At 41.6% G+C, this 66,406-nt stretch overlaps 3 protein-coding genes across 5 annotated transcripts in view; all 3 read left to right on the plus strand.

The window, feature by feature from the left end:
- Positions 1 to 5,406, plus strand: part of LOC309540307 (palmitoyltransferase ZDHHC12-like) — a 20,869-nt gene extending 15,463 nt beyond the window's left edge. Inside the window, exons 5-6 of the mRNA XM_082237089.1 lie at positions 550 to 715; positions 4,286 to 5,406. Of these exons, the coding sequence (XP_082093215.1) occupies positions 550 to 715; positions 4,286 to 4,480 (361 nt within the window). The 3' untranslated portion in view covers positions 4,481 to 5,406. The remainder of the gene's footprint in view (positions 1 to 549; positions 716 to 4,285) is intronic.
- Positions 5,407 to 11,629: 6,223 nt separating this feature from the next.
- INTU (inturned planar cell polarity protein) lies at positions 11,630 to 46,777 on the plus strand. Of its 3 annotated transcripts, none has more exons than XM_082236916.1 (16): positions 11,630 to 12,048; positions 20,198 to 20,784; positions 25,834 to 25,919; positions 26,860 to 27,063; positions 28,814 to 28,932; positions 29,359 to 29,448; positions 29,743 to 29,820; positions 31,169 to 31,358; positions 33,331 to 33,384; positions 38,350 to 38,412; positions 38,841 to 39,059; positions 39,513 to 39,968; positions 40,960 to 41,057; positions 42,293 to 42,482; positions 45,313 to 45,467; positions 45,825 to 46,777. In XM_082236916.1, exons 1-16 carry the CDS (start codon positions 11,960 to 11,962, stop codon positions 45,934 to 45,936), a joined length of 2,790 nt encoding a protein of 929 aa, XP_082093042.1. In that variant the 5' UTR covers positions 11,630 to 11,959; the 3' UTR covers positions 45,937 to 46,777. The 3 variants fall into 3 exon arrangements, 2 of the variants coding, with proteins under 2 accessions (XP_082093042.1, XP_082093041.1); XM_082236915.1 differs by lacking the exon at positions 11,630 to 12,048 and adding an exon at positions 15,266 to 15,471; XR_014223146.1 differs by lacking the exons at positions 11,630 to 12,048; positions 45,825 to 46,777 and adding an exon at positions 15,265 to 15,471 and having other exon boundaries at positions 42,340 to 42,482; positions 45,313 to 45,451.
- Positions 46,778 to 48,098: 1,321 nt separating this feature from the next.
- SLC25A31 (solute carrier family 25 member 31) lies at positions 48,099 to 59,439 on the plus strand. Its single transcript, XM_082237800.1, has 6 exons — positions 48,099 to 48,440; positions 52,126 to 52,253; positions 55,910 to 56,027; positions 56,432 to 56,586; positions 57,623 to 57,748; positions 59,069 to 59,439. Exons 1-6 carry the CDS (start codon positions 48,224 to 48,226, stop codon positions 59,267 to 59,269), a joined length of 945 nt encoding a protein of 314 aa, XP_082093926.1. The 5' UTR covers positions 48,099 to 48,223; the 3' UTR covers positions 59,270 to 59,439.
- Positions 59,440 to 66,406: the final 6,967 nt, after the last annotated feature.

Genomic DNA, 66,406 nt, shown 5'->3' on the forward strand with positions numbered 1-66,406 from the left:
CAGAAGCGGCTTAGTCATGCTGGCCACATGACCCAGAAGCTGTACGCCAGCTCCCTCGGCCAGAAAAGCGAGATGAGCGCCGCAACCCCAGAGTCGGTCACGACTGGACCTAATGGTTAGAGGTCCCTTTCCCTTTACCTTTTTATGAAAGGTGACCTTGAGCACACTCTGCTACCATTTGAGGTTCTTTTCTGACAGATTTTGTTTTTAATGTGATCCGACTTCATTTAAAAAAAGTGGTGACACAGCAGGAGCCAAGGACTAAATTCACAGAGTAATCAGTACCTCCAGTAAAGAGTACTATAAAGAGAGTGCAGTTTTGGTTAGCTTCTGCTTCCAGGCTGCCCACAGACATCTGGTTGGCTTCTGTGAGAATAGGATGCTGGTTTAGATGGGTCATTGGCTTCATCCTATGGTCTTATGAATTAAATCACCACATCAGCTGCATATGAGAGAGGTTGTTCTAGATACTGACTGAACTTTGCAAAGGCTTTGTTAGCTTTTTACATAGTAGAAGCATTGCTTTGTTTCTGTTTTGCTTCATTCTAGGCCCTATTTTGTAGGATTCCTCACTACTATGTGTCTGAACTCTGTGGTTGGAATATATCTATGCTGGAATTGGTTTAATGTAATGGGACGTAGTATTTTCATCGGGATCGGATTTCTCTTTCTTTCCGTCATTGCCACAACATCAGCAATGATGACTTCACTGTGTGTATGTATTGTCTTGAATGCATATTTTTTTTATTAGCAGGCTTTGGGGAGATGACAAAAATGCTTTTGGCATTATAGCTAGCTATAGGATCAGTCGATAGTTTTTATTAAAAGGATTTTAAAAAATAAAGTAAAAAACGGCAACATTTTAAGGGGTCACCTTTTGTCATCACGGCATCGAAGTAGAGGACTCATAGGAGCATAAATGTTTGCTTTTTAATGACAAATTGGGGGGAGGGGTCTTCGGGGGCCAGCTATGAGCCGCTGGGTAGCCACTGCTGCCCTCAGAGATGGCAGGGGTAGGATTTTCCCACATAGTAAAAAATGAAGCAAAGGCACTGACTCTCTGAGTGGTAAGACAGCACTCATTCTTATCCCAGACCGCATATTGACAAGTCAAAGGGAAAAGACTGTGTGAACCTGAAACATGTCACAGACAGCATGGTCAGTAGTCAGGAATGATGAGAGTTGTAGCCCAAGGACATCTGGAGGCCGAAGTGGTCCCAATCTCCTGCTTTCGGATTTCTGCATTCTGCCTGAGGCAATCATTTTAGTATTTCATAGTATTTAAATGCTGGAGTTGCATATTAAAGCTCACCAGCTTTGTCACATAAAGGGCAGTCTTCTCTCCCTCAGCCATTCACACAGGATGCTGATGTTAGAAAGATTGTTGCCTAAAAGAGGGAGAGCAATAAGTTACAAAAAACCAGATGAGGTTAATGTGTGTTATATATAGTACTGTAGAGTGGGAACAGCAGCTCACTTTAGATAGAACTGTTAATGCCCTCTAGTGTCTCTTTATTGAAAGCCAGAGAGAAAGAGAAGGTTTACACAAATAGGATGCTAAGTAACTGCACTATTTTCGACTGGCTGATTTCAAGTGGGATCATACTGAAAATAAAACAATAGCATGCTTGGTGGGAAATAGATTTAATTTGCAAGGGAGTAAGTTTTATCCAATCCCTTTGGATATACGGTCTTTTACTGTTCTGGTATCTGCATATAAGCATATATTAACTTTGTAACATGTACTGAAGAATAATTTATGTTTTGATATACCACCTGCATAAATAATACAGCTGGCAACAGAAATGATTAAATTGTATGCTTGTATTATTTCTGTTTGGGAGTTTCTACTACCCAATGACAGGATAGTCTGATATCATGGGATGAACTCTCATAAGAAGAATCATTAACTAAGATTACGGGCAGCAGAATATTTGGTAGTTCACTTACGCTACTATTTGTTCCTTATGGTCCTTGCTTCCAGTGTGGTGTAGTGGTTAAGCCAGTGTGGTGTAGTGGTTAAGAGCGGTAGTCTCATAATCTGGGGAACCGGGTTCGCGTCTCCGCTCCTCCACATGCAACTGCTGGGTGACCTTGGGCCAGTCACACTTCTTTGAAATCTCTCAGTCCCACTCACCTCACAGAGTGTTTGTTGTGGGGGAGGAAGGGAAAGGAGATTGTTAGCCGCTTTGAGACTCCTGAAGGGGAGTGAAAGGCGGGATATCAAATCCAAACTCTTCTTCTTCTTCTTCTTCTTCTTCTTCTTCTTCTTCTTCTTCCTTGAACATGGAAAGTTGCCATATACGAGTCAGACCAGTGACTCTCAGCCTCTCCACTAGTTGTGATCCACTTGGCTGGATCTTGAATTTTGGACTTCCACATGCAAAGGACTTATTCTGCCACTGAGCTAGGGCCTTTCCCAGTGGTCCATTAGGGTGAATGGGGCACTGCCCTACCAAGCTCAGTCTGCCCTTGACCAGCCTGCTTTTCTTACTTCCACCCAGCCCACGTTTGTGGCACTGCCTGACAGTGGCCTCCTCCTTAGTTTCAGTGCTGCTCTTGTATACCCTCCAACATTTCTCTGATGAAAATAGGGGTGTCCTATTTCATCACCATAACAACAATAATTTTTATTTATACCCTGTCCATCTGACTGGGCTTCCCCAGACATTCTGGGCATCTTCCAACATTCCCTACACAGGGTTGCCTTGAGATGTATTCTAAAGATTGTATAGTTACTTATCTCCTTGGCTCAGGGGGTCACATAACTCCATCCCCTCCCACATTTTTCCGATAAAAATGGGGACATCCTACCATACCCTCCAACATTTCTCTGATGAAAATAGGGACATCCTAAGGAAAAGCGGGACATTCTGAGATCAAGTCAGAAACCAGGATGCCTTCTTTAAACCTGGAACTGTCCCTGGAAAAGAGTCTGCTCTTGTAGAACTGCGGAGGGAGGAGGATGGGGACAAAACTAGAATTAGATGGTTCTGGCTGTCATTGGCTCTGGCACCACCTGCTGCTGGTCTTCCTACCAGTCCAAATAGTCACTAACCACTGCTGGCCTTTCTCCAAACAGCCGGTCACAAAACTGATGGTAGAGTTAGCAGAGATAAAACCAAGACCTTCTAGATTTGTATCCTGCTGCCCAGTGTGATAAGCAACTTGGTCTTGGGCTGCTACTATACCAACAGGAAAAGGACAAATACATTTTGTTTATGTTTGAATACATCACCCACAGTCATAAGCACTGGAATGTAGAGATGATTCCAACAGACTAGACTAGGAATGGGGATTCTGTGGCCCTCCAGCTACTGCTGAAATACAACTCCCACTATTCCTGACCATTAACCATGCTGGCTGGAGCTGATGGGAGTTGGGAGTCCAACAGCATCTGGAGGGCCACAAGTAGTAGTAGACTACATAGAGGGGGAGCAGCACTTCTTATGTGACCTCCCTCTGCCCAAGTTGCTGCTGTATACCAGGGTGGAGAGGCAACAGAGTGGTGAGGTTGACCAGGTGCAAGCACACCAGTAGTCAATCTGGTGATCCTACCACCATGTTTGCACTGTGTTGGCCTCGCCTTCCCCACCCCCTTCCCTCTTCCCCCTTCTCTGTTCTAGTCTGCAGCCGTGACTCAGCTGGAGGAAAGTCAGGTAAGTGCCATCCACTACCAGCCACAGGTTTCCCACTGCTGGGTTAGACCATAGTTTCCTGTGAACTGAATTTAGAGCTTTGGCTGCTATTGTGATCCTGCCTGACACTCTCACTTGTCTACTTTTGATAGATGATTTACTGTTTTTCTAGTGTCCCAAACTGGCTTCTGCAGAACTTGTCAGACTGTCCCTGTATCTATTGCTGGAACATTTAGCCTAGTCCATATTTAAGTATAGCTTTGCTCTGCTTTCTCAGTTCAGTGACCATTGAAATAATCTATATTGTTTCTTGGTGTATACACATCCTTTCTGTCAAGGACTCTTCTTGGCAGTAAACTAACAACTGTTATATGTGTTGGTAAACTCAAATTATTCAGCTGCTATCCTTTCCCCATTACACCAAAACACCCAAGAGTCTATTGTCTCTGGTCTCCACAGTTTAATTGCAGGTGTTACATACAAGTCAGACATTTATTATAATGATGAATTATTTCACAAAGTTCAGCTGGTCAGCTTGTAGTGTAATGAATCTTAGTTGCAGTACGGTGTCCTCTGCTGCAACAGCAGCAGTGCAAACAGTTTATATGTAAAGCTGAAAGTCAACTCTATGTGTTTCACTTCTAAAGGTTTATATGGCGGCAGTCAACTTAACTACTACAGAATGTCTCAAAACAACGAAGTATGCATATCTCCTGGACCATCAAGGGAAGTTCTTCAATCCATTTGATAGAGGAATTATACTAAACTTTATGGAATTCCTTCACATCATCAAGCCTCTAACAGAGGAGGAACTGAAAAAAGCAGATCTGACTTTGGTATAAAGACTATAGAAGAGTCATGTACTCTATAATATACATCACTTTATCAGTAAAACTGGCGGCATGTAGTGCATGGTTTTGAGCATGGCCTCTCCCTAGGGAAAAGAAATGTCTTGACAGAAACCTTTGCACGTGCATGGAATGTGACAGACCTTTGAACATGTACAGATTGTGAGTATATGTATGGAGTAAATGGACCTTTCTCCTTAAATGCAGGATATGACCTTAAGCACAGCACAGCAACACATTTATTGGTTCATTTTAAAAATTGCATATTTCAGTCATTGTTCCCACCCACCCACAATTCAAGAGAAAGGGCAATAAATTATCGTTGTACAATACACATTTCATTTTCAAACACTATTAATCACTGTGCACATTTCATTCTGCCTTATTCAGTATTAAATATATGCATAGCCTATTATCCATTCTAAGATGCTGATGGAGTTACAACAAAGCTAACATAGAATATAAAATTTCCCCAGCAGTTCTTAACTCAAAATCTAAATACTGTATTACACTGCAGTTTAGTATTTCTATTCAACACTAGATGGTGCTGGCTTACTTTTTTTTACTATGAAGCTGACTTAGAATGTCTTAATAGAGTAAATGTTCAAATACAACAGAACTGGGTGAATTTCAAGTTCAGATTTTGCACTTTTGCACCCTTCCCCCTTATGCTGGCAGGCATGCTGTTATATCCTGCAGAAATGTAATAAAATAGCACCCCGTTGCGGACTCTGTGACTTAGTGACCCTAAGCCTGCATGTTCAAGACTCAACAAATATAATTCTTCTTGGTGTCAAAGGTTAAAAGATTTGCAAGAAATATTTGTGAGGGTTCGTTTTCACTTGTTTGAAGCTTTCTTCTCTTTCATTCCAATGAACTTTTCTGTAGCTGGGGGATATATAAACATATGCATAAAAAAAAACAAAAAGCACTTTTCCTCCTTCAGTCTGTTCACCATGTTATTTTAGATTGGTCTTTTTTGTTCTGGATTTTATATTCTGTACATATTTCTCAGACATTTCAGCGATTTCCACCTGGGCACTGCTTCTGACAACCGAATCCCAGCTATGTCCAGGAAATTCCAGACCTATGGCAACCCTATTTTAACATGGTATCTTGCGTACAAACATTTCAAATCATATTCAGTTAACATGCTGGATGTGGGCAGAGGCTTTGCCCTTGGCCTACAAACACATAAAGGTAAAGGTAAAGGTTCCCCTGACCATTAGGTCTAGTTGCAGACAACTCTGGAGTTGCGCGCTCATCTCACTCTATAGGTCGAGGGAGCCGGCGTTTGTCTGCGGACAGCTTCCGGGTCATGTGGCCAGCATGACTAAGCCACTTCTGGCAAAACCAGAGCAGCACACAGAAACACTGTTTACCTTCCCGCCAGAGTGGTACCTATTTATCTGCTTGCACTTTGACATGCTTTTGAACTGCTAGGTGGGCAGGAGCCGGGACCAAACCATGGGAGCTCACCCCGTCACGGGGATTCAAACTGCCGACCTTCCAATCAGCAAGCCCTAGGCTCTGTGGTTTAGACCACAGCACCACCCGCATATACATATATGCCTGTAAAAAGCTATAAACAAAAGAGACAGCTCCCTGCCCCATAGAGCTGACAACCTGGACAGTGGGAGAAGATGAGAGAGAAGGGAAGGAGACACAGGAGCAACAAATAATACAGAGAAGAAGTCAGAAAATCACAGGCCATGAGGGAAGAATGCTTAGCTCCAAGTTTACATGCCTTGGCCACTGTAAAAATAGGGTTTCGCTGAAAAGATACAGTGTGAGGAGGGATTTAAAGGAAGACAGATACATACCATCATATTTGCTCTTGGGCAGTGTCCCAGGCCCACTGAGCAACAAAAGAGATTGGACTCATATAACTCTGGGGAAATTGTACAGGCACAGACCCATTTATTTATTTATTTACTTATTTATTTATTTATTTATTTCACTTTTTAAACCACCATTTCTCCAAGCTGGATCACAGGCTAGTTAACAAAATGCTGTTTAAAACATGACAATTGCAAGCTGCCACCAATAAAACATGATTTAAATAAAACCTCCATCAAAATTTGAGGTAAACATTATTGCATACTATGAAATCAGCAGCATTCAGTAATTGTGCTAGGACCCCGAGCAGTCAATTTCCTCCTTTCTTTTATGCTGTCTCCATTATTTTAACATAAACAGCTTTTGGTGAAGCTATTTCTGGTTTTTAATGAAACTGCTCTTGAGCAATATTTAAGTTTGGTCTTTTGTAAGAGAGTACTCAATTTTGGTGTCTACAGGAAACATCTGTGATACAGATCTGTGGGAAAAGGTACTGGCAAACTTCTTCTAATCCTTCTCAACCATAGCAAATCCCTTAAGTTTGTTTTTTATTGTGAGCCCTGAGACGTTGCCAAGTGGAGTGGCAGGCTGAGACACATGAGGTGGGGGAACAAGGGGATGACATGGTGGTGATCAGAGACAGGGAAATAAAGGCTGGAGGAGGCAGGTACGCCCTTCTCCCAGGATACGGCTGCTCTGGATGGGAAAGCAGGTCTCCCATTTCCCCTCTTCCCTCCCAGAGAGGGAAGCAATAGAATCCAGGATAGGGAATCATTCAACCGCTAGGGGTGGAGGAAGCAGAATCAGGACAGGAGACACAGCCTGGTCACCCAGGACCCAGCAACACTCCCATTGCTGGGGACAGATTCATCCTCCCTGATGTAGTGAGCATCTACATGCTCAGCAATCTTGCAAGGCACAAGAGTCTTGCAAGTAAGCTTGCCTTGCCTTTCTTTAAAAGCTTGGTGGACAGGTGGGCAAACCCGTTAGGACAACTCTGTTGCTTCAGCACAGTTCTGAACTCCATCCCCAAGTCTCCATAAACTTGAACTGCTTGTTCTAGCCCAGATAGTCTTGACTTTCCTGTCATCTAGCCTGAGCCTAAAGGCTGCTGTGACCCACTACCTGTTGCTGAGCTACACTGCCTCAGTAAAAATCTCATGTTGCTCTCAATTAAGAGCCTATTTGGTAATGACTGGAGTCAGATGAGTTTTAGCAGTTGAGAGTTGGTATATGTGGCTCTGCCATTAGGCACAGGGAGGTCGCTGCCCCAAACAGCTGGTTTTGGGTTTCATGGAAGGGCAGCAAATTGTTAGATATTTAATTATGTTGTATTTTTACTGTCAGGGAGGGCAAGAGGTGCTTGTGGGATTTTCTGCCTTAGGTGGCAAAATAATTTGATCAATCTTGGGTCCTATGCACCCAAATTTGTTTTGTTTTGCCATGTTTTGTTTTGTTTTGTTTTGTTGTTTTGTTTTGGAGGGGAAGTACCATTTGCTATTCAAACTCAGGTAGTAAACTATCTTGAGCCAGCCTTGAATATATTTGGGTACCTTCACTTGACCCTGAAAGTATCTTCAAACCTTTCTCATATCACACATCTGCATCTGCAAATAAAAGTCAGCTTCGGATAGAAAACAGACATGACCCTTTTGCAGTGAAATTTACCAGAACAGAATTCACATTCACATTACAGAGACAACAAAGGTTTTAAATGTCATGTGTGAAAACCTCTTAGCAGCAAATGTGATGACCATCAGCCATTCTGGTGGTGGCTGGTGGGAAATGTTGTCCCACAACATCTGGAGGACAGCACACTGACTACTCCTGTCTTAGACCTTATATCATTATAGACGTTCTGGAGAAGATGATGAGGCCATGGCAAAGAAAATGTTATGAGCCATTTCTTCTCAAATATGCATTGGTGTATTGATAGCAAAATGGTGGCCTGCTGCAAGGTAAATCTACAAAGCAAGAATCTACAAAATTATTCCATTTTCAAGTGGTTGATTGGGGTTTTAAAGCATTTGTAAATGGAATATATTTATGGCTTGCTTTTTAACCAATAATAATAGAGATACAAAGTTAGCATGATCAGATGTGTTGGCTGAATTCTAGCCACGTCTATTCCAAAGTAAGTCTTACTGAGTTAAAAGTATTTCACCTGCTTAAACAGCCAATATTGTGTGACTGTTTTATAAGTGATTCTCTAAATAAAAATGTTTCAGGTTGTAGACTCTCTGGGAGAAATTAAGCAGAGGTCCTGCTGTTTCTTACCGGCTGAGTGCTCTAATTGCAACTTGAGCCAATTTCACATGTTTGAGTATTGCAGTTGCAAGCATTGTAAAGTCAATACTCTTTTCTAAGAAATATGTGTTGAGGGGTTAAATTAATTTTATTTCTGTAACTAAAACATAAAAAGAAACATTGTCAGTTAACGTTAACAATAAAAACGCTCATATGATATTGACTTAAGCATGTAAATTAATATAGGAAATCCATATGTAATAATCAGTATTCAAACTAGACTGATGATTGTAAGCTATACGTTCAAACATAGAACATATCTTTGTGGGGTTTGTCTAATACATTTATTAAGGGATTTATTAAGGTTAACAGAGCAACTTTACACACACACACACGCACACAAGCAAATTACATTCAATAGAAAGGATGGGCTGTAATTTTACAAAAGAACAGCAACAGTCAAAACAGCAGATGTTGTTATTGTTTAGTCGTTCAGTCGTGTCCGACTCTTCGTGACCCCATGGACCAGAGAACGCCAGGCACTTCTGTCCTCCACTGCCTCCCGCAGCCTAGTCAAACCCATGCCGGTAGCCTCGAGAACACTATCCAACCATCTCATCCTCTGTCGTCCCATATTAAAAACAGCAGATAAAGCTGCATAAATCTAATTCTATCCAAATTAAGAAGTTATTAAAAGGCCTTGGACATTAAAAAGGTTTATTATGACACTGAAAACTAAGTAGGTACTAGGTGATATTTTCTGGAAAGAGTAGTCTACTGCTAAGAAGGCCCTGGCTGTTATTCCTACCTGCCTCTCCTCAAATGGTGGGGTCACCTAGAGGAGACAGTCTGAATATACAGGTATGTTGATGTGGAGGCAAGACATTATCTAGTGAGTTTATTCCAACCCATTCAAGACTTTTAAAGTGAGCATCAGAACCTTCTGAACAAGAGATAGTCCACTGCTCAGGGAAGATTGAATCACACAGACATGCAAATGGTGGGACAAATTTCAGTGCCCACTGCTGTTGCCATTGGGCTGTCAGTGGCATTACTACAGCTGATGAGGCTTTCTTGGGTAGTGCTGGTGCTGATGGGCGCTTTAGGTCCACATGGTGCGCAAGTCCTGCCTGGTATCATTAACATGAGTGCCAGCCAGCTGATATGCTTGGTTCATGGGCTCTGCTTGGCTGCACTACCACCTGTCTGTCCTTTACTGATCTGATCACAAATATGCTCCACTCTTTCTGTTGTAAAAGTATGCAATAATGAAATATTTGCAACGCAAATGTAATGATGAAATATTTGCAGAAGGAATGCCTACCAGATGGGCGGGGTAGAAATAAATTTATTATTATTATTAATTACCTCAGTTGGTCAGAGTGAACGGATGGGGACAGGGTAAGGGGCAGATACACAGCATGGAGAAAAAGGGAATTAGATAAGGTCAACCTAGAATACACTGTCATTGTATGCAAGTACTTTACCCCTTGAGTTAATTCATACTACACCATACCCTCAAAAAGAAATACCCTAGCTTGTGGAAACTTTCTACTAATCTCATTATCTCTGGTATGTAAAAACACACCCTCTTACACTTAAGCAAACTCCTCTTATTTCACCTATATGAGGTGAAGTACTGGACGCGAGTGGCGCTGTGGTCTAAACTACTGAGCCTAGGGCTTGCCGATCGGAAGGTTGGCGGTTTGAATCCCCACAGCGGGGTGAGCTCCCGTTGCTCGGTCCCAGCTCCTGCCAACCTAGCAGTTCGAAAGCATGTCAAAGTGCAAGTATATAAATAGGTACCACTCCAGCGGGAAGGTAAACAGCGTTTCCGTGCGCTGCTCTGCTTTCGCCAGAAGTGGCTTAGTCATGCTGGCCACATGACCCGGAAAAACTGTCTGCGGACAAACATCAGCTCCCTTGGCCAGTAAAGCAAGATGAGCACCACAACCCCAGTCTCGTTCATGACTGGACTTAACTGCCAGGGGTCCTTTACCTTTACCTTTTTACTAGCTGTACAAAATTTTATGGTGTATTTCCATGTTGCTTCCTGAAATGACCTGCAGTCATTTTTCTCCAGTGGCATTTGCAGCTGTTTCCTGAATCTGAGGTTAACTGGAGTGTGTTTAATAATTGTTGATTTATTATTATTATTTTATTTTGGTGCCTACAAAAACACCTAAGGCTGTGTGCCGGGGGTTTTAATGTGAACAAATTCTCAACAGTCGTATTCCCCCAACCCTGTGTGTATCAAGAGAAGTCCAGTTGTCAGCTGTTTCACAATCAGGCGCAAAGGACGGGGTAATGTTAATTTTAGATGATATTTCTTACCCTTTTCCTCTCAGGAATCAGATACCCATCTCAGCAAATGTACATTTGGTACTGAATAAAAATACAGTAAAGAGTGAAGGCTCCCCCCCCAAAAAAAAAAAAAATATCCTGGGAAATATAGTTTGCTAAGCTATTGTTTGTATCATTTCCCAGGGTGGTTAATCATTCCCTCTTCCCAGGAAACTCTGGGAATTTTAGCTCCGGAAGAGGAATAGGGATTCTCTTCCTAACAACTCTGAGCACCTTTAACAAACTACAGTTTCCAGGATTCTTTGGAGGAAGTAATGTCTGTTTAAAGTAGTACGATGCTGCTTCAAGTGTATAGCACAGATGGCAGCTATATTTTCACTATGAAGTAAATCAATTTTGCTTAAACCACTTGTAATGCTGTTTTCTGTGTTGCATGAACACCCTTCAGAAACAAAGCACACAAATATCACAAGAGAGCTCATATTTTTGGCATCCTGAGATTAAGCACGTTTATTCAGAACCAAGTGTGTGTCACTGAGCTCTATGGGACTGACGCCCGGCTAAGTTCACATAAAATTGCAGCTTTTTCGTGTCTCGATTTTAAAATGGCACGAGCCCTGCCTAATTTTCAGAGTTTGAGGGGACTCTAAGACCCAGGAGAATAAGAGAGGAGGAGGAGGGAGGGCGGACAGGCGTCCCACCTGCTCTGCTAAACTAGAGCAGCAAACCGCGAAGTTTCATCTGCAGAAGTAGTTTGCTGTTGCAACGGCAGGTTAGGGCTCTCTCCCGCTTGCAGCTGGCCGTGGGAAGAAGGTGGGGAAGTGAGATCTTCGAAGGAGGTGGAGATCGCCGGGTGCTACAGACGCCAGAGATTGGGAAGTAAGTTGCTTCCAACTCCCGGACGCAAAGGGCTGCTAGCAGCTTGGTAGGTTTCGACGACCCATCTCTCCTTCTCTGCGCTGTTTACCTTGTCTGGAGTCGAGGAGCGGTTTTGCAAGATTGTGCATGAATCCCGATGGACTCTGCAAACGAGGCTTTGCACCCCGGCAATGAGGAGGAAAAGGCGCCGTCTCTTTCCGCAGCATGTTCCGCGTTAGCAAGCGCAGAATCCCCAGACCTGTCACCAGGAACCTGGAGGATCTGGATTCCGTTCAGAGCATCCTGCTGCACAGGTGAGTGCGAACCATTGTGGACTAAGGGAAAGTGCCGGTATGGGGAGCCAGGAGCCCTCCAGATGTTGCTGAACTCAAGCTCCCATCTGCCCAAGCCAGCATGGCCAATGGTCGCAGGCATGGCCAAACTTGGCCCTCCAGATGTTTTGGGACTACCATCCCTATATCCCTGACCACCGGTCCTGTTAGCTAGGGATGATGGGGGTTGTAGTCCCAAAACAGCTGGAGGGTCAAGTTTGGCCATGCCTGCCTCAAGGGTGAGGAGAGCTTGGAGTTCAACAACATCTGGAGTGCACACTGATTCCCCATCCTTAGTTAATGCTTCCCCTTGGAATGTGATATGTGTTACAATTTTTTCTCTCCCCTCTGATGATGATAATAATAATAATTTATACCCTGCCCATCTGGCTGGGTTTCCCTAGCCACTCTGAGTGGCTTCCAACAAAACATTAAAAACACGATCAAACATTACAAACTTCCCTAAATAGGGTTGCCTTCACTTTCTTTCCTACACACAGCTGGGGTTACATGCATCACACACACCCTCATAGCCCCCTTTCTAATTATTTTATTTTCTCCCATCGTTTCCATGTGGAAAATGGTCAGTGTCATGATTCTGCATATAGCAGAGGAGTCTGTGATATATTATAAGGTGCATCCTCAGTTCTCATAGGGCACTGGCCAGGTCTGATAGGCCTTAACGTTGCCCTTATGCCTGCCAACACATTGCACATTATAATGTGAGACACACAAATACTTGTGACTATGGTAATGATCTTTATTAAGATACATATAGTACTTAAAATTGCTGCCTTAGATGAAGTCCCCCCCCCCATACACACCCTTTCTGAGAAAGTTGGGGAAAGTGTGGTGATTACTGTAAATCAAAATTATGGGGTGCTTAATTGCAAGTGAATGGTGTAACTATTTTAATGCATGGATTTAGTTTTTATATCCTTTGAGTTTAAATGTTTTGTGTCTATATCAACCTATTTTTCAGCAGCTAGACATCTGTAAGACTGAATGATCATATATATCTTTATTTTACTTACTGAGAAAGCATCATTTAACAGACTATTAATTCTTCTGAAGGTAAACATAGTTGACTCTTTTTGGAGAGAGAGGAACTGATTTCTTTTCCTCCATCTACTTCATACACAAAATTAAACATTGTAAAAATAGTTATCTATCCTTCACACTTTATTGGTGTAATGTTGCTGTAGGTCATAGGTAGTCAACATGGTCCCATGTTACTAGACTGCATCTCCCATCAGCTTTGGCCAGTCTGTTTAATGGTCAAGAGTGATTGTAACATCTGGAGGGCACCATATTGTCTACCTCTTCTGTAGCCTCAGTAAATAAAATTTCTGTGACAAGGATAATTGCTTCTTTCCCACAGTTTAGTTTTTCTGAAGTATAGTACACTATATCAAATGCAGAAACAAAAGATAAGTGGGAGTAGTATTCAATCTGTTGATTAAGGTATGCACATCACTTTGTCTCCCTGACTGAGATGGCAAATGGTAGTGTTGTAATAACCTGCCTTTAATTCCTAGCCTAGACGGAACAGAAAATAACAACAAAAAAGACTTTAAAATACTGCAGGACATCTCCAGTGAGCTTTACTTACAGACTGTGCAATAAAGAAATCATCCCTTGCTGTTTTCATATAACTTAATTTATAGACCCTGGTGCTGGACATACTGCTGAGGAGCAGACGGTAGCCTCTGTGTAACAGGAGACTTAATGTTGCTTCTACAAGTAGCAGTTCAGCATGGCTACTGCTATTGCTTAACATAACCACAAGAAATTAAAGCCAAGAATGGCAGTTGTTAAAATTACACGTTGTTTCTCCATTTCTTCACTGATGAGTCACAATCTACATTTACTCCTTTTGAGATTTATCCAAGAAACTGACGATTGGAACACTCTTTTTAATGTTTAGAAAATAAAGTGTGCTTTCTTCTTAGAAATGTGCTTAGTTCAAAAGAGGGACTTATTTCTAAGTAAGTAAGTAGAGGTGTAGGCTGTAAGCCCCAACTATAGCATACAGGAGAGGAACGGGATAAATATTTACTAGTCAAAACATTGGCTGTGCATCTCTAGTACAAAAAAAATGAGAATGGCACCTAAAATGAAAAACTGAAATGGCACTCAGTGACTGCTATGTGCTAGCAGTTTTTGGAAGAACTACCTGCATGACAGGCGATTCCTCTATAAATTGCTGACAAATAACATCTGACTGCATATCATATACATCTCTCCTCATTGAAGTTATGCTTGGCTCTTCCTCTGCTTTCAAGCTGGAGAAGAAACGTTTTCTACTCCTCATCCAGACCTATGAAGTGCCTCAGATAAGAATGCAACTGAAAGGTTTCCAAGACTTGCAGCCTTAAGAGTTCAGTACAGTACTAGGCATGTTTGACCAGAGAGTTAAATGGCACTTACGTTCTAGTGAACACAACCGTGAACTCACTTACTAGAGAGTAACAGTGGCGTAGCGTGGGTTGTCAGCACCTGGGGCAAGGCAAGTAATTTGCGCCCCCTAACCCGTGGATTTGCGCCCCCTAACCCATGGATTTGTGCCCCCTAACCCTAACCCCCAGATGTTGCGCTCGGTGCGGCCGGGCCCCCCTGCACCCCCCACGCTACGCCACTGGGGAGTAAGCCCACTGAACGCATTGGAATTGGCACTTGAATAAACGTGCGTAGGATTGAGCTGTAAGGCAATGATCCATAGCACCTTCTACCTAGGAATAAGTCCCACTGAATTTACACGTGAGCAAGGATTTGCACGTGCGCAGGATTGCGCTGCAAGGCGCCCGAACCCACTTTATCTAAGAGGGGGGAAACCCTCTTAGGGTTGAACCCAGTTGAATTCATTTGTCAGTAGATTGCGTCGCAAGGCTACAGTCCTCGCACCTTACCTGGGAGCAGGTAAAGTGCGAGGGCTGTTGCGTTGCCTTGCGACGCAATCTACCGACAAATGACCTGGGAGCAGGTACAGTGGGCTGTACCTGGCCCACTGAACCGAGTGGGCCTTAGATCATTAGGCAGGGCGACGAATGAAAAGGGTATATAAAAGAGAACGTTTCCTGTTAACATCCAGAGCGGAGCAGCTCTTTGCAACGAGGAGAGTTTGGGCTGAGGGAGCTTCCTAGGTTGCCATGGTTTCCGCAGCCTGCGCCAATCGGCGAGCCGCTTGTGGGTCACGTGCTGTGCCACGGGCTTCCGGAGTTCGGTGTCATGGCGGCGGGCTGCTGCAGATCTTCCTGAGGGGAAGCTTCCTCCGGACGCCATGGACAAAGCGTCGCCGTTGCCCTTTGAGGTTCCTCGAGAACCGCAGCAGCCTGAGGAATGCGAAGGCCGACTCTCGCCTGGCAGCGGAAGCTCCTGCTCTGCGTCTCTGTCCAGCGGCTCCGAGTAAGGAAAAGAAGGGGGTGGACGCAGCCTTTCTCAACCTGTGGGTCCCCAGATGTTGAACTACAACTCCCATCACCCCTAGCTAGCAAGGCCAGAGCTCAGGGATGATGGGAGTTGTAGTCCAACAACATCTGGGGGCCCACTAGTTGAGAACCGCTGGAGGGGGCGCTGTGTAACTGGGGCCTCCTGCTGCTGCTATTCCAGCGTTTTCTGTTTCTTACTTCCAAATGTTGGGATTTAGGCGGTTTTTTTATTTTAAAAAATCTGTCCATATGTTATTCTTTTCTACTCCGAAAATATCGAGATTTCTTCCACCCCAACCTCAATCATCGCATCAGATAATAGAGTTGGAAGGACTCACCAGGGTCTTCTAGTCCAACCCCATGCAATGCAGGAATCTTTGGCCCAGCTTGGGACTTGAACCCACAACCCTAAGATTAAGATCCTCATGCTCTGCTGACTGAGCTTTTCCAAACTGTAGAACTAGGATCTTTGATGATGGATGGATATACCATTTGGACACTCTTCATCCCTCCTAGTGCTATGTACACACTGTACATTTAAAGCATTTTACTTCCCCCAGAGAATCCTGGGAACTGTCTCTATTTCAGTCTATATATCAAACTTTATTTTGGCCAGCGTAAGATAAAACATACAGATAAACTGAACACATAAGACTTAAAACAGATAAGGGATAAAAACGAAAAACGAATAATTAAAATGTGATTATACCATACATAACTTAAAAAGAAAAAAACAAGGACAAACGGTTAAAAGCGACCATAAGGGAAGGAATGTAAAGGAGCAACTGGGAACTGTAGTTTACCTACCACAAAGCCACAATTCCCAGCACCCTTAACAAACTGCAGTTCCCACAAATTGATTTTTGGAAAAAATAAAAATATGGTGTAATATGAACTATATTGGAATGGGAAAGATGGGAATTCCTCACCTTTGTTTATTCTTGGCTAGGCTTACTGAAAAGAGGGCTGCTGATTGTTCAGTTGCCCTGGGCAAGAAATTCAGATATTCCTCCCTTTGGGGTGTAAGAATAAAATGTAAGTCTTCACGCACTAGCCCTGTTTTTGCTTTTGTTCTACCCAGTTGTAGCATCTGTGGTTTACATGCCCTCTCTCTGTTCGTCTTCAGCCTCAAGCCCTTCAGCAGCTAGGTAATCGGGGTGCTGTTATTTCATAGAAGTATAGATATTTGTGACTCTTTAAATTTTATATTTCAGAATCTACGGAACTCCTTGCCACTTTAGAATTCTTCAGTATATCCCTTTTTTGCTGCCACCAATTACTTCAGCTTGCTTTTAAATCCATCTAATAGCTTGGTATCATAGGCTTAAGCGTGAGATTGATACTGACACTGGAAATAGGATGAACTATTAACTAAGATAATTTATCAAATGAATATTTTGTATGTAAGGGAATACTGATATTTACATTGGGGTCATTCTTGTATTGGACAATTTCTAAGGACTCAAAAGAGCCACTATTGCTGACACCAGCTTCTAAGTGGTTTTACCACAAGCTAAATTCCCTCAACCTTCACCTCAGCCAAATTTACTCAGTTGGGTCTCGATACTAGGTACAATCTGCTTCTTACTCCAAAGCTTCTCCAGTTGTACTTCTAATTGCTTGGACCGTTTAGCTGGTTTTAAAAACCGACTTGTGCAACCTTATTTTGGTAAAAATATTTGGATAGAACTTCTGATCGAAACCAGAGATGAATAGTGTTAATATACAGCTCTCTGCTGTCCCCTTTAACATTCTCTGTTTTTTACCTAAACCTCTCTCCTCATCTGACTCCCATCACAGACAGTTTCACTGTCAAGAACCTCTAGCCTACTGGAGTCTATTTTTCCAAGACCAATCACAATGAATTTACCTGATCCAGACCCTGTCTATAAATACCTTCTCTCCACTTTCAGAACCTGTTACTAAGCAGCTACCACTGAACAGGTTTGCCAACACAGCAGCACAAGGCCTTGAACTCTGGCATCAACAGAGGTCAAAGAAATATTAAAGCACAAAACACAGACTACCAGACATACACACAGTATTTCTATACACACATCTACCCTGATGCTCCAAAGCAGTTTTTGCACCTCATCCAGACAAGTACTAGTAATGCTTGCAATGTTAGCAGCCTCTCCTGGGTTAAAGCATGGTGATTTATTTGTATTCAACCTGTAAAGTGTCTGAGACAGGAAGAGTAGGAAAGTGCAACAGGAAACTTTTTTAGCCATTGTGGTCTTCTTTCTTTCTGCACCTTTGGCCCACAAACCATTTTTCCCATCACAATTCATATAAATTCAGTCTCCCTTTATTTGCCTTCCCATGTCAAGTCTTAATGCATACAGCTCTTCCAGCAGCAGTGCTAGACCCCAGGGTTTTTAGCATGTAGAGTGTATAACAGAAGTCTGGCTTTCTCAGAAGCAATGTGCACATTTAAATAGTGCTATTACCTTCCAACCTGTTCCTTCTCTCAGTCACGTAGAAAAATCCTTTCTTTGTCTTGTGATTTTTTCCATTCAGAGTAGGATTTTAATTGCTGTCAGGTCCCTCTCATCCTTTCCTGGTAATCTGACATGCTCTTGCTCTTAAAAATAGAAAAGCATCCTAATGCATCTGAAGTTTTCTATCTGGTTTTAGTGACAGAACACAGATTATAAGCTCTTAAATTCCAGTACCTCTTTATTGGTAACATTTTAAACCACATAATTTGTACAGATGTTTTATTTGCTGACTCTTAATAAAATCAAACGAGTCGTAGGATAATGCAATAAGTTGTAGGTTGCAAGGAAATATGAAACTTGATTTTGTGCTCAGATCAGTACCATATACCACTAACTACGTCAAAATCAGAAATGTAAGACTTGGAAGGGAGCTAGTAGAATAGGCCTTGGTTTACAGTACGGTCCTAACCATGTCTGCTGAAAATTGGCTTATTGAATTTCCTGGGATTTACTCCCAGTTAAGTGGGGTTGGGATTGCAGCCTTAATTTCCTAATTATGTACAAATCATAGAGTTGTATTCAACTAACCCATACTCAGTCATGATTTCAATGGATCTGTGCTGCGTATGAGTTATTTGGATATAACCCTTAATTTGCAAGTCTGCACACACACACAAAAATGCAGGACCTAATATGAACTAGAAACTCTTTTGAGAAGTTAATTCAAATTTGACCATAAAGGCTGCCTCCACCATTTTCTTGAAATTATAGTATAAATCTGTTGGGATCAAACAGACCCCCTGGTCATAGTATGCTATTGTTAGACCTGTCTGAGTAGTGTCTGTCTGACAACAAAATGTTCTTGCCAGATGGCTATATTGTACCCACCAACCTACCCCTTCTCCATCTTGATCACTTTCCATGTTGACAAGTGATCAGTTTCGGTACTTTAGATAGGCACCCATTCAACTTAATTGGGTAAGCCATGAGTAGCAACATTTTAAGAACGGTCTGGTAACCCTGCTGTGTCCCATGAAGCAAGCACATAGTAAGAGAGACAGTTCTGTAGTACTGATTGAATAAAGTGGGAATGGTGTCCAATCATTAGGGAGAAAAAGATCAGTCCATGAAGGAGCACAAGCAGAAAGATCCTGTGTTGTTGTGATGCAGTGTTAGCAAATAGCTGGGCAGGTTAGTGTTTTGCTTCATAGCTATTTTATAGTGGACTGTAGACATAGGGAGACAACTGAAGGTCAGAGTGTCAGTAACATCCTTTCTGAAATAATGGGGTTAAGAGTGATGGAGTTGTATACTCCATCTCACACTCACATATCTGGCCACATCCTGCTAAACCATGGGCTCGTCCACTCCCTTCTCTATTTGCTGGGGAAATGACTTTTGGTTTCCTTTAAACATGGCTGCTTGTTGAGTCTGAACTGAGGGTGATAATTTTAACACTAACATAGTCAGTTTTAAAACAAGTCAATGTCAAACCATCGTTTCTGAAGCTGGCTTGTTGAAAATAAGCATTGGATAAACCATGATCACCAGTTGTATGTATTTAAAGGAAGTCAAAAGTAAAAATTTCCAAGTCTTTGTTCTAGCCACACAGGATATAAGAGGGGGCAATGAACAAGCCCAAGGCTTCCTGCAGTTCATAAATACTGTACTAATCCATTATTTAGCATTACATGCAAACTGTGCCACTGTAATTCAATTGCAGGGAATCTGCATTAGTATTTCTAAATTGCTTAACTAATAAAAAACATGTTTAAAAACGCAAAAGTAGCTTTCTTGGTTTGCTTTTATCAGTCTGAAATGTCAAATGAGGAACATTTTTAGATGTAACAACAAAAAATTCTCTAATGTGGGCCAGCAATATAGTTTTAATTTGCATGCTGCTCATAATGCCCAGCAAATACTTTTCTTTCCATGTGCTTAGACTGAACTGGAGATGGGGCAGGTTGCCTTGTCCTTTTAATCAAAATGAGACCTCTCACTTGTAAATGTATGGTTGCTTATTGAGGCATGGGTGTGAAAAGAATGCTTCAGTAATGTTGGTTTCTATGATAGATGCTTTCACCGCATCTGAATAGTAGGTCTCTGTTGAATGCAGCTGCTTTAGACTGAGGTCTGTGGTTCATCCCATCCCCCTCCTTGTAAGCACTTTTATGTTACTAGCTCCAGAGGGCTGCAAAATTAAGCACATTGTAAGTCATTCTGTCTTCACTGTCATTCTAATACTGCCCTTGTCTTTCACAGTGACCTTGAACCTGAATGGTTAGATAGCGTACAGAAAAATGGAGAATTATTCTATCTAGAGCTGAGTGAAGATGAGGAAGAAACTCTCCTTCCGGACACCTCTCTGGATATGCCTGTGGTGAACCGTGTCAGGTTTTGTGAAAATGAAGCTGAGGTTATTCGTGAGCGATCTCAAAAAGATAGAAATAGTGAACACAGACTGGAAAAGTTCACTAAAATATTGAAATATAAAAGGTTTTTATCAAAACATTCTAGTAAGAAGGTGTCAAGTGACAAGTGCGATGTTCGTGCCTCTGGCCCAGCATCCATACTGAAACACCATTCTGGTCAGAGGGTGGAGGATGTCGCCCAGCAATGGTACAAAGATGTCTGCCTTTATGTAAATCCGAAGAGGCTATCAAATGCGGAGACAGGAGAGCAGTTCAAGCTTCTGGAATCATTAATAGGGATTATCCATCAATCTCCATGGAGAAAAACTGAAAAACATAATCACAGTATTGAATCTAGAAGTGCCAATGAAGAGAAACTCGTAGTACACGGTTTGATACCAGGAAGCTCAGCAATAAAGTCTGGTCACATCTTGATTGGTAAGTGTCACAATTTATGCATTTCTGGCCATGCAACCCAGTATTGTGGGAGGTGAAAGGGTTACTTATCTCAGTCCAAGTGACAACTTTTTCATTGGTTGGCATGGTCGTAGTCTTGCCATGGATTGAGGAATCTCTGCTCTCTTTTGACAATAGACTTGTCCCTGCGGCATGTGCAGGCAGCAACCATATTGTGCAAGAGTTCCGTTACTGGCCCCCATGTGCATTGGCAGAGCAGGCATAAGCGCACTCTGAACTGCCCTCTTCCAGGTCTAAAAGGACCTGCATGTCGGCAATCACGTGTCAACTGGGCACACCTAAAATGGTTGTTGCCTGTATAGTAATACAGTGAGTATGGGGGGCGGGAGCGGTCACAGTTTGAATATTTTTCCTAATTTCAATGTAAAAAAACTCCAATAGAATACCTTTCTGGGTTCCAATATTATTTTTCTTCCCTGAGCAAGCATGTTGTGGTAGCTTTAAAGCACACATACTCATCCAGTAAACACTGTTCCTTTAAAAAGAATTACATGCAAACACGCACAATGTTAAGATTTCCTTTTGTGTACGTATCCTTTTAATTCCTTGAATGGCACTTCTGCTTTTGGTTATACTGGCATTATGTAATACCTAATCTCATTAATGTTAGCAGAAATTAAATCCATTATGAATGCTACTGAGTGATTATGAACTTTACATTTATGGAAGGTTCATTTAGGCATATGGCAACTTGGGAAAATGGCAATGAAGAATTAAAACTTTTTTTCCCCCAAAAGCATATTAGTATTGAACAAAAGCATATTTGCAGTATCCCAAGCTATCAACTGCCATTTTATATTATGTTCTGTTTTTCTTTCTATCATACTTCAGTCCTTTGGCTTTGAACTGGTAAGTGTGCTGCATCTTCTGCCAACTCATATCCAGATATATAATTTCCTTATAAAGTACTTTAAAATTATAGATGTGCAGTGAACACTGGGTACTTTTAGATCTAAATGTGGTGTACAGCAAAATGTGTATGTTACAAATTTTGTTATAGTTGGCTGAAATAACTTGTAATTAAGCACAAATACATTTCTTTTCAGTCAAATATCTTGATCAAATTTTGCTTTTTTGGCAAAAAAAATATGTTAGTGTAGTGTATTTAGAACTAGAAAAGTTTTTAACGAACTGTACATCTTGCTTTTAAAATGAACACTTAGCTTTAATTTTAAGACACTGATGTGATCACAAAGTTTTATAAAAACAAGCAAACATACAAAACCCCCACTTACTTTGAAACTTTAAATTCTCTACCATGTTGTTTCAGGAATAAGTCGGAATAGGACCTGAGTGGAATCCAAAAATGGAAGTAGGCATGGATACGTAGGAGAAACCAGATGGTGTTTTGTTTTATGTGTTTCCACAGCAGTTTTCACTGCCAAAGAAACAAGCTGTTTGTTAAACTGGACAGCAGAGGCTATATTGGAAATACATGTACATCTTAAAATAAAGGTGATATGATGCTGTATGCCCAGGCTTCCTCAACCTCGGTCCTCCAGGTGTTTTGAGACTACAATTCCCATCATCCCTAACCACTGGTACTGCTAGCTAGGGATCATGGGAGTTGTAGGCCAAAAACATCTGGAGGCTGAGGTTGAGGAAGCCTGCTGTATGCCTCTGTGCTAAAACTCTTAAAAGAACACCAATCCTGCCTGGTCAGCAGCAGGACAGATACCCTTGTACAGAGTCCATAATAAAATAGTTATGAACATAATGAAACTTGGTCTGCTATGGGTAAAGAGTTAGCCTGGAGCAGTAATCTAGCATAGTGTTTGTTGGGAAATGGCAACACTTCATTACATTTGCCATCTCGCTAGCTGGGGTTCTGCCAATAAATCCTTTCGTGTATTTGTAACCTGAATTATTCCTTTTCTTTATTCTTTATTCTTTCCTCCCTTATCTGAATGGTAGGTTAAACTATATTTCCTGGCCTTAATGCAGCTAACGTTAGTTGTGGTTGTGTTCCGCTGAAAGCAACGGGACTTACTCAGAACTAACCTTAGCTGGATCAGGGCCTACATCATCCTCATTTATTGCCTCCGTACAGCTTTCTAAGATGGGCTAGGCAAGGCTTTCTCAAGACTATCCAGTGAACCTCGTGGAAGTCATTCCCTAACCACAATGTGACATTGACTAATTACAACATTGATACATGGAAATCCGTGTATTTGTTTAGCCATCTTTAGTAAGAATATTTGGTAGCTATCATCATAACTGGTAAGATTTGTTAGCATATAAAGTAGCACTGTAGAATTCATGTCAACCAACATCTAAACGGTTTTTTATTACAGAATCGCTTTACCTCAAATGTGCCCACTTGGCTGCTTCAGTCTGTGGGTTGCCACACAGTAGTTCCACACTTACAAGAAATCATTCTTTTAGTGTAGCAGCACCTACACTTAAGAACCCTCTGTCTGCTGACAACAGATAGGCACTTTGGTGTATTCTTTTTGGTGCTGGTTTAAAACATTTTTGTTTAGGCATATCCAAACACATTGATGTTGAAATGTCAGTTTCTTTACTGTTGATTTTAATTGTTTTTAAATGTTTCCAATTACTTGTTTTTATTTATAATTTTAATATTTATCATTAAGCACTTATGATACTATCAAGCAGTGTATTCGTTTTGTTAAATAAATACAAATAAATAAATTTTGAGAAGACCGCTATTTAAGACAGCTGTCTGAAATTTGCATGGCATATTTCTGTTGTGCACCTTATATATGAATCTATTTCTGTACCTTATTAAGGTGCCCTTTTACTTAAGTAAGAAAAACAATGGCCTGCAATTATAAGCCTTAAAATTCTTGAGCTTGGCATATATGGGCTACCTGATGAGGTCCATGAAAGTGCCAATTTTCAAACTTATCTGATTTTTTAAAAATGCCACAGGTGCAGCTGATTTTAAAGTACTGAAAATTGATATTTTGTTCTCCCTTTCTCTGATTTTTGAACATGTGTGTCACCCCACCCCCCTGTTTTTAAGAAAACTATTGAGGTTCTTTTTCAGGCTTTATTTGTGATCTAAAAACAGCAGTTTTAAATCATTGCCGATACAGTGTGAAGTGGATAAATATTCTTGCTTGCCCATCTTCCTTTAAATGAGCTTATGCTAGTACAGGCATATACTTTGGCTAACTTCTAAAGCATACCAAGGAATTCTAAACTCATTTTTTCACTTTTTGTTTATTGCCTGCCATCCAACATTTTCCCCCCATTAATTTTTCTGTATTCCAAGTAAGACACCTGGCATATTAACCAGGTGGGTAAGGAGGCTTGGAGCTACAAGAGCCTTAACAAGAGGTGAGATTGTGAGTTTTCAGTGAAAATTGGCATCCCTTACAACTTCTGTCATCATGACATTTTTGAGCAGCTTACTCCTGTAATGCATTATTATGAAGGAATTGCCTAAAGAAAAGGTAATAACGGTGATACTCTGGTGGCTAGATTTTAGGTATTCAGTTTCTATCCAGCCACAATGGAAAATTTTAATGTTACAGCTGCAGGAACAAAATAAATAAAAATGGAATCCCACAGCTGAGTACAGGAAACTTTATTTCCGTATTTTTTCCTCTCTAGTTTTTGAGATATTAGTTTGATTGATTAGTGGTAATTTCTCTTCAGGGAATCTTTTTTGGGTGGGGAGGTGCTGTGGGCAGGGATAACAATTTAGGTTAGTGGTAACAAAATTGACATGGTTCACGCTGATGAACCATGGTTTGTCTGGCATAGAAGCCAACCAGAGATTTAAGAGAGGAGATCCCACACAGTCAGAAGGCTTTTTCCAAAAGAAAGTTTAGAAAAGCAAGATGATGTCATATTGGCCACTTGGCACTGATACTCACTATTGATTTATATAAAGCATTTTTATCCTGCTCATCAGCCAAAAATGATTCCTAGAGCAGGTTACAAATTTCATTAATAATAATAATTTATTATTTATACCCTGCCATTCTGGCTGGATTTCCCCAGCCACTCTGGGCGGCTCCCAACAGAATTAACGATAATAATAATTTAAAAAATGATAAAACATCAGACATTTAAAAACTTCCCTAAACAGGGCTGATTAGACTCAGATTTATAGTCTAAAAAGACATGGCAGTAAAGGGAAACGGTTTGGAGGAGATGAGTGGGGAAAACAAACTCAAACTTAAAAGTTTTTTTCAGTTGTAATGGCTGACTAAAATGGAAAATTTTCAAGGAAAGAAGGCTCAAGAAGTTGCTGGTCTTTCTACAGATCAGGTGAAGAGATTCTGCAGTCCCAACCCTCTTTCCCTCCTATATTAGCCTTTGGCTAATGAAATAATCTATTGCCTTTTAAACTGTGGGGTGGTGTTCTGTTTATGGTGGTGTAGAAATTTTATCATCATCATCGTCTAATGGAATGGCTGCTGATGAGGGAGAAGCCTGACAGAGCTAATCTTCCGGCAAACCCAGGGAGACACTCTACAATCCCATCTCTCTCCCTTCCAGCGTGCTTTTTTGGGAGGGCCAGGCTGTCTGATTTGAATTTAGTAGAAATAGATGTGTGCCGGCTGGGCAAATAGAGAAATGCAAAACTTGCTTGATGCTGAGAAACCTAGAATTGGTACGTTCAAACATGGCAGTGCTCTTCCTTCTCAGTTGTGTTAGCACACATACTATTCTGAAGAATTCCTCTGTTGCTTCCAGTGATGACTGTGTAATTAGATTAGGAATGTGATTGACAGATGAATTCAAGAGTCAGACTTCTATATAAACTTCTGCTAAGCAGGCAGAATAAGAAAATGTTATTTGAGGGGAACCGGAAGTAGTTGTTTTTTACACTGGGCCTTCCAAGAATTACTTTACATTGGGGTGGGAAACCTTCGGCCTGTGGACCAAATTAACCCTCAGTGTTCAGTAGTAGCTTAATCAATTTTTAACAGAAAAACTTCTGTGCCACACTTTCTTATCAAAAAATATGTTCTTTTCTTGTTCTGCTTGCCTGCTGCTATTTTAATCTTATTTTTTTGTTTCAACTTTCAGGAGATGTTCTTGTCGCAGTAAATGATGTTGATGTAAACTCTGAAAATATAGAAAGGGTTTTGTCTTGCATTCCTGGTCCTATGCAGGTATACCATTCTCAGTTTTTTAATTTAAAAAAATTAATGTTTTAAGAAAAACATACAAACTTGAAGTCTGCGTTTTTACATGTAATTTATACAAGTACGTTTCTCTATAAAATGCAGCCTCCCCTCAAATTATATCCCTTTGTTTCGGAGTGTGGGGGAGGGAGAAGCATGTAATTCCACCCCAAGGGCAAAGTCATACTTGGAATAGACCATTGAAATCAATAGACATAAATCCATTGATTTCAATCTGTCTAACTAACATTGAATATCACCCCTTGTCTTTTGACCTTGAATAAGAGATGGTATTGTGCCTGAACTTGTTAGTTAAAACTAATGTTAAACATTGGATGGTATCCAATGAGAATCTAGTTCACTGGCTGCTTTTAGCTAGACTTAGAGTTGCTGTAGTTACTGCAGTATGCTGGCATTTGAACAGGAATAGGCAATTTTGTTTAGTGAATTCCCTGTCCATTTATTAGTAGAGCATTGATTTGCATGTTACTCAAACATTCCAGATAAAACCTTTCATAGCAGATGGCTGCAATGAATTAAATGCTTCCTGCATTTCTAAAGCTTTTGGATAGTATTCAATAGAAAGATTTTATTGCTTCTCACATAGGTTTCCCAAAATGCTGTATTATATTTCACTTGTTCCTCATGTACTGAACAAGCTGAGCCAAAAGAGAAGCCGGATCACTGAAAGCAAACCTATGGAGAACTTTAACTTGGATGCTTTGCAATTGAAATTAATTCTTATACTGTAGCAGAAATTGACTATTTTTCAGGCTAATGCTAAAAACTTCTGAATAAGCCAAACACTTGTACTGTATTGTGAAACCTGCTCACTGTCACACTTTGGGATTAAGTTCAAAAGCAGTTTAAAGAACTAGTCTTCACCTAGCAGGTACAAGCTGTTAAAATATTTTAACTCTTACAATAGGTGAAGCTTACATTTGAAACAACATTCTTTGAGTCAAAAGATGCATCCCAACAAAGATGTAAGCAGACACAATCCTCCATGAATAACCTGCTCAAAGTGTTGTGGAGAGACCATTACAATGACCCACAGTTTTCTATCCAAAGTATACCACATATTATTATGTACCTCTCACTCAAACTGGATTCTGATACATCTAAGGATGAGGTATGTATTCTTAACATAAAGAATTTTGAAACCCATTACTAATTCTGAACTACAGTAGTAGCAATAATGAAATATACTCAGAACCATGTGTGAATTTCTGCTGCGGTTTTTTTTTTAATAGCAACTTTCTAGTCTTTAGCGCTTTGGAAAAAAATGTTTTAAAATGTTTTAGCAGGGGCAACTGATACCTTGTACCCAGAAAAACTGCTGAAGGAAATTAATCTGCAAGGAAATCACTGTTGCAGCTAGTTTTAATCTTGTCTTGCACTATTAATATGAATATTACATGCCATTGTTTCAGCTTGGGGTACCTGAGCTTGCTTCATCTTTATATGATGTGTGTGCCTTAACAGAGCAAGTGCTGCCCACACCATTAGAATTTTAGTGCTCATCTAAACCAAGGACTCGGGCTTCATAAGCTCTTTCTGGTATGCAAATTCTGAAGTTTTCATACGATAGCTCCCGATTTAATACCATGAATTTGAATGAGTTTCATAGAGCCTACGGTTTTTTGTTTACCACAGAGCGGCAGACTATTATCTCCTTTCCCTGAGAAAAGACACTCTTCAACAAAGGGTGCTTTTTTAGAGTCCAGTTCTTGGAGGCTCTTTCAGCTGCACAGTTCTATGTCAAGAATTCCATTCAATGCTCTCATAATGTCCAAGCTCTGTTGATTGGAGGAAAAGTACATTACATTAGAAACAACCAAAATTAAAATGTAATTTATTTACTGTCAAACTAGTTAATAGAATGCTGCTCTGTTTAGAAAAAAAACCACTGCGTTTACAACTACAATTTCTTTTCTTTTATTAAGTCCATTATCTCTGGCTTTTGTACCCATTAAACCCCCAAGACTCCTTTCAGTTTGTTTTGAAGATGCCTAATTTGGTGCAGCAATACGTGTTAGACCTTACCAACACTTAATATTTAGAAGCGAAGCTGCTGCTAAGTTCTTTGTTTTGCATTTTCTTTTCTTTCCCTGGGAAAGAGTATAGATATTTCATAGATGAACCTTGTAAAAGTATTTTTGTTCATTAAAAGGGAATAAGGTTTTTTTTCTCTGTTTTGTGCATTGCGATAAAAAAAGCCCATTCCCCCCCCCTTGTTGAGACAGATTGATGCATAATAATATCCTTGTTAGTTGGGCATTTTAAAGACAGATAATTAAACTCAATGAAAGTGGCACAGACTTGCCAGTTCTCTCAGTTGTGAGATTGAAGGTCCTTTTTAATAGTTTGAAAAGAAAAATTTCCCAACAGGGGTTTTGGTACTGCCTAGAAAGAAAAAGGGAAAGAGCCTCCAGGACACAGTTAAATTAGTTAAGAATAATAATTAAGGTTGCGATTCTAAATGAGCTTACTGGGACACAGTGGGACTAACTTCCAAATAAATATGCCTAAGATTGACTTTTAAATCTGAAATCTGAATCTTGAGTCTTGTTTTAAAAGGTTTTGATAATTATGCAATGGTATCCTGAAACAGGTGACATCATATTTCAGTTTATTTCAGACTAGCGTTGAATATCACCCACAAAATTAAGCATTACAACTCATAGATACAGTAATTGTAATTGTAACAAAATAGAACTATCTATTGATAGTATATGCTTTCCACGAAGATATTTTAAAAGCAACATTACCTGCAGCTTTTCATGTAGGGATTTGGGGGGGGGGGGACTGCTAAAACCTGCTAAAATTAATTCATCAATAATCCTTTCTTAACTGATACACAAACTGGCATTTTTTGGCAGCAAGAAATTCTTTACCAATATCCCATATCAGAAGCTTCCCAAAAAATGAAAAGTGTAAGAGGAATATTTCTTACGCTGTGTGACATACTGGAAAACATGACAGGAACACATATAATCAGGTCAGAGTCCTTTATTTCCTTCCTTTTTCTCTCCTTTGCCTGGTGGGCACAAATTTTATAGCTATACTAGTTTTACATCAGTAATGTTTAACTGTCTCATGTAAATTATGCTGCTTGTGGAATTTGCAAATAAAAAAATAATAAAACATTGACTGAAAAAATAAATCATATAACTTTGTAGCCAAAAACATCCACATTACCAATCAGGAAAAAGAAATTTGAATTGTTATTGGTGATGATAGAGTTCACCCCCCTCTATTCAACCTTCCCCCTAATTATAAGCTCAAAATCACAGAATTAACCATTTTACTATGTAGCCACTATGGTCAGCTAATCAGAGTTATGGGGCAAGGTATTCTAGCCTATATATTTCTGTATAAGCTGCTTTTATGATAAATTGTTCCCTTGTGTGCTGATGTTTTGTAGTTCATCAATGTTTTTATGTGGAAAACTGATCCATGTCGCTTACTGGAAGGAATCGGATAATCTCCTTGTAATTGGCCTTCCAGCTGAAAGGTAAATTTGTGAGATATTTTTTCTAAGTGACATTTTTAAACGGTGGTGGTGGTGGTAATGTCTAAAATAAGCTACTAGCTCCTCTTATATTGTTGCTGGATAATGTAGATAGTTTCTGACATTATGTAACAGCTGGTAATCCTAAATTCAGAACTAGCATTCAATTACTTTCAGTGACACTTAGTTTCAACTGATTAACTTTTCCTGGATTGTGCTCATTTTGTCATTCAGCTGTATCTGTATTCATTGTATTATGTTAGCACAATTCTTAGAGGAGTTGTTTTGGTTTTACAGTGTCCCTCTCTCTCAGCTAAGGAACATGATTGCAGATGTTGTCCGGACTTTGAAATTTATGTATGGCTCTCTGGACAGGTAAAATACTCCTAAGTATACTCTGTTTTGTAATTACTAATCCTTTTGCAAATTTGGGATTTGGATATGATGTTGTGTTGCTTGAAACTTGATTTCAGGAGAATTTTCATTTGGATCACAAATCCCTGTCCCTTTATTTGCAAACTTGCAGTTCCAAATTGATTTGCCTTGAAGCAGCATAGTGAGAAACTCAATTTCAAAGCTTTATTGTGTACAGAACTAGCTGGGTAGTTTCAGGCTATGTGTAATTTATGTGTTTCTTTGACATAATTTGCTAAAGGTTATCCTACTTAATTTCTCAGTGACAGAATGAATTTTGTGTTCTGAGCATCATAACTTACTCATATTTCACATTACTTTCCAGATGCCACTTAATAATAATAATCATAATCATAAACTGGAATAAAAGACATTCCATGCTTGTTTAAATTCTTGCATATGCCCTGTGACATTGTTTGTACTTTCTTTGAACAGTACGTCCCCATTCCATAGCTCAAACTTCATTTGAATGTTTCACTATGTGGCCTAGGGAGATCCTCTTAGAGAAACACAAGCCCCAAAGTTCTTTGGGTACTGTAACCATAGAAAAGGTGCTGCAGGGGGTGAGGCCAAAGGGATGTACATTTTTCATATTTTGGCTAGTAAAAATCACCTGCTTCTGGGCTTGAGGATTATATTTTCAACCAGGAGCTCTTCCAAGCCTAACTCCCTCCTACCCTAGGCAGGTATCATAGTTGCGCCAAACTTGTATGGTTCTTTGGATCACAGTCAATGTCTAAAACATTGTAAAGTATGTTCCCCAGTAAAATTTTAGAAAACATTTTATTCATTTCTTATATTTGAACTATTAATATACTTCTTAATTGTCAAACTTCCTTAAGGGGTATTTTTTCCTATTAAACATTATGTGTCATTGTCTTCAAAGATTTAATTTTAGTTGTAATTAAAGTGTTTTACATGAAGGCTAAAATAATGTGTGTGAAATGCTGAAATGTGCATAACTGAAATTTCCTCCAGTTCCTTTCTTTTTTATACTATTTGAATCTCATGCTCTAAACAGCATAGTTAATGGTTTGCCATGAATGCCCCAATCCCATCCACTTTTCTCCTTGCTGTATATTATATATCTAAGTTAGAGTTTTAACTGTGAATTATCATGAAATGCAAACAACGCTATTGAAGTTCAAATATCATGAAAGGGGAAATTATGGTTTGCTGTCTTGTGCTTCCTTCTGCCTTCCAGAAAGTTAAGTCAAATTGTGGTATCCTGCCATAAAACAATTTCTGCTGTGCACACAGGTTATGGAAGGACATTTCTTGTTCTAAATTTTGCTTTATGTTTGTTCAGTGCTTTTTGTCACGTAGGAAATGTTTCTCGGTTGGATCACTTTTTCAACCTGTTCTTCCAGCAAGCCCTTCACCCTGCCAGACACAGCTCATGTACCAGTCCTAGTTCTCAACACTATGATAACTGCAGTGCATTGCTTTTGTACAACTTTCCAGGAGTGCGGTGGTTGTGCCTTCCACAAGAAATTAAGGTAACCCTGACCACAGGTTTTAGAGAATTATTAATAGTTGAGAACCCAGGGTTGAAGAACCCAAGGTGCATAGAGAAATCTTCATATATTACACATATTATAAGGCACAACTCTTGCCTAAAACGGTGTGTTCTCACTCTCAGGCTCAAATTGAGTGGGGTGTAAGAGGGGGCATGTGCCTTCGACAGATGATTAGGGGAGTGGCAGAACAGCAAACCCACAACATGGAAGATAAGAGGAGAGAGGCGCAACAGCTGAAGCACAAGCTCATTCATTCCTTATGGTCCAGCCAGGTTCTGCTTATTATAAGATATGGGTCATTGTCCACCCACCTTCTCTAATAAGCACAACCCAGCCAGAATGTAAGGGATCACTCACTGAGCATGTACACATTTCTCTTGCACAACTCATCAGCTTAAGTCCTCCTCTTTTACATTCCTGCTGCACCAGCAGGAACGTAAAGGAAAAGTCAGGCCCTGATGTCGTGTGCCTGACAGTTTTGCTTATTAGAAGAGGTAGGTGGCCATAGACAGGCCTGCCCCCTCACCCACCCCAGGAAGAGGAAGGTAAGAATCCGGAACATGAACGTAAGGCTTCCTTTTTGCAGCATCAGGGGAGGGACAAAGGCTCCTGCTGCTGCTGCCACTGAGAGAAGGAACCCTGCATAGGACACAAAGGGGAGAAATACTTTGTCCCTCTCATGGTGTGCCCCACCCCCAGCAACCAAGAGAAGGAAGTTCATGAAGCCTTGCTTCTCTCAATGCCAAGCAGGGGGGCACAAACCTGCATAAGAGGGAATGGCAGGGCAGACTTTTGCCCACTTCAGCAAAACTTTTACATCAGGCACACTTCATTCTCACAACCTAGCGTAGTGTATGTATGAATTTCAGTAGTAAATCCGAGATTTAAAGGGCAGCTCTAAAGAAATGTGTAGCTCAAAAGATATTTGGGCTTGTATTTCTGAATACTTAGCCCTGTGAAGTGAATGCACTAATAATTATTTAAAAGGTCACTATGCGCAACTCAGTTTCCATAATATTGTCTGTTAAAAGCATACCCCTTCTCTAGTTTTTGGAGTGATAAAATTGTAGTGCGAAGTTTTATATTTTTGATAGATTCAATTAAAAGAGTAATTTTGCCATAAAAGTTACTTATGGAAGGCTAACAGCAGTTTCAAAACGGGGGGAAAAAACCCACAGAGAAAAATTGATTGCTCTCATGGGATAGGAAGTGTTTTCAGTTGGAGATTAGGAAGAACAGAGAAACTAACTATTTGAACACCAACTGTGTAGCTGGCAATTCTGGCAGCACTGGTTTAAACCTAATTTTTCTCTCTAAGATATCTTGTTCGCATACTCTGCAGGAAGTGCTTTCTTACAAATTACGCTTTTTTCACTGTGGAACATATTTTTGGCTGGTACCTTATGGAATGATTATGAAGATCTATAAATAAAAGGTTTTCTTAATGAAACTTACTGTAACGCACTAGATCCTGAAGTGTGCAAGTTTAACACTTCTTGGGTGAAACAATGGTAATGTGTGAGAATGTTTTGGAAAATTTCCATAGAGACAAAAACTAAATCCTGAGTGAAAAACATTTTTTCTAATAACTCAGCTGGATACTAAAGCTTTGCCAGATTTCAAGGGAACTTCATGCCTTGTTTTAATCCATGAAAATAGTGAGATTGGCATGTCTATTATATTAAACAGTGGGTTTAGGAGACTGAGAGAGAATATTTTTCTTTCATTTCTGAAGGGGGAAGTATGCAACCACTGGGTGCTTTTCTTTTGACCCTGATTATAGCAATTTACAAGAGTTTGGAACCTGATTTTGCTCTGGTTCTGAAATGCCATATGCATCTGTTGGTGACTCTGTGTACTGTGTACTATTGTCTCAGTACTGAGAGATGCCAAGGAGGCTTCGTCATTATTTGGAATAAATTTAATATTTTCATTTGCTAATGTTTTTCAGGTAGAAATTGATACAGCTCTGAGTGAGTTGGAGGCGGCAGACTTTGCAGAACTAGTAAGGAACCTTTTTTTTTTTACACACACACTCATTAGCTCTTTCAGGGCCACAGTCGGGGGCACTGCTGGAAGCCCACTGAAACCCCTGTCACAGCAGGAAGACACTGCCTAAGATCTGCAGCCCCATGGCCTAGCTAATGGGTAGGCAAACTAAGGCTCAGGGGCCGGATCCAGCCCAGTTGCCTTCTCAATCCAGCCCGCGGACAGTCCAGGAATCAGCTTGTTTTTACATGTGTAGAATGTGTCCTTTTATTTAAAATGCATCTCTGGGTTATTTGTGGGGCATAGGTATTCGTTCATTCCCCCCCACACAATATAGTCCGATCCCCCACAAGGTCTGAGGGACGGTGGACTGGACCCCTGCTGAAAACGTTTGCTGACCCCTGGCCTAGCTGTTCCTTCTTGCGGCTTTCTTCTTCTGACTCAGAAGGGGAGGATCAGCCACCTCCCATTTGTTCCCTTTCCTCTGGGCCCCAACCTGACTTCAAGGTAGAGAGAAAAGCAGGGAAGCAATGGCTTCTGCTTTTCCTTACTGTCATTGCCTTTGAGAGAGCGTGAAATGCAAGGGCAGCCAGAGCCAGTGCTTGCTTGTCTCTCCCTTTGGACACCAAGGTGATTTGGTGACAACTAGCCAATATTGGATCCACTGAGGGAAGGTGGGGCAAGGCTCTGTAGTAGGATGCAGTGAAATATAACTATCTATGTTTACTTATCTGTAAGCCATTATAAACAGGAAAAAAAGAAAATATAATTTTAAAAACTGAGGATTATTACAACTACAGTGGTGCCTCGCAAGACAAAATTAATTCGTTCCGCAATTCTCTTCGTCTTGCGGTTTTTTCGTCTTGCGATGCACGGTTTCCCATAGGAATGCATTGAAAATCAATTAATGCGTTCCTAGGGAAACCACCTTCAGACCAGGTCCGGGGACAGTCTGTCCCCGGACCTCTTCTGAAGGCTGGGGGGGGGGACAAGGGCTTTTCTTCCCACCCCCAGCATTTTAAAAAACCCTGGGACAGCGGAGGACTTCTCCGCTGTGCGGGGCGATCTTAAAATGCTGGCGGGCGGCATTTTAAAATCGCTCCGGACAGCGGAGGACTTCTCCGCTGTCCGGGGCGATTTAAAAGCCCCTGGGAAGGCAGGCGGAGGGGACAAAGACTTTCGCCCCCTGCCCGCCTTCAGAAGGTGTTCCCGCCCCCCGCCCCACTTCGGAACAGCTTTCCGAAGTGGGGCGGCGGGGCCAGGTGTTCCCGACCCCCCTCCCCACTTCGGAAGAGCTTTCCGAAGTGGGGCGGTGGGGCCAGGTGTTCCCGACCCCCCTCCCCACTTCGGAAGAGCTTTCCGAAGTGGGGCGGTGGGGCCAGGTGTTCCCGACCCCCCTCCCCACTTCGGAAGAGCTTTCCGAAGTGGGGCGGCGGGGCCAGGTGTCCCCGCCCCCCCGCCCCACTTCGGAAGAGCTTTCCGAAGTGGGGCGGCGGGGCCAGGTGTCCCCGACCCCCCTCCCCACTTCGGAAGAGCTTTCCGAAGTGGGGCGGCGGGGCCAGGTGTCCCCGACCCCCCTCCCCACTTCGGAAGAGCTTTCCGTAGTGGGGCGGCGGGGCCAGGTGTCCCCGACCCCCCTCCCCACTTCGGAAGAGCTTTCCGAAGTGGGGCGGCGGGGCCAGGTGTCCCCGACCCCCCTCCCCACTTCGGAAGAGCTTTCCGAAGTGGGGCGGCGGGGCCAGGTGTCCCCGACCCCCCTCCCCACTTCGGAAGAGCTTTCCGAAGTGGGGCGGCGGGGCCAGGTGTTCCCGACCCCCCTCCCCACTTCGGAAGAGCTTTCCGAAGTGGGGCGGCGGGGCCTGGTGTCCCCGACCCCCCTCCCCACTTCGGAAGAGCTTTCCGAAGTGGGGCGGCGGGGCCTGGTGTTCCCGACCCCCCTCCCCACTTCGGAAGAGCTTTCCGAAGTGGGGCGGCGGGGCCTGGTGTTCCCGACCCCCCTCCCCACTTCGGAAGAGCTTTCCGAAGTGGGGCGGCGGGGCCAGGTGTCCCCGACCCCCCTCCCCACTTCGGAAGAGCTTTCCGAAGTGGGGCGGCGGGGCCAGGTGTTCCCGACCCCCCTCCCCACTTCGGAAGAGCTTTCCGAAGTGGGGCGGCGGGGCCAGGTGTTCCCGCCCCACCTCCCCACTTCGGAACAGCTTTCCGAAGTGGGGCGGCGGGGCCAGGTGTCCCCGCCCCACCTCCCCACTTCGGAACAGCTTTCCGAAGTGGGGCGGCGGGGCCAGGTGTCCCGCCCCCCCTCCCCACTTCGGAACAGGTCCTGGACCTCTTCTGAAGGCTGGCGGGGGCGAAAGTCTTTGCTCCCCCCGCCTGCCTTCAAAAGCTGTCCGGCCCAGGCATCCCGGACCTTTCCGCCAGCAGCGGCAGCGCTGCCGCTGCTGGCGGAGAGTTGCCGGCATGCCAAAGCCTGCGCGCAGCGCGCCCAGGCTTCGCGGATCGCTCTGCCGCTGCTGGCGGAGAGTTGCCGGCATGCCGAAGCCTGCGCGCAGCGCGCCCAGGCTTCGCGGATCTCTCTGCCAGCAGCGGCAGCTCTGCCGCTGCTGGCGGAGAGTTGCCGGCATGCCGAAGCCTGCGCACAGCGCGCCCAGGCTTCGCGGATCTCTCTGCCAGCAGCGGCAGCTCTGCCGCTGCTGGCGGAGAGTTGCCGGCATGCCGAAGCCTGCACGCAGCGCGCCCAGGCTTCGCGGATCTCTCTGCCAGCAGCGACAGCTCTGCCGCTGCTGGCGGAGAGTTGCCGGCATGCCGAAGCCTGCGCGCAGCGCGCCCAGGCTTCGCGGATCTCTCCTGCCTTCAAAAGCCGTCCGGGATAGCAGGAAGCGCTTCCCTGCTATCCCGGACTGCTTTTAAAATGCTGGCGCTGGGGAGCAAAGCCTTTTGGCCCCCGCCAGCCTTCCTGGACCTCTTCTGAAGGCCGGAGGGGGGGAAAAGGCTTTGCTCCCCACCGCTAGCATTTAAAAGAGGTCCCCGGAGATTTCCCTATGGGCTTTCGTCTTGCGAAGCAAGCCCATAGGGGAATTCGTCTTGCGAGGCAAATCGCGGACGAAAAAACCTTTCGTCTAGCGAGTTTTTTGTCTTGCGAGGCATTCGTCTTGCGGGGCACTACTGTATCTGTTGTACAATGGTTGCTGCAGAATACATTACTAGTAAACAGTATTTGCCTGTACTACATATACTGTCAGAAGCTGTGTGTACATGCTGTAATTGTGATACGTTCTTTTGAGCTCTAGACATATTTTATTATTTCTGTCTAATAATAAAGTATTGCAGTTTCTCCAGGAAACTTTAAAACTTGCTTCAGGGAACTTGAATGTGCCAAAAAGTGATCGAGTTATTCTGAAGTAAATGTAATATGCGATTAATACTCATTTTAATTAAAGCAGTTCTGATTTGTTGTTGTTGTTGTTGTTTAGTCGTTTAGTCGTGTCCGACTCTTCGTGACCCCATGGACCAGAGCACGCCAGGCACTTCTGTCCTCCACTGCCTCCCGCAGTTTGATCAAACTCAAGCTAGTAGCTTCAAGAACACCATCCAACCATCTCATTCTCTGTCGTCCCCTTCTCCTTGTGCCCTCCATCTTTCCCAACATCAGGGTCTTTTCCAGGGAGTCCTCTCTTCTCATGAGGTGGCCAAAGTATTGGAGCCTCAGTTTCACGATCTGTCCTTCCAGTGAGCACTCAGGGCTGATTTCCTTCAGAATGGAGAGGTTTGATCTTCTTGCAGTCCATGGGACTCTCAAGAGTCTTCTCCAGCACCATAATTCAAAAGCATCAATTCTTCGGCGATCAGCCTTCTTTATGGTCCAGCTCTCACTTCCATACATCACTACTGGGAAAACCATGGCTTTTACTATACGGACCTTTGTTGGCAAGGTGATGTCTCTGCTTTTTAAGATGTTGTCTAGGTTTGCCATCGCCTTTCTCCCAAGGAGCAGGCGTCTTTTAATTTCGTGACTGCTGTCACCATCTGCACTGATCATGGAGCCCAAGAAAGTAAAATCTCTCACTGCCTCCATTTCTTCCCCATCTGTTTGCCAGGAGGTGATGGGCCCAGTGGCCATGATCTTCGTTTTTTTGATGTTGAGCTTCAGACCATATTTTGCGCTCTCCTCTTTCACCCTCATTAAAAGGTTCTTTAATTCCTCTTCACTTTCTGCCATCAAGGTTGTGTCATCTGCATATCTGAGGTTGTTGATATTTCTTCCGGCAATCTTAATTCTGGCTTGGGATTCATCCAGCCCAGCCTTTCGCATGATGAATTCTGCATATAAGTTAAATAAGCAGGGAGACAATATACAGCCTTGCCGTACTCCTTTCCCAATTTGGAACCAATCAGTTGTTCCATATCCAGTTCTAACTGTAGCTTCTTGTCCCACATAGAGATTTCGCAGGAGACAGATGAGGTGGTCAGGCACTCCCATTTCTTTAAGAACTAGTAAACTGTAAATATGTACATCTGAGGCATAAAGAAAACAACTATTCTAGCTCTTTCACTCACTTTCTCCCCTTGTGGCTTTTATTCTAAACATGATTTCACAAGTTTTCAAGCAATACTACGTATACATATGAAAGGCTATGCTGTTTTGCTGTTTGTGCTGGAAGAAGTCCCTCTGGTGGCAAGAGCTGCAAATTAGAAAGCAAAAGAACTCTGTTCTGACAAAGTTAGCTTTTGAAAATGAATATAAATTGATTGATCATATTGGTTATAATCAGCTTGACAAAATAACTGGTAGTTTTGTGACAAATTAGAACTTCTAGAAAGAAGTTTCAAACGTCTTCAGTGTCTATGTATCACTACTGGAAGACATCTGCTGGCCATTTAAAGAAAGTATCATGAGGAATTAAAGTACTGTGTTGTATAATGCTCAAATTGCTTACCTTGGATTAGCTGAAATCTGAAATGGTGCCTTAATTGTTTTGTTTTACAGTCGGAAGATTACTATGACATGAGACGACAGTATACAATTTTGGGCTCATGTCTCTTCTACAAGGTAAGACATTGAACCCTTACCAGTATACAGTCCCTGGGATTCTTTGGGGGAAATCATGTGCTTTGAATGTATGGTATGCAATGCAGCCTAAGTCCACGGAAGTGGGAATAATTCGGTATGAAAAGGCAAAACTTTATACTAGACCTCCAAGTCTCAGAGTTTTTATGAATCAATGGCTTCATCTTTTCAAAGTTCACCTTTGCAGCCTTTGGGGTTAGAGGTTTTGTCTTTAAATATATTGAAAGCTGGGTTTCTTGGGAATCCAGCGGATTCATTGCTTGGTTACAGGCAATGTGGCAACATTCCCTGGTTGCTATGATTTCTTTCGCAAATAAAACCAAACCCTTGCAGGCAGAAAACTCTTTGAATAAAGAAACTGGTTATATATGATATCTTGAATCTGTGCTGTCTCTTTGTTTTTAATTCAGGGATATTTAATTAGTAATCACTTGCCAAAGGAGGATTTAATTGATATTGCATTGTATAGCAGGCATTATTGCCTCTTGCCCTTGGCAGCAGAACAGCGCATTGGTCAGTTGGTAATATGGCGAGAAGTGTTTCCACAACATCATCTTCAGGCATGTGAAGCATCTTCTGAAGGGTATGAAGAACCCAGAGCAAGATACTTTTTACTCATAGTTGGTCTGGTAAGTTTTGTGGGGGGGGGGTGGTACATTTGCAACTGTTTTTCTGTTAAAATACATGCTCTAATGAGCACGTGCTAAAGTTCCATATATGTCATTTATGAGCATTTCCTTTCTGCTCAAGTTATTTGAAATATATTTTGTGTCAGGTCAACAAAGGAGGTCCTGCTTCAAGTAACCCACAGCACATGCACACATACTCCACTGAACGGGGTATTGACATGATACAATACCCACTCAGTTGCAGTACTATACCACTAGAAAAGTTTGGTTGCCACTATCCCTGTCATTGTAAATCGGGTTATTTTTTTATTTCTGATAGTTGCTTTGCTCTCTGATTTGAGTTCTGAGATTTTGACTCTTGCTTGTTCTGGCTTTTCTGTATTCTTTTGAATGTCACAGGCCTTTGAAAAATGGCATCCCACTAACAAACATATTCTTCCCTTTTTCTTTCAGAGGCACTTTATGTTGAGTGTCTTGTTGGAAGCAGGAGGTTGTGCTTCCAAGGCCATTGGAAATCCGGGGCCAGATTGCATATATGTGGATCAGGTCAAAGCAACTATCCTTCAGTTGGATGGAATAGATCTCAGCATAGATGAGAGTTTGGAATCACCCTCCACTCCGCTGCTATCCTGTGTAGATTGGTTCCTCCCTGCATCGCGGGACAAACTGGAAAGCTTGACCAGCTTGTCTTTTCTCAACAAACTGCAGTACACAGCAGGCACTCCCGCAAGTAAAAAAGTGCCATGTAGTGATTCTTCCTTAAGGACACGTAAGCCTAGTCCCTTAAGAAATAGTGGGATGCCTGACAATGATAGCAACAGCCCTGAAGCAGGAAGTGGGAACCTTAATACAAATCCTGTGCAACTGAAAGGTCCTGGACGACTTGATGGAAGTAATAGTCTGTTTACGGTAATGCTCTTTCTTTCCCTAAATAATTTCTTAAAATTATGTTTCCCACATAGTAATGTGTTGGCACAAACAGCGAAAGCAAGCTGAAGGAGTACTTCCTGAGTGTAAGGGGAGGATGTGGTTCATGTCCATGATGTAGCTTCTCAGTCTTACTTCCTTTGGGTTAACTCCTAAATTATTTTCCATCCATAAGCACAGCTTGGAGAAGTGAGAGTTGCCAAAAATGAGTTGTGTATATGGGTGTGCCATGTATTCTAACGGGAAGGTTTTTGTCATAGTTGTATAACCCTGTTTCAAGGATGTTTTGCATGCCGTCATTGCGAGATGAAGTTATCAAAGTGTTCCTCTCTCTTGCCAGTATTCAATAAATACCCAGCTGAGTTCCTTTTTCTTTCACATGGCTTCCCCCCAGCACCTATCCTACAAAGGTTTTTTCACACTACTTAACCAAAAGTATGTGTAAAATAATGCACATTTGGTAGTACAGTACTTCTAAATTACAAACTAAACAAGAAGAATCAAGCATGAAATTTTAATTCTGATAGGCATCAAATCAGGTTAGTCTGATCCGCATAATTTATTAAAACTGCATAATACATATTTGTGCTGAAAGCTATGGGTTGTATGCAACTAAATTATACTTAGACGCTTTGAAATCTGTGAACACACATTAGTATTGTCCATTATTTGGGGGGGTTTACTCAAAGTATGACTTCGTTGGCTACAACCTTCCACCTCTCCAATAAAGAGCACAGAACAATTTGTAACAGAAGATTTGTTCAAGTTGGTTTTGAAAAACAATTACATTTTTGAAAATAACCGTAAATCTTTCAAAAATAACGTAGCATGTCACTTGATAGCTCAGCATAGGATCAGAAAGCATGTGAATTGAGGGACTAGCTTAATATTTTTAATAACAGCCTTGGTACTTGTTATGTTAAAATCTGAATCACACACCTACTGTGAGCTTTTAATTCTGCTTGTTTTTCAGATCGCCAAAAAGAAAAATATTCTCCCAAATCCTTTTAATTTAGGAACCCTCAAAAAGAACCTTACAGATAAGGAAGCTGAACTGTATCATGTTATGAAGTAAGGTGTTACTAACTTTTGTTCTTTAGCTTCTGACTACGTTAATATTTTGTGTATGGATGTATGCAAATAAAAAAATAAGGCTGGTGTGCCCGTTATTAGACTGCCTATTGGAAAGTGGTCAGTTTCTGAAGCTGTGAATGTCCTTGTGTGGCTGGTAGCCCATCTTTATAACTACATTAAGGTGTACAGCTGTTGGCTAGCCAGTGTGCTATGTGAGTGTACACACTTTTCCTTAGAATGAATTGCCACTAACCATGCACCTCCACACAGGAAACTTCCCCATGATTTCTTCACCTTCCCCACTTAAGCTATGTGGGGCAGCAGGAAGAGCTCTTTTTCTAGGCTTTCCTTGGGAATCTGGTATGAAAACACAAGCTTTTCACCAGTGTGCATATTTTTTTGTGTGCAAACCATTGCAGTATTTCATTACATTTGTTTAGGATTGAATCTGACTAAAAAAAGGGCCACACAAAATGTTTGTTAATTGTTACTGGTACAGGTTTCTTGCTGTTGTTGCACATTTCTTATAAACTCTTGCTTTAAATAACTTAACTGTTTGACTAATCCTTTTGAGCTAGGCCCAGTTCCCTGTACTTTTGCTGGGGCAACTTTTTATGCTTGGTGTGGGAGATTGTGAAGAGTGGATCTTGCTGTCATCTCATGCTTGGGCATGGGCCATAATGGACTATACTTAGGAGTGGCCTTGCTGAGAAGTAAGAGGGACTTTGAGGGTCTGGACACAAAGGTCGGCCCAACATTAATAATGACAGGTAGAATAAACAGCTGATTTCATCTGCTGTCTTAAGCCACTCTTCCTCCACGGACAATCCAACCAAAAAGTTGGTTGTTTCTACTGTCAGCCGGTAGACTATCAGCAAAATTGGAGTTTCCCTGCTTAATTTGACCAAATTCCTTGAAACTGTAAGGAATAAAATTGTGACCCAGCTACAAGTTGGTTCAAATGCCAAATCCTACCAAAAAAAATCTAACTTAATTTCAGCTAAACAGAATAGCTTGGAATCTTAAGAGAAGTCACCAACTTCTTAGGACAGAACATACATGACTATTTCAATAAAGCACTATCTATGTTCACAATTAATATAGAAACAAGCCACGCCCTAGGAAAATTTCTTACTATGTTGCAGCTGATGGGTTTGCTTCGCACAGTAGGATTTGTGTTCTTAATTGTAAAAAGGTGATGGTTGATTAACTATTTTCTTTTCCTTTTGAAGGTTGACATCTGGTCCTGAAAACACTCTCTTCCACTATATTTCTCTAGAAACAATGCATGGAATTTTTATCACTCCAACGCATGCTGAAGTCACACAGCTGAGTGGAACTATCCATCCCCAGCTCATCAAGAATTTCCATCGCTGTTGCCTTTCCATCCGTTCCATTTTTCAACAAACTATGACAAGTGAAGTATGCATCATTATTGTTAATTATGGGGAAACTCTTTTGTTCCTAACAAGGGAATACCTAGCTACTCACAAGTAAGCCCTACTGAATTCAATGGGACTTTCTCCCAGATAAGTGAGTATAGGATTGCAGCATAACTCTTTTCTCTTAAAATGGGGATAAATTCACTTTTTAAAATAAATTTAACTTCTTAACTGCATTACTATGACAAAATTAACTGTTTATTAATGAAATATGATCTCAATTTAAATAATGGTAGAGCCAGACTTTGTGGAGTTTATAAAGTCTGTACTTCCAAGTAATTCACTCTGTCTCATTCAGATATGACAACAAACCATGGTTTCTTGTTACAATAATGAGCTGTAGCAAGTATTGGGCTTACACACACCTTTCTACAGTTCATAAGTACAAGGAGAGGATGGAAAGAAGAGAGGGGAGCACTAAGTCTGGAGCATGCTATGGCATGTCCTTTTATCAAAAAACTATGGTATTTGTGTTAGGTTGAGACACAGAATTTAAGCTCCCTGGAAATATTGATTCTACCATTCATGAAATCAAGAGAGGATTTGGTTATTGTGGTCTGATGTTACATCTGAACCAGGCTGCTGCATTGTCAACTTTCTTTAATCAGGACTGCTTTAGCACAATGGTCAGTACTATGTATGAAAATTAGACCTGTTTTACTATATGTATTTTTAATCTCAAATTTGATGCATGTGATTATGTCAAAAATAGACATGTGCTTACATAATGTTTTAATGTAACACAGATAAAACCTTTTTTGATATAAGCTGAGGGCCGAACAAAGTGGATAAAATAAATCACATTGAAAGTGAATTCTTTCAAATGCTAACTTTAGTAAGAAAATCCAGCTGAGAAGTATATTTAATGATCATTTTCTTCAGTATATATATTTCCTCAGCTGTGGCACCATGCCTAGTTTTATTCTTTATGTCTGCAGCAAAGTTGCTTTGGAAGCAAACATTCAACTTCGAAGAGAAATCAGAGTAATGTTCTATCTCCCGAGTCTGAAAATTTCTTTTCAATTCTAGCTGTAGCTATTTCTTGGTTCATACATCACATTAAACCAGTTTAAAACAAATTATGGTTTAATGTGAAGACACATTGTGCTGATGCATGTTGCTGAAATGTTCTGCACTGCCAGGAAACAAGCCAGAATCTGGATTTTTGTAATGTCTGAATCCAGCATGGTTGGGCTTTTTTTCAGCCAAAACTTGCCAGAACTCAGTTCCGGCACTTCTCAAGTAGGTGCCATTGCCATTATAAGAGAACAGGGAAGTGGTAATGGTGGGTTCTGGCACCTCTTTTTATAGAAAAATAGTGCTGAGTGTGGTTGCTCTCTTCAATCCATGAACAGTAACCAAGGTTTGTTCTTGTCTTACTGCTTATAGTTTGTTTGGAGAGAAATGAACAATGAGCCCACGTTCAGACAGCACAAAAAGCCAGACTCTGGTTTGTTTCCTGACACTGCAAAATTAGCACTTTTCAGGAGTGTGCACCAAGTACACTGTATGGTGAAATTAACCCTTAGTTAAAAACAAACTATGGTTGAATTTGATGTGTGACTTCAACCAGTGTGGGCAGCTATTTATCAAAAGGTGTAAAAACGTCCTTAGTCATAACATTTCAGAAAATATTTGATCTATGTTTTATCACAGTGAAAGCAAGGTTCCTATTCCTTGCTCATAATGCTAATTCAAATTTCATTGCCCATTTACCGTATTTTTTGCACCATTGGACGCACTTTTTTACTCTTAAAAAGTAAGGGTAAATGTCTGTGCGTCCTATGGAGCGAATGTGTGGTGCCTTGAGCCAAATTGCCGGAGTGCGGCACACTCTTGGACTGGTCTTTGGTAGTGGTGGTGGAGCCGCGCTCCCCTGCCGGCAGCCTCGGCTTCCCCCTGCAGCCCCGGGAAGCTTTGGAGCAAGGGGCGGGCTGTGCGCCCATGCCCCACACTCCTGGGCTGCTGAATGGGGGGTGGGGGGTGCTGCTCTGCCAACAGCCTGCCCTTCCCCTCAAGGTTTGGAGCAGCTGGCAGGCTGTTCACTGAGAGAGGGGAGGGCGAGGACGGAGAGGAGGGGGACCAAAAGCTGGGTGAAGGGAGATGAGGTACCATAGGTTGCCGTGAGTGGAGAGTCATGGTAGAGGGCAAAGGAGAGGGAGCAGTGAAGGGGAGAAATTGTAGACTTCACCTGAGGATTTTGGGTGAAAGGGATGGAGAGGAGGAGGCTGGAAAAGGGGACTGTTCTGCTTGGGGGGGGGGAGAAAAAAGTGGGGAAAAGGAAAGCCTCCCAAGCTCTGCTTGGCTGTTTCTTGACTGTAATTCAAGTAAAGGGAATGTTTGAGAGCAGTTGGCAGGCTGTTTGCTGAGAGAGGTGAGGAAGAGGATTGAGAGGAAAAAATGTGGCATTAGCAATGCCTTGGATGGATACGAAGATGATATTTTACATGAAGATAGCGAAGAAAGTGATGTCAGTGACTGTGAGCAACTGAGCTTCATAAATTCTGACTTTAGCAGTGATGAGTTCTTGGGGTTCACAGAAGACTAGAAGAGTACTCAAACCTTAAAGTCTCTCTTCATTTGTTAATGACAGTGATGATGGTTCTTAATGCCATTGTTGACTGCTGTTCACTTTACATGGCTGTAATGTGATTCTGATATACCGGTTGTTTATTAAATACAGTAGTTTATACAACATTTGATTCAGAATATTTTTTCCTTGTTTTCCTCCTCTAAAAACTAGATGCGCCCTATGGTCGGGTGCGTCCAATGGAGCGAAAAATACGGTACTTTCTTGTTTTTCATTACAGACTAAAAAGACTGCAGGTAATAGAAGTTCAGACCGCAAAAAAGCAAATTCTGGCCTACATCAAGTGAAAGAACATGGGGTGTTGTTTGAATGTTCTCCTGACAACTGGACGGACCAAAAGAAACCTCCACCAACTATAATGTACTGGGTTGTGGGGTGAGTGAGCAATAATACCCTTTTTCTGTTTTATGGACTGCCCAAATCCTCAAAACTTCTGTTTTCCAAAGTTTGTAATTCAGCATCTTTTACATGGGTGGTCTTAGTCACTTCCCTAATGCAGCTATCTATTTTTAACTTTTGTACCACAAAGGATGAAAACGTAGCAGAGGATCAATTCAAGTGTGCATAAATATACCTAGCAAAGAACATTTTGAAAGCTCAGCACGTACTGCTGTATAGTTATTCCATTTTTAGTTCTTTACTAAACCCTTACAAAAGTACGGACTGTTTTTAGAATAGCCTAAAGATCTTGTTCTGACACAAAGTTTTTTTTGTGTTGTTTTTTTTTTACAGGAGACTCTTCATAGATCCCAAGCCTCGGGAGTTTTATGTCTGTTTTCATGACTCAGTTACAGAGGTTGCTGTTGAACTGGCTTTTAAGCTATCTTTTGGCTTAGCTCTGTAAATTTGTTTAGCTATACATCATAAACCTTCCAACACACTTAAGGCACACAAATAAGAATTAAATTATGGTTTTGTCCTGGTTGCTCTTTGAAGTCTTCCTCTAGAATAAACTCGATGAATAACTTCAAATGTTTATAATAATACATGGATGTCATCAACAGTATTCTGAGTTGACTGACTTTTCAAATTACTTGTTTAAAAAAAAAAACCTAAGCAAGTGGTGATTTTCTCTTTACTGCCTTGCAACAAATTTTGCACATAAGCACTGTGATCAAGAAGGGTCTGTATATGTGAACCATATGTAGATCTGTATTCTCAGAGCTGAGTTTCTTTCTTGCAAGGTTTAAAAGCTCAAAACATGTTATACTTTCCTCAGGTTAAAAATGCAGTTGGGCAGGGGCAGCAATCTGTGGGGCACTTTGTGAAAATGAACAGCCGTATGGAACTTTCATACACACACTTCTGGACTTCAACTAAGGGAGTGTAATGTTTAATATATTACATAGGGTACAGAATTCTAAACATGCTATGGAATGTATTAAAGATCAGTGGGGGTGGAAAAAACCCCTGAACGTTTTCTGATTTTTTATCTTACACAGGGGGCAGGGGTGGGGTTGAGAGGAAAAAGACTACCTTACATTAAAGGGCTATAATATTTTATACAGTAAATGATGTTATGTATAATTATGTGAATGAATAAGCATTACTTGTTATAAAGTAACATTGCCCTTATTGCAGATGCTCTGCGGCAAACATCAGAAGGAAATAACCATTTTGTTTTCAAAAACTTTGTATAAACGTTTTTTATTTTATTTTTTTACAATAAAGACATATTTGCAGAACGTGTCCCATGTATTTTTATAGTCTTTCATGGGACTGTATACAACATTTCACAAGCAGCAGGCAGGTCACACAACCAGCATTTCCACTTCCCCATAAGCTCCCTATATGCACAAAAGCCTCTGCAGAGGGTTAAGGGCATCTACTTAACTGTGGGCTGATCTTATGGGGCTGGCAGAAGAATCTTGCACCATTCACACAAGATTCCCTGTTACTGCATTCATTCTTAATGTTTACTAATTATTGCATAACTTCACCGGAAACTTCACTTCTCTTACTGCATATCTCCTAGGCCAGGGATGGAGAACCTGTGGCCTTTTAAAACATACTGGATTATCGTTCCCATTAGCCCCACTCATAATCAACAATTGGGGATGATGGGAACTCTAGGCTGAGGTCCCCCCATCTTTGCCTCAGGTAATCTTAACAGCTTTGTGGGTTGCTTGGTCATAATTCTCCAAAATAATAAAAATAAAGCCCCTATGGCCTCTTAACTTTTGTACCACTAAATTTTGGACATTAAATTGTTGTTGCATAACTCCAGAACCCACAACACTGCTGAAAGCCGAGGGCCTTCTGGCGGTTCCCTCATTGCGAGAAGCAAAGCTACAGGGAACCAGGCAGAGGGCCTTCTCGGTAGTGGCGCCTGCCCTGTGGAACGCCCTTCCAGCAGATGTCAAAGCGATAAACAACTACCTGACATTCAGGAGACATCTTAAGGCAGCCCTGTTCAGGGAAGTTTTTAACGTGTGATATTTTAGTGTTTTTTTGGTTTTTATGGAAGCCGCCCAGAGTGGCTGGGGAGGCCCAGGCAGATGGGCGGGGTATAAATAATAAATTATTATTATTATTATTATTATTATTATTATTCTAAGAAATGCAGCAAGAAATGCTGGATTAAATGGGAATTGACTGAGTCAGGCCCTAGAGTAACGGTGCTGCTGCCTTTAAAAGCCAGTCTGAAATATTTTAGTCCTAAAATGCATTCCACGAGCCCTCGTGGGATATCTTGCCAGCCAAACTTTTGTTTTTTTGCTTGGCAGACAGAGCTTGAACACCTATTAACCTTTGGTTGGAGAAACTGCGTTCGGATGAGCCCATCACTGTGATTCAGGCAATGCCCCTCTCCCGGTGCTTGCTTTGCTGGTTTCTAGGCCCTTGCTAGCAGAGGTTCCTATTCCTTGCTCATAATGCTAGGCCCTTGCTAACCTCCAACTCCAGGAGGCCCAGAATCTTCTTGGAGAAGGGATGCCCAGGAAGAGAGGCTCTCGTGATTGGGCGCTGCCGGGTCATGTGGCTTGAGAATGCATGCTTCTGATCCGGTTGGGGGAGGGGGACTCCATTGGCTCTTCCTGAGCAGTGGCAGTTAGAAGTGTTGCCTGGTGCTGGGGGATGCCACTTGGGGCTTCCATTTCCACCCAACCCCCTGTGCCCACCCATTCGACAACATGCTGGCCGCAGAGGGGCAGCAGTTTTTCGACCCTGTCTCTTTCGGGAAAGACCTCATGATAGGCGGGGTGGCGGCAGCTATCTCCAAGACGGCAGTAGCGCCCATTGAGCGCGTGAAACTGCTGCTGCAGGTCCAGGGCTCGTCCAAGCAGATCCGGGTTGACCAGCAGTACAAAGGCATGATAGACTGTTTTGTGCGCATCCCTCGGGAGCAAGGTACGTCTTCCTCAACAAATAGGCCCTCCTCGAAGGATTGGCGTGGTGTGAGAGCCACAAACGTTTGCCCCTTGTTTAAATCGTGCCTCAACTGTGAACAAAATAAGTGGCAATTCTGTTGTGCCAAGCCCCCTCACCAGCTGCAATAAGAGGCTAATAATTCTGGCCTACCTTTTGCGGTGGTTGTAAAGATTGTGGGAAAATGTGCTATTAAGTTCGCTGAATACCTAGCACAAAACAAATACTTATTACTAATACTCTGAATTGTGTGTGTGTGTGTGTGTGTGTGTGTGTGTGTGTGTGTGTGTGTGTGTGTTTCGTTTCTCCAAGGCAATATTGCAGCTTTTACATTTTTCCAATCTTTCCTTAAGGGCTGTGTGCTTCCAATGAGGCCTCACTTCCATATTCCTATATTGTTTTCATTCTGACCAAACAGTTGCACACTCCAGAGTACATAGCGCATAATATCCTTTTAACGTCCTTTCCCCCCTATTGTACAACTCCCATCACCTTCCGGCTGCTTCCACCGCGCCAGGTTTCCCTAATTCATACTGACCTATCTACACATGCAAAATTAATACAGCATGCTCACATTTCAGCTAACGGAATATATTCACCCAGCAAGCAAGGATTTCTTCTGTAATATATACTCCTACTTCATAATATATACTCCAACATAATATATACTCCTACTTCTGTAATATATACTCCAACAGAAATACAAGACTCCCACTGCACCACACGTGCAGCCTGATCCTAGATATGTCTGCTTGGAGCTAAGCCCCACTGAGTTCAGTGGGACTTACTCCCAGGTCATTGCGTAGGATAGAAACTTAATTTGACTGCCTGGAATAATAGTTGAAGATCTCATAGGTGGTTATCTTTCTCCAAATAATTATTATAACATTGTACACTGACCTGTGCCATGTATTTTTGTGCAGCTACTCTATTTATGCTGAATTCTAAGGGTGTTTTGTATTTTTAAATTACAATTGTCAGTGTAAGCAGTTCTTTGTGTTTATGGATTCCACTACAGTGCTGATTTGATTAGGAAAGTAGCAAATCTAAAACTACAAGTCCACTAAACAACTAGTTCCAAGTACCTCCATATACCTTTAATTCAATAGGCATGGGATCTGTTTCCTTGCTATGTGTATATAGTGTTAATGTGCACTAAATCTGTAGTTTAGCGTGTCTTCAGTGTCTGTTTTACCAGCAAAATATTTAGCCTGGCTTATTTGGAGCCCACATCATGAAACAAAGATTCTGAGCATTTTAGCTGCAGTTCTAAACCACTTTTTATTAAGAAATGTTTTACTGAACTCCACAGGACATACCAGACCAATCTGTGTAGAACTAGGCTGCTAGTGTTTGGGTAGTAAGGTGAAATAGGACAATACAAATGTGTTATCCCTAAAAGTGAAGTGAGCTTTTGGACCTAGTAAAGGAATATGTATCTTGAAGATATTTCAAAACAATTGGCAGTTCTTACCATGGCTTGATGACTCTCAAACTGTGATACCTTTGTGCATTTAACTTGAAACATTTGGTTCCCGTTTTAGAGTTATTTTACATGATAGAAGATGTTCTTCTGAGAATGAATGCCTTCGTTGTCTTCGTTTAAACACTACAGATTGAAGGTTGTCATATTAAATGTTGGGCGCAAGCTAAAATTTGTTCTATAAGTTGAATGAAATATGGATTACCAACTGCTCAGACTTTTATTTTCCATGTCATTCAGTTACATAACTTTAATAAAATATGAACACAAAAATGAACATAATTATCTACTATTCTTCATCAAATGTTGAAAGTATGCCCTTCATTTATGGTCTGCCAAGCTACTGAATAAAACAGGAAACATGCCCTGCTTGCTCTTATTAGCAAAAACATTAGTTTTAACTTTTTTCATAACTATCTTTTGCACTCCTGTCTTGACAGCCACTGATCTTGGAAGCAATACTTTCCTTATCACTTTAAATTTAAATATTTGGTCCTGCAGTATAAGCCCTCTCCTTACAACTTGTACTCAACTGCAGTGGTCACAACAGTAAAGATCTTTCATCGTACTGAATGTTTACAGAAGCCTTGTTTTCCATCAGAATATATAGAGTGCCCATTACTGATTGCCATTATTTACCTTGGTGCCTGCAGATGCAACACTTTTCCATCCTTTGACTACTTTTTGTCTTGAACAGCTCTTACTTGCATGTTAAACTCATTTTCCACTGATCTAAACTCATCCTGTAAAATTGCCCTCTTTGACTTAACCAAGATTCTCAGATCTTTCCAATAATTCTTCCTCCTTCTCCCCCTTCCAGTTAACTGGTGCCCACAAGCTTTCGTATTGTTTGGCTTCATGCTCCTTTTCAGCTCTCTTTACATTCCTGCATTGAGACCTTGGCTTCTGGGGTCCTCAACATTTCCATTTGTCCCTTTGTTCGATTTTTCCTGTTCTCAAATGCTGCTCTTTTTATGTGGTATTTCCTCTTGAAATACATATGTAGTTTAATTCAAGTCTGCCTATCTCCCTTTCTTTTGCCTCTTCAGATCTTCCTCAAAGCCTAGTTTTGCCTTCACTTTCCCCAGCTCTCAGCAAAACTCTTCCTCCAAAATAATTCCTTTTGTTGATCTAGTTTTCACTTAGTAAGGCACTAATACACTGCATCACCTGAGTCTTAGCAAGATCACCTGAGCCTGAAGAGCACAGTGGTCAGAATGTCTAAAATAATTTTTGTTTGGCTAATTCTGGTTATTTAAAATTTATGCATGTATGCCTCCAATGTACTGCAAAACCAAGTCCACCACTCCTTATTAAAATGGGTTTAGCACCCCCTCTGGTGGTGAAAACATAACCTAAAAAACATTTGTACAGTACAGTACTATTTTACTAAGACTAGGTTGTATATTTGATGGTGATCAAACATACAGATTTAGCATGCTTTACCATCACATGGGTGGCGCTGTGGGTTAAACCACAGAGCCCAGGACTTGCTAATCAGAAGGTCGGCGGTTCGAATCCCTGCGACGGGGTGAGCTCTCGTTGCTCGGTCCCAGCTCCTGCCAACCCAGCAGTTCAAAAGCATGTCAAAGTGCAAGTAGATAGATAGGTACCGCTCTGGCGGGAAGGTAAACGGCATTTCCGTGCGCTGCTCTGGCTCAGCAGAAGCGGCTTAGTCATGCTGGCCACATGACCCAGAAGCTCTACGCCAGCTCCCTTGGCCAATAAAGGAAGATGAGCACCGCAACCCCAGAGTCGGCCATTACTGGACCTAATGGTCAGGGGTCCCTTTACCTATACCTTTACCTTACCATCACAGTGTGCTTTCTATTTCCTGCTGTTTATTTGCTAACTCTGGCTCTTTAAAGGATTAATAGCATCCAGCTTACTGCTATCGATGATCTGAGCTTCCGTTTTTTCCACTGTTTGCATCTCTCTCTGCTTTTTAAAAAATCAGTACTGAGACAGTTGTACATAATTATAGGGAAGCTAGATTTGAGGTGAAAGAATTGGATGACCACTGCACATTGAACTCTCTATGGATTCACTTATATTCACTTATTCCACAAGTACCATTTCAAACATATTAATAGGTCCAAGTTCAGTACACATAAACATGTAGTTATACAACAGAAACAATTTAAGATCATGTCAACTGTACATTTTTTAATCTTCTGTCTGTAGGATTTGCCAGCTTCTGGCGTGGCAATCTTGCCAATGTTATCCGGTACTTCCCAACTCAAGCCCTAAACTTTGCTTTTAAGGACAAATACAAGCAGATTTTCATGGCTGGAGTGGATAAAGATAAACAGGTAAATGTGGTCTAACATTTTGTTTATTGCTGATGTGTCCAAAACCATTTTGCTTGGGCCAAACATGAAGAAATTGGGATATCTTTTTGAATTATTAATAGTATACAGTACAGTTCAATAGGTGGTGTATAAAAGAGGCATTGGGATTTGTATTTAAGGAAAAAAGCTAACAAATATGAGTAATTGCGTGAACAATATTAATGCCCACTATATGTGACAAGTGGGACTTTGTAATAAAATGTTCAGGGTTACTGCCAACTCTTTTCCAGGATACTTCATTCCTGCTCTCCTCCCTACAAGTAGGCCAGTGCCCCAAAGTTACTGTGCATGCTCAGTCCTCACTGGGATATTTTGGGGCTACATCTTAGAGTTTTTACTGTGATTTTTGCTTGTACTTCTGCAAACCTTGGAGTTCACTGAAGCCTGCTGATAGCTCCTCTTGTTTGTGAATGGTGCTATTTGAGCAATGCAAGTCTGTACTCTGAAGAATGAGCTTATTGGTGTAGGATGTTCCTACTTGAAGCTCAGTATCATGCTATTTACAAAGACATTCTTTATCTGAATTAGGCCTTAAAAAAAAAAAGTCCGGCTGGTACTTTAAGCCAAAATAAAAAAAGCAATTGCTCTTAGTAAGTGGAGCAAGCAATCCTCTCACTTCTTCCTGGAGCTCTCCAAACCTGTTTGACTTGACCAGTTGCATGGTATGCAGAGGCGTAAATCAGCAGTTTGGAAATGGTTTTCTGTTAATAGCACTGATGGTACTGACTGTTCCCCAGCTATGCTTTTTTGATCTGTAAAGGTGGATGCATGTATTTTCAAAGGACACCATCAGAGTGCAGAGCTGCTTCCTTCGAAAGAAATACTGAAAAGGCAGTCTTTAAGGGCAGGTTTACACATCACTGTTGTTCATCACTCTGTGACTGCAGCACAACATGAAAATTTGTGCATGTGAAAGTGCCATTGCAAATCAAGCTCTATAAGTATATATTCGGGGGGAAAGAAAAATCAGTGGAAACAGTTCACACATTCAGCAACAGGACTAGTTCAGATATTTGTTTGGGCTGCTGTCCCCTCCCCCCAAAAAACCCACTCATGCACAGTAATGTGTGAGGCCGTGATTTCAACATCAAAGTAAAGTGTGAGGTGACATTGTACTTTACACAGAATTTTTAGGCACTGTTGCAGCTGTGGAAATTACCGCTGTCTGTTTCTGATTCATATCTTTCCCATGTGCATTCCTGGGAGTATTTCTTATGGAGCAAAATAAATGTGTGAATTGATCCCAAGTGACGGGGATTTTGTGAATCAGCTTAAAGAGGGGACCCAACCCCACTAGATCCGCTTCCCTGGCTATGCCTCCCCATTTGCGATAGATACTTTAAACTGAGGTTTGGTAGGAAGCTCAAGGTTTGCGACTTGGAGAGGCGGTGCAGGAGTGCTCTGCCGGAGTTACGTCGGATCGAGGGGGGTTCACACAGGCACCCTAAGGGTGCCCTCCATTGGATGTGGAGAGCGGTCATTGTGAATCAGCCCTAACGTTCCACAGTTTGAGAAGGGGGATCGAATAACATACAATCACCTCAGCAACACAAAAGGGCATATAATATACTATACAGTGGTACCTCGGGTTACATACGCTTCAGGTTACATACGCTTCAGGTTACAGACTCTGCTAACCCAGAAATAGTGCTTCAGGTTAAGAACTTTGCTTCAGGATGAGAACAGAAATCGTGCTCCAGCGGCGCGGCAGCAGCAGGAGGCCCCATTAGCTAAAGTGGTGCTTCAGATTAAGAACAGTTTCAAGTTAAGTACGGACCTCTGGAACGAATTAAGTACTTAACCCGAGGTACCACTGTATATGTATTTTGGGGACATCTTTTATTGCTCTGTAATCTTTGTTTGATATTGTAATGGGATTTTAAAGGGCTTTTTTCTAACAAGCTGGTTCATTTTCTTTCCTCCCAGTGCCTTCTGCATTGCCAGAAACTTACTGTCTAAAGCACCTGGTACTATTTCATGCTTAATGACCATTTACAAATACTCTGCATTTGGATTTAATACCTTGCATTGCATGCTCATTTTCTGTCAGTATTCATATGTAAGCCATTTCAGTTTTAAAGCTCTTACTCTGAAAGAACATGAAATACATCTTGACATACTTTGTGATATAAATGCTCCAAAGAGTAAAAGTCTTTTTGATTTTTTATATTATCATACTGATATTTTCAAATAAATAGTTTCAACATCTAGCTTAAGTTAGTTGTGTAATAACTCCTATTGAAACTGTAAAGTTCTAAATGCCAGTACCAAAAGATTCTGGGTCATATTTAACTAAGTTAAGGGTAAAGGTAAAGGTACCCCTGGCCGTACGGGCCAGTCTTGACAGACTCTAGGGTTGTGCACCCATCTCACTTAAGAGGCCGGGGGCCAGCGCTGTCCGGAGACACTTCCAGGTCACGTGGCCAGCATGACTAAGCGGCATCTGGCGAGCCAGCGCAGCACACGGAAACGCCGTTTACCTTCCCGCTAGTAAGCGGTCCCTATTTATCTACTTGCACCCGGGGGTGCTTTCGAACTGCTAGGTGGGCAGGAGCTGGGACCGAACGACGGGAGCTCACCCGGCAGGGATTCGAACTGCCGACCTTTCGATCGGCAAGCCCTAGCCGCTGAGGCTTTTACCCACAGCGCCACCCGCGTCCCCCTAAGTTAAGGGTAGACCTGTTTAAATTAGGCCCATTAATATTAATAGGTCTACTCTGATAAAACTCAGTTGACTACCACTCAACCTTCCCCCAAAATGTAAACAAAAAAAATCTTCTACTTCAAAACACAGCCTTAACCTAGTTATTAAAAAATAACTTGTGGCACCATAAATACTGTACTAAATATTCTATTATGGCAGAAGCCTTTATGGACCACAGTCTACTTCATCAGATGAATGAAGTGTTAAACTGAGTTACGTATGTGTGTATAAATAGATACACACACACATGGGGAAGGGGAGAAGGTAAACAATTGTGGTCACAGGTAAATGAAATGCAGTAAGTACGGTGACAGTGATAATTGCATAATTCAATCTGGTCATTCATACAACTGTTGAGGGTAACACAGACATCCTGGCTTTGGTAAACCAATTATCATGAGTGCAATAATTAAAAAACAACAACTTTGTCCTGCTTCAAACTACAGGTTTGAGACTACACTGAACCTCTTGATGAATTATAATTCACTGGTTTCATCTTTCTGCCTCCCTTTGAAGTTCCTTTGTTACTCAATTTTCATGGCACAATTTGTGTTGGGATGGATTTTGGGAAAGAGCCTCAGGTTGTCTAAAATTTGTTTTACACACAAGCCAAGTTTTGCCACCAAGTCTTGAGTTTGGTGCGCCCTTTGCAACGCAAGTTGTGGATTTTTCTCATGGGAATTTGCAAGAGGAAACTTCATTTTGAATTCCCTCAACTAAAATGTTGCCATCAAATCTAAGTTCCATAGAACACTGTTGATTTATTCAAGTGTCGCCATTGGGAATACAAAAAACCCCAGTTATTTCAGGCTTGTGTCATCGCACCATTGCTTCAGGTATTTGTAATAAAATAAAATAAAATGGAGGATTGTTACAAGCCCTGTTTTTGAACTCAGCAGTTTTTCCTTTTCAGTTCTGGAGGTGGTTTGTTTCAAATCTGGCTTCTGGTGGAGCAGCTGGAGCAACTTCATTGTGTGTGGTATATCCATTAGACTTTGCACGGACCCGGTTAGGTGCTGACATTGGAAAAGGTAAGAGCTTCATCTTCATATTTTAAGGGTTGTGTGCTGAGACTGGCAGTTTGTGTTTCTGCCTTCTTTGTGGTGGTGCCCCAGTTTATGGAGCTCCCTTCCTAGAAATAGGCATTTGTTCCCTCCATTAACATCATTTTCATGTAACCTGGGGGGGGGGGGGTTCAACCCAACTGTTTAGTATGTGATGGGTAGTAGATTTTCAGCAGCTGTATTTATTTTGAAAAATATGTTTTCCATGATGTTTTACCTGTTGTATGGCTCCTTATATGGCTCCCTAGGCTCCTTTGGGAAGAAGGACAGGATTAAAAAGTGAATTAATAGTAATAGTTCCCCTGTTCATTGTGGGGAATTCTTAGAGCTAAAGTGCTCCCCTAGTTATGTTATTTCCTCTTTCATTTTAGGTATGGAAGAGCGACAGTTCAAAGGACTTGCTGATTGTATTGGTAAAATTGCAAAAAAAGATGGCATTACCGGCCTATATCAAGGATTTGGTGTTTCAGTACAGGGGATCATTGTATATCGGGCATCCTATTTTGGATGTTATGACACCATAAAAGTAAGTTTTCTGATCAAACTCACCCTTTCCCATTAAAAAAAAAGGATTATTTGTCACCTTTATTATGGATGCATTTTACAGTATTTATCCTATCAGCTAAGATATTATTAATCCTATTGCAGAAACAGCTAAGACTTAAAAATAAAAAGACATGCCCAATTTGGTTTGTATTCCTTTAGTTTGTTATTATTTTATAAATTTAATAAATCTACTACATGATCCGGAGGAGCTCTGTGGTTACCTAATGGTTGATGATAACACTTGTTTTAAAGCTAATTATTTCTACACATTTATTCTTCCCAATTTACTAATTGGTTCCTGAAGCCCAAAGGTCTGATGCAATATGATGCTCCTTTGCTCACAATGGCTGCCCTGTTGATTTAAAATGAGAAAGCAAGTTGACTGTTAAATTGGGCAGCCCTTGCAATCAAGATCTCAGTGTATTCATTGGACATGGGGATGCTCATATGTATAGATAAAACATTTATACTATTTAGTTAATTAATGTGCCTCACAGATGAATCCTGTGCATTTTTATTTAGAAGTAAATCTCTTGTGATTTCCTGCTACAGAAACTGCTTTTAAGCTCTAAGAGATGCTAACCAGGACAGTCTCGTGTGGACTGCGAGAGATCTTGCAGGAGCCTCCCAGAGCCCACTTGAGACTTTCCCAAAGCCCAGTAAGCAAGCCTGAGAGCTTACTTTAACTTTTAATTTGTGTGATATCAGCTGGCCAGCTGCGAAGCATGTAAAGCTGCAATCGCACAAGTTAAATGTGCTTAAGTTGCAATCTTAATATATGTTATTTGCCCCCTCCCCCCCAAAAAAAATCATTTGGCTTGTTTGCCATGTGTAAAGTGTAAAACAAAAGGAGAAAAGAATATGTTTCCAACTACACTGACCATGTAAAATAATCCATTCAAAATACAATGCACTTAGGAAATTCTGAAGCAATATAATGATTTGACAGCATCTTTTTTTCCATTTAGATTCTCAAGATACCCCAGTGAATTCTTATTTCTCTTTTCTCTTCTTAGGGAATGTTGCCAAATCCAAAAGAAACGCCATTTGTCGTATCTTTTGCAATAGCTCAAGCTGTGACTGTATTTTCTGGCATACTGTCATACCCCTTTGACACTGTCAGAAGACGCATGATGATGCAGGTAAACAACATATACTTGCTGGTGTCTAAGCACAGGAGGCCTATCTAGAAGGGTAGAGTCCTGGGGGGAATTCTAGGAGGGGAAATATAAAAAAAATTCAAAGCTACACTCTTCTCCTGTCCCCCAACTGACATCCTTCAATTTGCATTTGCAGAGGCTCCTGCAGCCATTTTTATCAATCAGCTAATTGCACAGCATAGCATATCACATATAACAAGCGCTATCACCAGGTCCCTCTCAGGTGGGGGGGGGAGCATTTCCCTGGGTATGTGGACCCTACATTCGGACCCTACATTTTGACCACAGATTTGTGTGGTTGCCCAGCTGGCTAGTCAGAAACACGTATTTGGCTGTTGATGTGCTGAGCAAACCAGGTGATTATGCTTTTTCATGGTTTAATTTTGAAGCAGCAGTGTGTGTCTCTGTGTTAAGAGAAATACATTTATTTTTATTCTTCTCCTGTTGCTGGTAAGGGGGCAGTAACCATCCTGTTGTCACCCTGTGGTGCAAAGAATGCAAGCTCTGTCGTGTGCTTTCTTGAAGGTCTGTGTACTTCAGCAATGTGGGTCTGCCTGACAGCTGTTTTATTTGCAAAAAGAGAAACAACTTATGTAATTTTATGTAATCTTCCTTCTGGATTTTTTTTTTTCAACATTAGAGACTTTTGAAAAGGAAGTATGCCAATTTGGAAGCAAGAGAAATTAATTTTTTATATCTTACAGATTTATATAGAATACTATTTGACTGTCTCAATATAAATATCTATCTTAAAAAATAGATTAAGAAAATTAGATTCTCCAGTGTAAACATTTTGATGCAAACACATTTTTTTAAAATATCTATCAAAAAAACCATACTACCAACTTTGGGGAAATCTAAACACTTCTAGATTGGTACTTGGTGATGGGGGTGGGGAACCATGTGAAGTTCAGCGAAAAGGCAGTGAAGAACAATGTTCCAAAAATATGCTTCAGACATTATCCAAGAATCAGCATGCTTCAAAACACCCTGAGGAATGACATGACCTTGTTTAACTCTGAAGCTTAAAAGAAACATCACAAGAAGATCACAGACTTGCTAAATTTAGCTGCAGAGAACTACATCAGGGAAGCATTTACTCATTAAGGTTCTTATATTGAAACAGAGATAAAATTAGTGAGAGGTGTTTCTAGACTTATAATTACAAAAATGCCTAATACTATATATCAGACCCTAAACTGAAAATTATAAAAATACCAAATGCCAGATTAGACCCTTGCCACATAGTAAGCACGTACATTTTCCAATCATCTGTCTTTGTTTAAAATTATTTTAACACAGAGTGGAGAGGCTGAACGTCAGTACAAAGGAACCATTGACTGCTTTTTCAAGATATACAACCAGGAAGGATTAAATGCCTTTTTTCGGGGAGCGTTTTCAAATGTACTTCGTGGGACAGGCGGTGCCTTGGTGTTGGTCCTTTATGACAAAATTAAGGAGTTTCTTAATATTGATCCATCAATAGGCCGATCATCTGACTAAAGTCACTGATAATAGTCACCTGTCCCTACTGTTAAAAATGTCATTCATTATTATATGATGAGTACTGTAAGAACAATCAAAAGTTTTGCATGGGTCTGCTAATCATTTACACTAATGATTTGAAGGCAGCTAAAGCGTGATTTGTTTCCTGTCATAAAGAGTTGCATTTACTTGTTTTTGTGTGTGTGCATTCCTTCCAAATGCCTAGCTTTCGTTTTTTCACTTGTATTTGTTGTGTCACTCATTTTCATTACCAAGTCAAAGCCAAGGTTGCTGCTATTTTCATCTAACAATTGGGCAACTTATAGTGACAAAACCCTGTTGAGTTCATGAATGAGCTGAGATTGGAACCCAGATTTCCATGAGGAAAGGGCAGCACCAGTCACTAGAGAGCATTGGGGAACATGCAGCCCTCCAGATGTCCAAATTTTCTTCAGCCCAAACCAGCATGGCCAATGATCAGAGATAATAGGAGTTGTAGTCCCACAACATCTGGCGGGCCACAGATTCCCTACCCATGCACCAGATTTTAGATTTTTTTTAATTAGTGCAGTCAGAAATGAGGTGCTTTTCCTGACAAGACACACATCCGTCTGTTTTTATGAGGCAGTTTAATATCCACAGCCATCAAGGTAGCAGAGCTCTTGCAAAAGTTCTAATTTTCAAATCTTTAACTCCACCCTAATCCTTTCCAAGTTAATAGAATTGCTCTGGTGTAAATTACAGAAATGTGGAGGAAAGCAAATGGCTATGAATAGATGTAGCTTATGGTACTTACTAGACAGCTTGCTTGCATACGTATTTATAGTACTTCTATCCGGCCTTTTGCCAAATAGCCTTAAGGCGGCTAACAATGTGAAGTAGTAAAATGCAATAAACATAACAACAAGAGATAGCTAACTAAAACAGCAGATAAAACAATAGAGAGGGTAATTAGAAACTCAGATAAAGACAACATAAACAGAAGTGAGAATAAACTATGAGTCATTAAAGGCACAAAGAACATGACAAACTTCATCTGACACTTAAAAGATTACAAAGAAGGTGCCAGGAAGATATGCCTGAGAAGGGAGTTGCCACATGCCTACTGTGGTTGGGCCCCCAAAAGAAGGGCCTTAGAAAAAGATCTGTCTGGTTCATGTGGAAGAAGACCGTCCTTTAGATATAAAGAGCAAAAACAGCACTTTGAATTGAGCCCATAAACAAGCAAAGTGGGAGCCAGTGAAAAATATATTTACTGAAGTGATGTATCCTTAGCAGTTAGCTTCGGTAAATAGTCTAGAGATGGCATTCTGCACCAGTTGAAGCTTCCATGGTGCTTTTCAGAGGCAGCTTTACAAGTGGTGCGGTACAGTATTGTAACCCGGGTGTTACCAGTCTGAGAAGGACAGGCCAGAGAATACCTTAGAGAACATGCCTTGAAGAATTTGAGAAAAAGTTGAAAGCTACTATCACTTAGTCATGCCCAAGAAAACGACATTGATTTGCCCAGCTTGATATGTAACCCTCACAGACCTTGGGGATATACAAAACAACATTTGACCATTAAGTCAATGTGAAATCAAGGCTGGTTAGGTTCCCACTCCTTCACCAAATCAAATGTAAAAAAGCACTCAGGGTTGCCAGCTGAATGGCTGACTTCCACCACCTTGAAATAGAAAATTAAGGAAGAAAAAAATATCTGCTTCTCATTCAACAGATGGTGGGAGTGTGTTAATTCTTATACTACTAGCCAACAAGCTTGCAGGAGAATCCTTTCCCCTGGTATATTCCTTTCACGCTTGCAGAATAAACCTGCGGCGATAACAGATGCTCAGTTGGCAGCACCCTGAAAGCGTGTTTCAGAGAGGACAAAACTACAGTTGTTTCAGTATGCCACATTTCCATATGCCTACTTTCAGAGGAAGCCCAAAAGAGGTCTTGGAAGATGGGGTTTAGGTGATGGCACTCTCATTCCTCCTGGAAATAATGGGTCATTATTTCCTGTTCCATCGTTTAGAAAACCACAAGGTTCTTTGACATGAAAGGTGGTAGAACTGCAGAAGAATCTAGCAGAGTAGAGGTTCTCAAAGTTTCTACCCTCCAGGACACACTTGAGAGGCGTGGAAATTGCTGGAACCCACTAAGTCACAAAATGGCAAGGAAAGGGTGGAGCCAAATACTGTTGGGTAGAGGAGGAGTTTAGCATAAGCAGCAGTTATGGACATCAAATTCTGTTGATAATTAATCCCTCTTTGTAAATTGCTAATTTTGGCAAAGTTTCATAACTAATTTTTCCTCAGGCCAAGAATGGGTATTAGCCCTGACTGTAGTGTGACATGCTCATTTTAGGGACACCTTGCTCATCTAATGGCTCTATCTGGACAGAGTTTTTTATTCTGCATCCCCTATGCCTTTCAAAAGTATTTTTACTCATCTATAATTTCTTTCCCCCTTTTCTTTTCACTCTCAATTTGTACCTTATTTCTCCACACCCAGACTGTCAATTCCTTTAATCTCTCTGTCCTTCCTCCTATAGCAGCTTTACATTATTAACAATTGTATGCACTCACTATTTCCTTTAGCACATCCTTTCCCTTCAGAGGAAGGAAGCACCTGCCTTTGAAAGGGACCGCAGAAATACAGACCAGGAATGTAAAAACCAGACAGCAAGGTTTCTTAAAGAAAAAGTTTTTTATTTGGTCTCCATTGGTCATCCTGACCTTCACCCCTTCACCTTCACCCCTCCCAAATTCACCAACAACCTTTGCTCAGCGTGTGGGGAGTTGCTGGTGCTGGCTTCGGTTCAACCCAAAACTATGGCATGGCCAGAGGGCTGGTTGAGTGTGTGAGGAGGCACTGGGTAGGCTATGGAATGAGGATCAGTTGTGGGCCCTGGTCCACCATTAAAGAATCTGGATGCCCAGATTCCCTTTCCCTCCATCTCCTCTGAAAACGCCCCCCCCCCCAACCTTTGTGAACCTTGGAAAGTATTTCTTACATTTTTTAAAATCTCATGTAAACCATAACAGTTCAACCTTTATAGGACGCTGGAGGAGAGAAGGAACCACAAAATATGAAAGCAGCAGTAATGCGTTGATGCAATAGCATGACCACCATTAAGGGCAAAAGGTCCAGAAATTCTACAGGATGGTTACCATGGCAACACTCCCAAAGCCTACTTGTTTTGCTTGGGAATGAATTGTATATGAGCGTACAAGGTGTTATGTTCAGTGGTTTGTTTTTCATAAGCACTGCTACTCAGTTGTGGCTCTTAAGGGAGGCATAATGTTTGGAACTGAATATGCTGGTAAAATGATTTACAGCCTGCTGCACAGGGATGAGGTTGCAAGGCACATTATATCTATAGTCTTCCCTAGTGAAGCCCTCAGAAAGGCAGCTTTTCTCACAGAATAGGCTGTATTTGTCAAGAGATAAGAACATTTGCTTTTCTATGCAGTTCTAGGGCAGCCTTTAAAGGCACTTTCTCATTAACAGTGTAGATTTTCCTACTTTAGAAGAGGAGAACGCAATTTCATTTGCTTGTGCATTTATAACATTGTATTGGTAACTTTTTAAAAAGTGTATGTATAAGTGTAAATGTTGTTGGCATCTGTATGTCTCGAGAGACAATGGAGTGCACCTCCGGCCGTGAAATCAAACCTCTGTGTTAGCAGTACCAAAGTGACCTTGAGGTGCAAGCCTGGGCAGTGTGTATGGAGGCCCTGGGATGCCAAGACAATAAGACCCCCATCTTGGCCTCACTGATGTGGTTTAAAGGAAAGCAGAGCAATACATTTGGCACCAGCTGGGCTGCAGGAGTTGCCAGAAGATGACATAGAAGGCGCCATCCAACAGTCTTAGGGACTTCACTCCAATTTAGCGTTTTCTTCTCCTGGAAATATTCTTCAAGGCAGCAGAGGTTTAGGATCAGAGTTTTCCTTCTCTTAGATGGGCTACCCTGCCAGGTTAATGAACCCCATCTGTCCCTCACTTCTCTCTGCAGCACAGGCAGAAACTGTCTTTATTGGACCCACTGTTGGTCTCATCTGCTCAATCTGCTGGAGATTGCCGCATGCAAAGGGAAGTTCCTAATTTATCCAGGGTTTGAGACCCATTGTCTACCCTCCCTTGGTTTAGCCAGCCAATCTAAGCCATTCTCAGGGTGTGGCGACTGCTGCACACTGACGGCTTCTAGGAGCCACTGCTGAGAGCTGAATGCAGGGTGGAGACCAAAGGTGGACAAATTATCCCAGATGTGTCTCCCACCAGAGGTACTACCCCTCCTTTAACATCCCATGTACCCCATGTGTAAATACACAATTACAGTGGTGCCCCGGGTTACAGACGCTTCAGGTTACAGACTCTGCTAACCCAGGAATAGGACCTCGGGTTAAGAACTTTGCTTCAGGATGAGAACAGAAATTGCACGGTGGCAGCGGGAGGCCCCATTAGCTAAAGTGGTACCCTCAGGTTAAGAACAGTTTCAGGTTAAGAACGGACTTCCAGAACGAATTAAATTCTTAATCCGAGGTACCACTGTAGTATATATGACCAAGTAATCTGTATTTCCAGGACTGTCCTGGGAAAATCGGGACACTTGGAGGGTATGTGACCAGCCTGCACAGTTCATGGGCAGGAAGTGCCTGATGGAGCTGGGATGAAATTAACTCTGCTTCACAGCTCTCCCACTAAGGAAGTTTGATGGAATGGCTGCCCTAGATAACAGCTGAAGGGGAAGAAGCTTGATGGTGCTGGCCTATGTCTATAGTGAAACAGTGGTATTTCACTATAGACTATAAAAAGAGGGGGTTGGATCAAGGAAACCAATAGGAAGAAAAACTGATACTTCATGACTCCTCCCATTGAGATTAACTAGAAACTCTTAAGCAGGCAGGACCCACTTACCAGTACACTTCCAGTTAGGACTGGAAAGGACATTTGCTAAAATAAGACTTGTGACTAAACATGACAGAAATACCTTTGTCATGGATAAAGAGCATTAAGTGCTGCATTGAACCTCCATTTTCATTCAGTTTCCACCTGATTATGAAGAAGCAATGCCTCAACTGTTGTAAAAAGAGTTCTGGTCTGTGAGCAACCTGGTGCAACAATTATTATCACCAAAAAATGTATCTAGAAACTGACAAATACAGGTTAGATACCCAGCTACCTATGATGGTCCCTAAAGCAATGCTTTTGGGGAAACTATCAGCATCATGTAGCTGCCCCTCCCAACATGACATTTTGTGGTGAGCTTAGCCTCCTTATTCCCTTCCTTCTCATACACATCTATAAATCTGTAAACACTGCATTTTAATTTTATTCAGTGCAACAACACTTAGAGGCCACTTTAGTTCACTGACATATGTATCAGAAAAGGGAAAATAATGATTTAATGATGAAAATCTAGTGACTACTCCTTTAATCGCCTCTTGATTTCAGGCCTGATCATTCAGTATTTGGTTTGCAATGCAGTGCAGGTAACTGCTACAAGATAGTACTGGAAGTAAAACCTGTTCCTTTGATGCAGAGGGCATGTTTTACAGAAATCCCTCTGACACATGCCCTGACTAGTAATCTCTGCTTTGCTAGATCACCAGGTGTGGTAATTTCTTTTCTCTCTCTCTCTCTAGTTTACATTTTTTATTGTTTTCTTCACAATAGATTTCTATGACATAGTTACTTGTGACATACTCTGGATGACACAAGGGCATTTGAGTAATGCAGATTGTTCTGAGACCACATTGGATTCTGGGTCTTCAAGACTCTTCAAGTGCTCTAGAGTGTCACTACCCTAGGCACTCTTTGAGCAGAATAGCAAATTAAAACGGCAGCTCCACTTCCAGGGCCCTCTTTGAGTGTTGCTGCACCACCACTGCCAGGTGCACCACGCTGCCCCCGTGACAAAGGGCGCCTGGGGTGTGCTGATGTCACACACGGCACACCCCATGGCATGCATGTGCTGCTGAGTAGAACTTGGGGGGCAGCCCCTTCACTGAAAATTTGTGGTTGCCTGGGCCCCAACAGCCCCGCATAGATGGCACCTATGACCATTCCCAAGTGAGCCTGAGATGGCCCACCAGCGTAAGAGAGGGCCCAGCAGAGTGCATTTGCCCAGACCTCCAAAAAATGCCGTTATTTTTAGTCAGAGTTGGCAGAGCTGGGCTAGATTGCCCAATAGTCTGACTCAATAGAATGCAGCTTCATTACATTCACATATTGTACTTGTCGGCACTGTGTGAAGGGCAGGTAATTTTTTAAATAAAGTAAATTAAATACATAGTCCATCAGTTGCAAAAGGGAGTAGGGTTTGTGTGTGCATAGAGCAATTACCAGAAACATACTTTTTTGTGATTCTGGCCTGAATAGCTGTAAAAGGGGCAAGAGCTTGTCTGGTCCTGCTGTCAGGAAGAGACCATGTTGTGATTAATCAAGACATGTGAGGGGAACCTTTGGCCCTCCAGATGGTGTTGAACTACAACCCCCATATGTCCCCAATGGCTAGGGATGATGGAAGTTGTGGTTCAGTAACATCTGGAGGGCCAAAGGTTCCCCATACCTGAATTAGGGAAACCATAATAAGCAAATACTTCTGCTGCTATGACAGCAGTGAACCTTGAACATTCCTTATTCTGCATTCCTTTGGCTGCTTACCTAACAGTGTGGAAGATTCTAAAGGGTGTGGAATCAATAGAACAAAACTGCCCTCAACCTCTAAGTGATGTGGGATTCAGGTCTCCTTGATCAGAAGAGTGCTATGCAAAGTCCTGAAGTAATAACATATAGACAAGGAAGGTGATGACTGAAATAAAACTACAGCTGAAATACCTTTCTGGTTTGCCCATTGTAAAGGTTATTTCCCCCCACCTGCAAAGGGAGTCTAGTTCATGAGGCAGTAATACACTGTGTGTGTCAGAATGTTACCACTGTGTGTGTCAGAATGTTACCATGTTTCATGTCACAATGGTATGACATCTTCCCCAAAACACATCACAGAAGTTTTTGATAAGATCTATAAGATTTCTGTGCTGCTAATGTATTGAGGATGGGGGTTGAGTGTGAACAAACAAGACATGAATTGATTGGATAATCGTCTATTGATTTTTATTATTGTCCAATTAATTTTTACTATCAGCCAGGTGTCTTTTTATAACA

Source organism: Podarcis vaucheri (assembly GCF_965113315.1).
Source record: "Podarcis vaucheri genome assembly, chromosome: 9".
In the NCBI taxonomy this organism is placed as follows: Eukaryota; Metazoa; Chordata; class Lepidosauria; order Squamata; family Lacertidae; genus Podarcis; species Podarcis vaucheri.

Bases quoted from the DNA above. Each gene is read 5' to 3' on its own strand.
- INTU (XM_082236915.1), top strand. From the start codon at position 15,347: ATGGACAAAGCGTCGCCGTTGCCCTTTGAGGTTCCTCGAGAACCGCAG. The intron at 20,785-25,833 runs GTAAGTGTCACA...TTCAACTTTCAG, and splicing joins GTCTGGTCACATCTTGATTG to GAGATGTTCTTGTCGCAGTA. The intron at 38,413-38,840 runs GTAAGACATTGA...TTTTTAATTCAG, and splicing joins GCTCATGTCTCTTCTACAAG to GGATATTTAATTAGTAATCA.
- SLC25A31 (XM_082237800.1), top strand. From the start codon at position 48,224: ATGCTGGCCGCAGAGGGGCAGCAGTTTTTCGACCCTGTCTCTTTCGGG. The intron at 56,028-56,431 runs GTAAGAGCTTCA...CTTTCATTTTAG, and splicing joins AGGTGCTGACATTGGAAAAG to GTATGGAAGAGCGACAGTTC. The intron at 57,749-59,068 runs GTAAACAACATA...ATTTTAACACAG, and splicing joins GAAGACGCATGATGATGCAG to AGTGGAGAGGCTGAACGTCA.